Below are 72,089 nucleotides of genomic sequence, written 5' to 3'. Positions count from 1 at the left end.
CCATCTCAGGGTATGCAACCTTTGAGGTTGTGAGCATTTCCTTCTCCCAGGAAAAATGGGAGTTACTTATTGCAGCTCAGAGGCACCTGTGCCTCCATGTTATGCTGGAGAACTTTCCTCTTATAACCTCCATAGGTAAGTATGTCACATTGTGGTCTTTCCTCATCTTCTTTTTCCCAGAACCAAATTTTCCTCTTCACTGCTAGCTGTTAGTCTTGGTTAACTTTACCACTTTTTTCAAGGGTATGTTGTGGATGCTACAGCTGAGCCCTGTGAACTTCTCTGAGCTGCCCTAACAACTGTTGCTGTAATAAGTACAAGTACAGATTTGGGAGGTAGATGTGTATTAGTTAGCTTCATAGGTGTTGTCTTGGTCACCTGCTCCCTGACTGGGTGACTACTTAGGTCTATATGGTTTGTTCTGCCCACTTCGTCCTGACATTTCATGGCCTTCTCTTTCTGAGAATGAGCAGACAATTCCATGACCAAAATCCACATGGCCTATAGGCTATTCTGCCAGACCTCCTTCCAGTCTTGTTTGCAATATTGTTTTTCTTCCCTCTGGTTTTTTATGTGCTGAGTTGTCCAGGGCCTTCCCTGGTGGCTTACCAGCCATGTCTCTATGGAGTTGGTTGTGTAGCTCTCCAAAGCTGTGCAGTGGATTATTGGAAACATCCTAGCTGCTACATCAGATAGATATGGAAAGATGATATCACAAATGCTCAGTGCAGTTGAGGTCATGACATCTGGGCTGTTTTCCTATCAGATGATGAAACTGTCTAATGGCTTTAGTGTCCTTGCTGGGATACACTGTGCACTAGCCCTGTTCTCTAACACTGACCAACAACTAATATACTTTGAGTTGTTTTGTCCAACACTGACTCAAGGAGTCTTTAATACAGGATGCACTTTCCCCAACTGGTAAGTTTTTACTGAGATTGTGTTGTGAGTTTGGTAATTTCATGGCACTTCATGGATAATAGTACCATGAAGTGGCAGTGCCTGAAGCTATTTGCCATTCCTCCCTGTCCTGCAGCTCATCTTCCTCTCCTATTTCTGGTGATGTTTGCAAGATTGTACTGGGTCTTTAGAGGCTCAGCTGTGTGAAGTGAGCACTTCTGCAAAATGAGCTCTACTTCCACATCCTGAGATGATTCTTGTGGTGCGGAGTGTATAGATTGGCAATACAGTGCATTCCTACCAAGTGCAGTTCTTGTGTTTATCCCCAATACCTACAAAAACTTAATAATCTTTTGAACATTTTCAATCTTATGCCGTGGTTCTGTTCCCATCAGTCTCTACTTATGCGTTTCATAGGTTAGGTACACCAAAGCTTCTAACCATGAAAATTCAACTTTTTATAACCCAAAAATTCACAACGGAAAAAACCTTTATGAGCACTAGAGTGTGACAAAAATTTCCATGAGTGCTCACTTGATCAGCTCCAGAGAGTCCATAGTGAAGATATGCTTATGAGTGTAGAGAATGTGGGAAAAGCTTTAAACTTAGAAAGTCCCATATTGTACAACAGAAAGTCCACACTGGAGAAAGGCCTTATGTGTGTATGGAATGTTGTAAATCCTTTAAGTGAAAAAATAAACTTACTCTACACCAGTTAGTCCACACTGAAGAAAGGACTTATGAGTGTATAGAATGTGGGAAATTCTTTTTTTTTTCAGATGAACTTTTAAAATTTCTTTTTAAAAAAATTTCTTTTATTCATATGTGCATACAATGTTTGGGTCATTCCTCACATTCCCCCACCCCCTCCATTCCCTCACTTCCAAGCAGAAACTGTTTTGCCCTTGTCTCTAATTTTGTTGAAGAGAGAGTATAAGCAGTAATAGGAAGGACCAAGGGTTTTTGCTAGTTGAGATAAGGATAGCTATGCAGAGAGATTCCTCGTATTGCTTTCCTGTACTTATGTGCTACATTCTAAATTGATTCTTCTCAATCTAAACTTTTCTCTGGTTCCTGGTCCCCTTGTCCTATTGGCCTCTGTTGCTTTAAAGTATCTGCATTAGTTACTTTGCATTGAGGACATCAAATGCTATCTTGTCTTTTGGGGTTTCTTACCTATCCTCATACCTCCCTTGTTGTGCTCTCACCTTATCATGTGATCAAAGTCCAATCCCCTTGTTGTGTTTGCCCTTGATCTAAAGTCCACATATGAGGGAGAACATATGATTTTTGGCCATCTGGGCCTGGCTAATCTCACTCAGGATGATGTTCTCCAGTTTCATCCATTTACTTGAGAATGGTAAGATTTCATTGTTCATGGCTGAGTAAAATTCCATTGTGTATAAATACCACATTTTCTTAATCCATTCATCAGTAGTGGGGCATCTTGATTGTTTCCATAACTTGGCTATTGTGAATAGTGCTGCAATAAACATGGGTGTGCAAATGCCTCTGGAGTAACCTGTGTCACATTCCTTTGGGTATATCCCCAAGAGTGTATTGCTGGATCATATGGCAGATCTATGTTTAGATTTTTAAGAAGCCTCCAAATTTTTTTTCAGAATGGTTGGACTAGTTTGCATTCCCGCCAGCAGTGTATAAGGGTTCCTTTTTCCCTGCATCCTTGCCGGGACCAGTTGTTAGTGGTGTTGCTAATAATAGCTATTCTAACAGGGGTGATGTGGAATCTTAGTGTGGTTTTAATTTGCACTTCCTTTATGGATAGAGATGGTGAGCATTTTTTTCATGTGTTTTTTGGCCATTTGAATTTCTTCTTTTGAGAAAGTTCTGTTTAGTTCACTTGCCCATTTCTTTATTGGTTCATTAATTTTGGGAGAGTTTAGTTTTTTGAGTTCCCTATATATTCTGGTTATCAGTCCTTTGTCTGATGTGTAGCTGGCAAATATTGTCTCCCACTCTATGGGTGGTCTCTTCAGTTTACAGAGCATTAATTTTATTGAGCAGAAGCTTTTTAAGTTTATGAAGTCCCTTTTGTCTATACTTTCTCTTAGTTGCTGAGCTGCTGGGGTTCCATTGAGGAAGTCCTTGCCTATACCTATTACTTCCAAAGTATTTCTTACTCTTTTCTATACCAACTTTAGAGTTTGCGGTCTGATACTAAGGTCCTTGATCCATTTTGAGTTAATATTGGTATAGGGTGATAAACATGTATCCATTTTCAGTTTTTTTGCAGACTGCTAACCAGTTTTCCCAACAGTTTTTGTTGAAGAGGCTGTCTTTTCTCCATCGTATATTTTTAGCTCCTTTGTCAAAGACAAGTTGGTTATAGTTGTGTGGCTTCATATCTGGGTCCTCTATTCTGTTCCACTGGTCTTCATGTCTGTTTTTGTGCCAGTACCATGCTGTTTTTATTGTTATTGCTTTGTAATATAGTTTGAAGTCGGGTATCGTGATACCTACAGCATTGTTCTTTTGACTGAGTATTGCCTTGGCTATTCATGGCCTCTTGTGTTTCCAAATAAATTTAACAGTAGATTTTTCAATCTCTGTGATGAATGTCATTGGAATTTTGATGGGAATTGCATTAAACATGTAGATTACTTTTGGTAGTATAGCCATTTTTACTATGTTGATTCTACCAATCAATGAGCATGGGAGATCTCTCCACCATCTGTAGTTTTCCTCGATATCTTTCTTCAGGGGTTTGTAGTTCTCCTTGTAGAGGTCATTCATATCCTTTGCTACATTTACTCAGAGGTATTTGATTTTTTGAGGATATTGTAAATGGAATTGTTTCCATATATTCTTTCTCAGTTTGTTTGTTGTTGGTGTATAGAAAAGCTAATGATTTTTTAAGTTGATTTTGTATCCTGCCCACCTTGCTGTAGCTGTTTATGGTGTCTAGGAGTTTTTGGGTCTTTAAGGTATAGGATCATATCGTCTGCAAATAAGGATATTTTGATAATTTCTTTATTTATTTGTATTCCTTTTATTTATTCTCTTGCCTAATTGGTCTGGCTAGAAATTCCAGTACTATGTTGAATAGAAGTGGGGATAGTGGGAACCCTGTCTTGTTTCTGATTTTAGGGGAAATGGTTTCAGTTTTTCACCATTAAGTATGATGTTGGCTATAGGTTTGTCATATATAGCTTTTATAATGTTGAGGTACTTTCTTTCTATTACTAGTTTTCTTAGAGCTTTTGTCACAAAGTGGTGTTGGATCTTATCAAAGTCTTTTTCTGTATCTATTGAGATGATCAAGTGGTTTTTGTCTTTGCTTCTGTTAATGTGCTGTATTACATTTATAGATTTGTGTATGTTGAATAACCTCTGCATTCTTGGGATGAAGCTGATTTGGTTGTGGTGAATGATCTTTTTGATGTGTTGTTGAATTCGGTTTGCCATTGTTTTATTGAGTATTTTTGCATCAGTGTTCATTAAGGAGATTGGCCTAAATACTCAGTCAAAAGAACAATGCAGGAGGTATCACAATACCTGACTTCAAACTATATTACAAAGCAATAACAATAAAAACAGCATGGTACTGGCACAAAAACAGACATGAAGACCAGTGGAACAGAATAGAGGATCCAGATATGAAGCCACACAACTATGAGCAACTTATCTTTGACAAAGGAGCTAAAAATATACGATGGAGAAATAGCAGCCTCTTCAACAAAAACTGCTGGGAAAACTGGTTAGCAGTCTTCAAAAAACTGAAACTAGATCCATGTATATCACCCTATACCAAGATTAACTCAAAATGGATCAAGGATCTTAATATCAGACCCCAAACTCTTAAGTTGATACAAGAAAGAGTAGGAAATACTCTGGAGTTAGTAGGTATAGGTAAGAACTTTCTCAATGAAACCCCAGCAGCACAGCAACTAAGAGATAGCATAGATAAATGGGACCTCATAAAACTAAAAAGCTTCTGTTCATCAAAAGAAATGGTCTCTAAACTGAAGAGAACACCCACAGAGTGGGAGAAAATATTTGCCAATTATACATCAGACAAAGGACTGATAACCAGAATATACAGGGAACTTAAAAAACTAAACTCTCCCAAAATTAATGAACCAATAAAGAAATGGGCATGTGAACTAAACAGAACTTTCTCAAAAGAAGAAATTCAAATGGCCAGAAAACACATGAAAAAATGCTCACCATCTCTAGCAATAAAGGAAATGCAAATTAAAACCACACTAAGATTCCACCTCACCCCTGTTAGAATAGCCATCATCAGCAACACCACCAACAACAGGTGTTGGCGAGGATGCGGGGAAAAAGGAACCCTCTTACACTGTTGGTGGGAATGTAGACTAGTACAACCACTCTGGAAAAAAATTTGGAGGCTACTTAAAAAGCTGGACATCGATCTACCATTTGATCCAGCAATACCACTCTTGGGGATATACCCAAAAGACTGTTACTCCAGAGGCACCTGCACATCCATGTTTATTGCGGCACTATTCACAATAGCCAAGTTATGGAAACAGCCAAGATGCCCCAGCACTGATGAATGGATTAAGAAAATGTGATATCTATACACAATGGAATTTTATGCAGCCATGAAGAAGAACGAAATGTTATCATTCGCTGGTAAATGGATGGAATTGGAGAACATCATCCTGAGTGAGGTTAGCCTGGCTCAAAAGACCAAAAATCGTATGTTCTCCCTCATATGTGGACATTAGATCAAGGGCAAACACAACAAGGGGATTGGACTATGAGCACATGATAAAAGCGAGAGCACACAAGGGAGGGATGAGGATAGGTAAGACACCTAAAAAACTAGCTAGCATTTGTTGCCCTTAATGCAGAGAAACTAAAGCAGATACCTTAAAGCAACTGAGGCCAATAGGAAAAGGGGACCAGGAACTAGAGAAAAGGTTAGATCAAAAAGAATTAACCTAGAAGGTAACACCCACGCACAGGAAATCAATGTGAGTCAATGCCCTGTATAGCTATCCTTATCTCAACCAGCAAAACCCCTTGTTCCTTCCTATTATTGCTTATACTCTCTCTACAACAAAATTAGAGATAAAGGCAAAATAGTTTCTGCTGGGTATTGAGGGGGGGAGCGGGAGGGAGTGGAGTGGGTGGTAAGGGAGGGGGTGGGGGCAGGGGGGAGAAATGAACCAAGCCTTGTATGCACATATGAATAATAAAAGAAAAATGAAAAAAAAAGGAGATTGGCCTATACTTCTCCTTTTGGAGGTGTCTTTGCCTGGTTTTGGGATAAGTGTAATACTGACTTTATAAAATGTGTTAGTCAGTTTTCCTTCCCTTTCTATTTTGTGGAACAGTTTAAGGAGTTCTTCTTTAAATGTCTGATAGAATTCAGCAGAGAATCCATCAGGTCCTGGACTTTTCTTTTTTGGGAGACTCTTGATTGCTGCTTTAATTTCATTTTGTGTTATAGATCTATTCGGTTTATTAATATCCTCTTGGCTCAGTTTTGGATGATCTTATGTATCTAGAAATCTGTCCATTTCTTTAAGAGTTTCAAATTTATTAGCATATAGGTTCTCAAAGTAGTCTCTGATGATTTCCTGGACTTCCATGGTGTTTGGTGTTATCTCCCCTTTTGCATTCCTGAGTTTACTGATTTGGATTTTTTCTCTCCTCATTTTAGTCACATTTGCCAGGGGTCTGTCAATCTTGTTTATTTCTTCAAAGAATCAACTTTTTGTTTCATTAATTCTTTGTATGGTTTTTTTGCTTCTATTTCAGCTCTTATTTTTATTATTTCTCTCCTTCTGTTTGTTTTGGGATTTGCTTGTTCTTGTTTTTCTAGGAGTTTGAGATGTAACGTTAAGTCATTGATTCGAGATCTTTCAGTCTTTTTAATATATACACTCATGGCTATAAGCTTTCCTCTCAGGACTGCCTTTGCTGTGCCCCATAGATTCTGGTAGGTTGTGTTTTCATTTTCATTAACTTCCAGGAACCTTTTAATTTCCTCATTTGTTTCATCAATGATCCATTGGTCATTGAGGAATGTGTTGTTCAGTTTCCAGCTGCTTGCATGTTTTTTGTTATTATTTTTGTTGTTGAGTTCTAGTTTTAATGCATTGTTATCAGATAGAATGCATGGTATTATTTCTATTTTCTTGTTTTTGCTGAGGCTTGCTTTGTTTCTTAGGATATAATCAATTTTGGAGAAGGTTCTGTGGGCTGCTGAGAAAAATGTACGTTGTGTAGAAGTTGGATGAAATGTTCTGTAGATATCAACTAGGTCCATTTGCTCTATGGTGTGTTTTAGATCTAGGATTTCTTTATTGATTTTTTGTTTTAATGACCTATCTATTGATGATAGGGGGGTTTTAAAGTCTCCCACTACTACTGTGTTGGAGTTTATATATATTTTTATGTCCTTCAGGGTATGTTTGATGAAATTGGGTATGTTGATGTTGGGTGCATATAGGTTGATCATTGTTATTTCCTTTTGGTCTATTTCCCCTTTTATTAGTATGGAAAATGTCCTTCTTTATCTCCTTTGATCAATGTAGGTTTGAATGCCTATTTTCGGAGACCACTGGCTTGGTAAATCTTCTAGTTTTTCACCCTAAGCCTTTGCTTATTTCTATAGATGAGATGGATCTCCTGTAAGCAACAAATTGTTGGATCTTCCTTTTTAATCCAGTTTATCAAACTGGATTAACATTGAGTGTTAGTATTGATAGGTATGTGGTGATTCCTGTCATTTTGTTGTCTTAATTGTTTAAGGGTTTGATTGTGTGTAGCTAAATCAATGTTACTCTCAACTTTATTGCCTTTTCTTCTCCTGTGGTTTGGTACTGCCTGTCCTTTCATGGTTATGTTGGCTTTCACTTTCTGTATGCAGAATTCCTTGAAGAATCTTTTGTAGTGGTGGCCTTGTGGTCATATATTGTTTTAGTTTCAGCTTATCATGGAAGATTTTTATTGCTCCATCTATTTTGAGTGATAGTTTTGCTGGGTAAAGTATCCTGGGGTTGAAGTTATTTTCATTCAGTGCCCAGAAGATCTCACCCCACGCTCTTCTTGCTTTTAATGTTTCCTTTGAGAAATCTGCTGTGATTTTGATGGGTTTACCTTTGTAAGCTATTTGTTTTTTCTCTCTTACAGCCTTCAATATTCTTTCTCTATTTTCTGCGCTTGTTGTTTTAATGATAATATGTCATGGAGTAGTTCTATTTTGGTCAAGTCTGTTTGGTGTCCTTGAGGCTTCTTGTATCTGAATGGGCATAGTTTTCTCTAGATTTGGGAAATTTTCTGTTATTATTTTGTTGAATATATTACAAATTTGTTTTGTTTGCACCTCTTCTCTTTCTTCAGTGCCCATGATTCTCAGGTTTGGTCTTTTGATGGAGTCATTGAATTCTTGCATGTTCTTTTCACAGGTCTTGAGTTGTCTAACTAGTAGTTCTTCAGTTTTTCCTTTATTTACCATTTCATCTTCAAGTTCTGAGATTCTGTCTTCTGTTTTTCTAGTCTGCTGGGGTGGCCTTCCATTTTGTTTTGCATTTCTGTTTTGTTCTTTTTTCTGAGGTTTTTCATATCATGGGTCACTTACTCTTTAATATTGTCTATTTTTGTCCTGAGTTCTCTCTATTTATGGTATTCTTTGTTTCACTTTGGTGTTTGTACAGTGCTTCTATAGTTTCTTTTATTTGTCTTGTGCTTTCTCAAATTCTGTATTTTTGTTGTCTTGGAATTTCTTGAGTGTCTCCTGTTCATTTTGGTTGACCATATCCAGTATCATCTCTATAAAATTCTCATTGATTACTTGCAGGATTTCTTTTTTCAGAGTGTTCTTTTGGGCTTTGTTGGGTTCTTTGGCATAGTTTATCTTTGTTTTCTTGGAGTCTGGATCTGGGCATCTGTTTTCTTCATTTCCCTCTAGTTCCTGTACTAATTTATTATTGGGGGAAGATGTTTTCCATCTTTTTCCATCTTCCCATCATTCCACTTGCTGCTGTTACTGTCCCTATACTGTGTGTAATTTAGTATTATATAGCTTGTAATAGTGAAAATGATGATATCTAGAATGGAAAGGTAAGAGGAGAAAGAAAGCAAAGAAGGTAAAGAAAAGAGAAAAAATACAGAGCTACAGAAATAAACAGGGAGAGATAGTATACTAATCAACAGTGAGCTAAACAGGCATTAGAGAGACAGACAAAGAAAGAAGAAAAAAAATCCCAGGTTCAAATGCAATAATGTTTCAATCTTAATAGTTCCAGTTACTCCTTCAGCATCTAGTCCTGGTGTTGGTGTTTGAGCAGTAGTTCTGTCATGGTCTCATCAAAGGAAAAAAAAAATAATAGTAAAAAGAAAATAAAAAATAGAAAAGGTATATAAAACTGTAAAAGAATAAAAGTTTCAGGTCCAAAAACTCGCTGTTTCACTCTTAGTAGTTGTGGTGTTGCTCCTTCAGCATCCAGTCCTGGTGTTGGTATTTAATCAGTAGCACAGTGGTTGTCTCGCCAGGTGGTTGGGTCTGGAGACAACTTTGTGAACCTCTATCTGCTCTGTTTGAGGCTGTGGCTCACCTGCCACTTACTGTCAGCAGGCTGCTGCTGCAGGCTTTATTTGTTGCAGTTCACAGGGGTGAGCCATCACTCTCACCTAGTCCAGCTGGCTTTGTTTATTTAGAGTTCTTTTGGATGCCTACCCCTTCTCTTCTCTCCAGTGTGGAGTCCAACCAGCCTGTTACAGTTGCAGTCCTTGTTTATTTAGAGTTAGAGTGGGGAACTGCCTATTCCCCACTCTCCTGTGGAGTGTGCCACACGGGGAAGTGCCCTTCCCCCTTTCTCTAGAGTTATGTGTCCTTAATCAGTTGCTTGTTTATTATTCAGGGTTTTTTTGTTTTGCGGGGCGGGGGTCAGTCCATCCAGGGTGCTATGCTGATTTATCCCAGAGGTGGCTGTGGGAGTACCTCATACTGCTTATTTGCTCACAACCACTCTGGAAAAAAATTTGGAGGCTACTTAAAAAGCTAGACATTGATCTACCATTTGATCCAGCAATACCACTCTTGGGGATATACCCAAAATACTGTGACACAGGTTACTCCAGAGGCACCTGCACACCCATGTTTATTGCAGCACTATTCACAATAGCCAAGTTATGGAAACAGCCAAGATGCCACACCACTGATGAATGGATTAAGAAAATGTGGTATCTAGACACAATGGAATTTTATGCAGCCATGAAGAAGAACGAAATGTTATCATTCGCTTGTAAATGGATGGAATTGGAGCACATCATTCTGAGTGAGTTTAGCCTGGCCCAGAAGACCAAAAATCGTATGTTCTCCCTCATACGTGGACATTAGATCAAGGGCAAACACAACAATGGGATTGGACTTTGAGCACATGATAAAAGCGAGAGCACACAAGGGAGGGGTGAGGATAGGTAAGACACCTAAAAAATTAGCTAGCATTTGTTGCCCTTAACTCAGAGAAACTAAAGCAGATACCTTAAAAGCAACTGAGGCCAATAGGAAAAGGGGACCAGGAACTAGAGAAAAGGTGAGATCAAAAAGAATTAACCTATAAGGTAACACACACACACACACACACACACAGGAAATTAATGTGAGTCAACTCCCTGTATAGCTATCCTTATCTCAACCAGCAAAAACCTTGTTCCTTCCTATTATGGTTTATACTCTCTCTTCAACAAAATTAGAAATAAGGGCAAAATAGTTTCTGCTGGGTATTGAGGGGGTGGGGGGGAGATGGAGGGAGTGGAGTGGGTGGTAAGGGAGGGGGTGGGGGCGGGGGGAGAAATGACCCAAGCCTTGTATGCACATATGAATAATAAAACAATAAAACAAAACAAAACCACAACAGCAAAAGAAAATGTGGTAAAACTACACAATGGAGTTTATTCTGCCATAAAGAAGAATTAAGTTATGTTGTTTACATGTAAATGGATGGAACTAGAGAACTTCATGTTAATCAAAGTAAGCCAGGCTAAAAAAGCCAAAGGTTGCATGTTCTCCTTTTCGTGGAAGATAAACTCATAAGTTAAATGTATATATAGATACATATATGATCTACATCTATATATATGTGTATATATATATATACACACGTGTATATAGTAGGAGAGAAAATTGTATTAGTGAGTCTGAGAGGACTACACGAGACAGTGAGGTAAAAAAATAGTGGAGAATTAAAAATATTGAAACAACCCATCTATATATGAATATAATATGCTGCACTGTAAGCTGCTAGCTATTAAGGGAGCATGGTGATAGAGAATAAATAAGTAATGGGTGGTGGGGGTTAATTTGATGAAAACATGATATATACAGGCCTGAAGTACCAAGGAAAAACTCCCTTGGATTATCACTATATACTTTTAAAAGAACTTATGGCAGGATGAAAAAATTGCTCATTTCTAGGGGTGCATCTCAACGGAGGTGGTTGGGCACAAAGAAAGGGAAAATAAGGTAGAATATGATGGATATATTTTGTATCCAAATATGAAAATAGAAGAATGAAACGTGTTGAAATTATTCTAAGGGTGGTGGTGAAGAACGATGGAAGGGCTAAAACTAAATAAGATATACTGTAAGCCCATATGTAAATATCACAATGTATACTCCTATACAATATTGTATGCCACTAAAATTTTTTAAATATAAAACTTTGCCAGAATCAAATGAATGAAACCACAACTTACCACTACCTTTGGGATATAGCAAGTCCAATTGTAAAAGGCAAAGCTAAAGCTACTACTCCCTATATTAACATTCCAAAGTGGTCTTAAATAACCAAATGATGTGGCTTAAGGTCTTGGACAAATAAGAAAAAAGAAATGTTAAATTAGTAGACAGGAAGATATAATACAGTTGGAGCAGAAATTAAAGAAATGGAGACTAAAACAACCATAAAGAGAATGAACAAAACAGTGAGCTAATTCTTTAGAGATGTAATCAAGATTGAAATGACTAAGCCAAGGAAACTGTCACACACAAACAAAAGAGGAGACAAAATTGATAAAATTTGATGTGAAAGGGGGATATTATACCAGATACCCATGAAATCCAGAGAATCATCAGGGATATTTTAAAAACATATTCCAGGAAATTGGAGAAAGAAGAAACCAAATAGGGGTTGATGGAGTGGCTCAAGCTTTAACAGCACCTGTCTGGCAAGCATGAGGCCCTGATTTCAAAGCCCAGTGCCATACACACAAATAAGTAAAAAAGAAAGAAAGAAAGCAAATGGATAAATTTTCAGACATATGACAAGTGAAAATTGAATGAAGAAATTATAAACGTCTTTTTTTTTTCATTTTTCTTTTATTATTCATATGTGCATACAAGGCTTGGTTTATTTCTCCCCCCTGCCCCCACCCCCTCCCTTCCCACCCACTCCACCCCCTCCCGCTTCCCCCCTCAATACCCAGCAGAAACTATTTTGCCCTTATCTCTAATTATAAACGTCTTAAACAGATCTTTCATTATTCATCAGATGATGCAGTAATAATCTCCCCACAAAGAAGAATCCGAGACTGGACAGATTCTTCCAGGTTATTAAAGAACAACAATGATCCCTAAACTGTTCCATAAAACACAAAAACAAAAACATAAGAGAGAAAAGGAAGGAATGTTACCACACTAATCATAGGAAGCCAGGATTGTCATAATATGAAAACTGCACAAGGACAAAACAACAACCAAGAAAACAGAGCACTTTGTTTTTGATGACTCTAGACACAAATATACTCAAGAAAATACTTGGAAATCTAATTCAGTAATTCATTGCAAAGATGATGCATCACAGAATGTAAACTAGTACAACAACAATGTAAATCACTATGGGGGTTCCTCAAAATACTAAAAATAGACTTACTTTATGACTCCACCATTCTACTCCTGGGCACATATGCAAGGAGGGTGGATCAATGTACAAGAGAGACACCTGCATGACAATATTTATTGCATCCCTCTTCATAACAGTAAACTGTGAGAAGAGCCAAAGAGCTGTACAATTGATGACTGGATAAAGAAAAGGATATACCTGACATGATGACATGATATTAATGGGACATGAGTGTAAATGAGGGGCTGTCAGCAGGAGAGGGTGGGGGAAAGAAAAGGATATGGAGGGGTGAAGAGAATTGAAGTGCCCTTCATACAAATATATGAAAACATAACAAGACACTCCAAACACTATTTGAAAAAAGTGACGGTAGGAGAGGGAAATATAATGAGTGGGGTACTGTACACAGGCATGGAGTTATCACAATGATATCTTCTCATATTGTTAATGCATGCTATTTCAAAATTAAAACACAAGGTTTGAGAATTAAGCTCAGTAGAATAGCACTTGCCTCGCACATGCAAGGCCCTGGGTTTGTCTCCAGCACTGAAACAAAAAGCAAACTTAAAATAAAAATCTGAGGAGGTAGAAATGGACTATCTGAAAAACACACAATCTGTTACACTTCAATCTGTAACTAATTAGAGTAAGATTAACAACCTGGCTACAACTTTGACCCTGGATATCTTTTAAGCCCTTGAAATACAACATGTTTTACATTTGCCAACCAAGCATCAAGCTGAAGACCTGATATGCACCCATAAGGTAGCTATTCCTAAGTCACATAGCTTCCACCTTCTCAGGCTAAGTTTCAGTCTCCACCGGGCCTGCTTCTAAATAATTTAGGTAATAATATGCTAGACCAAGTCTCTCAGGGTACAGTCAGCTCCTCAGATCCAGGCCAAGTTGGTACCTCCAGGTACCAACTGGACACAGCCAGCCCGTCTCTGGCAGAGAAGTCCCTGGCAGCCCTTCTCATGTGGACCCAGTGGGCTACATGATTGGAAAAGGTTGGAATCATCCAAGACACCAAGTAAGGAGGGATTTATAAAAGTGGAGGTGTCAGCCATGGCTGACCTGAAGCCCTGGGTAAAAGGAAGGACTCCATTTCCCAGTGTCCCACCAGGGACCTCTTAGCTTTTGTTGCAAGTGATACAGGTCAACAGTGCCCCTATGTTCAGCCAGGAAAACGTTGGTACTAAGTTACCCAAAATGCCCCTTCCACAAAAGAAAGAGGCTGAGCCAATGAACATTCAGAACAGAGTCATTTCCAGATTTGCAGCATCAGATTGGGGCAGTACTTCTGACATTCCTGTGGTGCTCATGGTGTCTGAGCACAGCACCAGGATTGCAGTGTACAAAGATAATGGAAATGTGATGTAAAATGATCTGAATCCATGGTCAAAGCAGCACCCCCCTCAATCCTGGTCTAAAAGCCTCCCTGCCAGACTCTGTTCTTACTTCAACCTCAGCCACCAAGAACCCCTATGGATCTCAAATATCCTTGGTTCTATTCCACCCTTGGTGCCCATCATGTGTCCTCACTAGTCCCAAACTTTCTCTCTCCAGTAATTCTCTTCTGAAAGTAGCCTGAATCCTACTCCAGTCCCTTATAACCACTGTACCCTAAACACATCCATCTGCCTTACTGAAAGGCCCCAGATACACCCGAAGCTCAACACAAAATCAGTGAGTCTGAAGTGCAGCAAAAAAGCAAAGTCTTGGTTCAGCATCCATCACATTACTCAGTTACATCCAGACATCAGCCTCTGAATCAGGTGCATCATTTGCCTTACGACTACCAACCACCAGATCGACCTCTCCCTAGGAGCTTCCATGGCCACATCTGCACACCTTGTTTAAGGTACCCATGACCCACACCCAGGGGTCCTAGCTTGACCCTCAATTCACCTCACTTTCCTGAGCATTATGAGACTCCACTGAGTTAGGATGTCAGGCTCTGAGTTTAGATGATGTCTGTCCATCCCTATTGTGATACAGAGAAACACAGGGATCAGTGCTATTATCAGTTGGGAGTGGGCATTATAGGTGGAGGGGCCTCCCCAACCTCATCAAAGTAGCTTAAGAAATCAGGACACCACAGGCTGGAGGCCTGGCTCAAGCGGTAGAGAGACTGCCTTGCAAGTGCAAGGCCAACAGTTCAAAGCTCCAGTGCTTCAAAAATAAAAAACGGGGCATACGTCAGTGGTAGAGCATTTGATTGCAGAATGACACCCCTCACAACTCCCTCAATGACCCAGACACAAAGAATGGAGTATGTGGCACAATCAGGAGATCCAAGCCAGGTTCTATCACCTGGGTGCAGGTGGGTTGAGGGTGGTTTGGTGCGCAGCACTTACCTGATGCAGGTCCCTCTGTGCAGAGAACAACATGGTGTTCAGTGGTCCAGGCAGGGACCTGGGCATGGCCATCACCCCACAGCTGTCTTTCGGAAGAGCCCTGAGTGGTAGGGACAAATAAACCATGCCATGCCCTCGTTTTTCCATGGGCGTTACCTTGATCCTAATTCTAAGTATTGGTGAAACTAACTTCCATATATTTGAGAAAGTCTTTGGTATTTATCTTTCTGAGTCTGGCTCCTTTGACTTAACTCTATGATATCCAGTTCCATCCATTTCCTACAAATGATATAATTTTGTTCCTATTTACAGCTGAAAACATAGACCATTTTGTGTGTGTGTGTGTGTGTGTGTGTGTGTACCATGTTTTTTATTCTTCCATTTATGGGCACATAGACTGATTCCTTAACTGGACTATTGTGTATGTGACTGAGCTAAATGTGTGTGCAGGTATCTCCGTTGTATGCTGACTTTGATTCCTTCTGGTACACACTGGGAAGTGGAATGGCTTGATTATGTGGTAGATGCATTTCTAGCTTTTTGAGGATCTTTCATACTGATTTCCACAGTGGCTGGAATAATTTACATTCTGTCCAACAGGGTAAAGTGTAATTTTCCCCACACATCCTCAGCAGCATTTGTTGTTGTTTCCTCAATGATAGCCATTGTGTTGGGGTGAATATAATCACAATGTAGTTTTGCATTTTTAATTTCATAGAATCCCATTTATCAGTTCTCACTCTTATTTCCTGAGATACTAGAGACTACTCAGAAGGGCATTATATATTGCTTATATATTCAAGTTATTTCCCTGGATTTTCCACTAAGTATTTCAAAGCTTTAGGTCTTATGTTAAGGTGTTTTATGTGCTTCAGATTGTTTCTTGTGCATAGTGAGATAAAGTGATCTCATTTCAATCTACATGATGAAATCCAGTTTTCTCATCACCACCATTTATTAAACAGGTTGTCCTTCTTCCAATGTGTATTTTTGTCCAAATTATCAAGAATCCCATGTCTGTACCCACATGGGTTCATTTCTGGTTCCTGTATTTGACTCTGTTAGTCTCTGTGTCTGTTTTTGTGCCAGTGCCATGCTGAGTTTTGTAGTTGCCATTGTTCTTCCAGTGCCCCATAGAAGAATTTGAAATTAGGTGTTGAGAGACCTCCAGCATTGTTCTTATTCCTCAGGATGGCTTTGGATAACAGGGTGTGTTGGGTTGGTTTATTTTAAATAATTCTATGAATAACCTCTAGATCACTTTTGATAATAAAACCATTTTTATTTGTTCTGTCAGTCCATGAACGTAGAAAGTCTTTCATCTTATAGTGTCTTCTATAACTATAACTTCTTTCTTCAGTATTTTATAGTTTTTGTTATAAAGAAATTTTACCTCCTCGTTTACTATTCCAAGGGAATTTTTTTTCTGGTGGCGTGGGACTGAGGTTTGAATTAGAACTTTGTGTGTGCAAAGTAGACATTTGCAAAGCACTTAGGAAATTTTTTGAAGCTACTGTCAATGGGATAGATTTCCTCCTTTCTTTCTCCATGTTTATTACTGCTACATAGAAAAGCTACAGATTTTTGTATGTTGACTTCTATCTGGCTACTTTGCAGCAAATATATAACATATATAAGTTTTCAGGTGGAGACTGCAGTGTCTTTTCAAATATATCACGTCCAAACATGGATAAGTTGACTTCTTCCTTTCATATTTGCATCCCTTTCATTACTTTGTCATGCTTCAGTGCTCTCACTGAAAACTCAAACACTACATTCAATAAGACAGGGTAGATAGACACTGTTGTCTTATTCTTCACTTCAGAGAAAATGTTTTCAGTTTTTCCATAGTTGGTATAATGTTGGCTTTGAGTTTCTGGCATTTTGCCTCCATTATATTGAGTTATGGTGCCTTTTTCTAAGTTTCATCAGGGCTTTTGTTTTTTTTTTGGCAGCTCTGAGGTTTGCATTCATGGTCTCATGTTTCCTGGGTAGGTGCTCTTACTGCTTGAGCACTCCAACAGTTCTTGTCAGGGCTTTTATTATGAAGGGATGTTGATTTTATCAAAATCTTTCTCTGCATCTATTGAGATGATCATGTGATTTTTGTGCTTGATTCTATTTATGTGCAGTATTACATTGATTGCTTTGTTTTGTTTTGTTTTTTGATGGTAATGGTGTTTGAACTCAGGGCTTCATGCTTTGCTAGGCAAGCCCTCTACTGCTTGAGCTACTCTACGAGCCCCATTTATTGGCTTGTATATATGGAATCATGCTTGCATACCTTGATTCAGGTCAAAATGATTATGGTGTATCACCTTTCTTTTTTACTCTTTCATTTAATTATGCCCTTGTAATCAATGGATTCTACTTTGAAAGATACCCTACTTCTACTTTGTTAAATTTTTATTGTATTTTTGAATTAGCATACCTAAATAATAAAATAATTATGATAATTCCATACATGCATACAGTATACATTGAACAAGTTCACTCTATTATATTTCCCTCTCTTTCCTCCCCATTTTTCAAAGTGATTGGAGGGCTTATTATATATATACAAAATATATATATATATACATTATGCTTTATATATAATATAAAATACATATAATATATATATAAATCCTCTTCAGTCCTCAGTTGTCATTCCTTTCCCCATGCTCCTCCTGCTGAGTACCCCATTTACATTCATGTCCCACTAATTTCATGTCATCATTTTAGGCATATATTTTCTTTATCCATTCATCAATTCTATGGCACTTGGCTGTTCCCACAGTTTGGCCTCTGTGAAAAGTGCTACAATAAACATGGGCACGCAAGGATCTTGTATAGTGACTCACATTCTTTGGATATGCCTAACAATGTTATGGTGGACTCAAAAGTTTACTTTTAGTATTTTGAGGAGCCTCCATGCTGATTTCCACAGTGGTTATACTTATTCACATTCTGTGTTGTATTCTCATTTTGCTGGATTACTGAATAAGGTTTCCAAGTATTTTTTGGAGGATATTTGCCTATATAGCCATCAAACCAATTGGTCTATTGTCTTTTTTCTTTTGTTTTGTCATTATCCAGTTTTCACAATGGGGGTAATCCTGGCTTCATATAATTAGTTTGATCCCATTTCTTCTTATTCCTTTAAGGAATAGTTTAGAAAGCATGGTTGTTTTTCAATAGCCTGATAGAAATGAGGATGGAATCTTCCCAATCTTGGGCTCTTATTTGTGGAGAGACTATTAATGCCTCATCTCATTAATAATTAAAGATCTGTTTAGGTTTTTATATCCCCTACCTTCAATATTAGGAGGTCAGGTGCCTAGAACTATATCCATTTCATTTCTTAATTCTACAACTTATTGAAATATGTTTTAATAATATCCTTGACGGTTCTCAAGATCTCATTGGTATCTGCTATAATATCCCCCTTTTACATTAAATTTATTAATTTTGGTTTTCTCTTTTTGGAAGGGGTTTACTTAGCCTTCAACATTTCATTATGATTTATCTTTCTAAAGAATTACCTCATTGTATAGTTGTTTCTTTTAGTCTCCCTTTAATTTCTGCCTTGATGTTTATTATTTCTTTCCATTAATTTTATTCTAAGACTTACAGCTGCATCATTAGGCTATTTGAGACTTCTCTGAATTTTTAATGTATGGACTAATGAATTTAAGTTTCCTTTCAGAACTGTGTTTGCTGTGTCCCAAAGGTGTTGGTAAGCTGTGTTCTCATTTGACTCTGGCAATTCTTTAATCTCCCTGTTTTCTTCAATTACCCACTGATCATTCAAATGCATATTGTTCAATCTATGATTGTATAATTTCTGTACTATTGGTTTTAAATTTTATTCCATTATAATCTGGTAAGAAGGAAGAAATTATTTCAGAATTTTGTTTTTGTTAAATCTTGCTTTATGGCACAAAATGTGTGGATTTTGGAGGCTGCTGGGAAGAATCAGTAATCTAGAGCTATCAGATGGAATATCTTGTTGATGTGTTTAAATCCATTTGATCCATGAAACAACCTAAATCTGAAGCTTCTTTTTACATTTGTTTGTTTGTATAATCAAACTAATGAGAGTGTGATACAGAAATAAGACAGTATTACTTTTTCTGCTACTATCTGTTCCTTTATGGCCACTAATGTTTATTTTAGGAAATTGAGGGTTTTCCTCATTGAGAAATTTCTAATGAGGAATAATTCTGACTATGTGCCCAAATACTTTCCCACATTCTTCACTAATAAATATATCAAATGTTGGTATATATATATTTAGAATTGTTATATAGTCCCAATGAAAATTTCCTTTTATGACCAGAAATTTTTGTTTTCTTTCATGGGCAGTCCTTGGCAGCCATTCACATTAGATAAAAACTGTAACAGAAATTATCCTCTGCAGTTATACTCAGCCCACTAAGGGACATATGATTGAGTATGCTTAAAAAAAAAACTTGTCCATCAACTCATATACATGGATCCTAATTCTAATAAAGTAATCAAATGCAGTTTAAAGAACAACCAAGAATAAAGCTGGATGTGAAAATAATGCCTTCATTTGTGCACAAACCTGAGCAACATGAGGCAGTTCACTTAGTGACTTGATGGTACAAATGTCAGCTACAAGTGTTAAGTGAGACCAAAACCTTCCATGAAGAACCTAAGACTTCCTTGCAAGCCTACATCTGAACCACCACTGAGTTTATTTGGCCATAGTGGCACCATCATATAGCAAGATCACTCAGCAAACAAAATAAATATGCTCCAATTGTACATTCTACTCAAGATTTCTCTCAGGAAAGGGAACAAAGATACATGAATGCCTTGCCTTAGACTCTCAGAATAGTTTTGTTCCTCAAAGTGCACAGTGGTAGAGGGAAATGGCATCTCTAAGATAGGGTGGCAATGATTTCACTCTGGCCAATGTCCTGTAGAGTCTACAATGTACAGAGCAGCTCTTGTCATCCTCACCCAATGTGTAACTCATGAGAAATTTCACCTACTGGTTATCTGCAAGTATGATGTTCAAGTTCAGACACATGGATCCCTGAGGGTCTCCAGTATGGATGTACTGAACAATGCCACATTCTATTCAGGTCCAAGGCTGTTCCCAAGGAGGGACTTTCTGCTGCTAAATAAAGTTGGCCTTTGGTCTGCAAGCTTTCCCATATTTACCACCATAATAGGTGCCGTGTGTGGTGCAGTACTTTTGAAAAAGGAGATGCATATTGTATGAAGTATTTGCTACATCTGCTGCATTCATAGGGCATTTCTGATGTGTGAACACTTTCATGTGTACTGAGGAGAGTTCAGTGGCTAAATCACTTGCCTCACCAATGAGAATCATGAGTTTTTCCTCACTGTGAAATATTTGGTGATGAATAGTACTTATATTGGGCACAAAGACTTTCCCACCATCTTCACACTCATAAGGACTTTGCCCAGAGTGGACTTCCTGGTGTACAGTAATATCAATGCTTTGCCTTAATGAACTGGCGCATTCCTTACACTCATAAGGCCTTTGTCTAGGGTGAACATTCTAGTATACAATTGTAGCAAGGAGAAAGATCAAAAGAAAACAGCCTAGGCCCGAGTCCTGGGAAAGTAGCAAGGAGGTAGGGATGGCATAGCAGAGACATAAAACCTGAGAAATCTGAACATGAGGAAGGTCATGTAGCACTAGGGAGGGGAAAGTCATGTAGCAGTAGGATGAAGTAGCTAATAAAATTAAATATAACCATATTTGGATTAGACCTTGATTTTTGCTTCTGTAACTGGCTAGCAAGGGTATACAAGGTGAGACCCCTTTGTTCTCAAGGCTCAGCCTTTGGACATGAGTCCACTGAGCCTGTGCTGGCACAATAAAATGTTGCTTCCTGCTAATTGCGTCAAGAGTCCTGTATCTTAGCTAGCAAACTCCCACAACATTTCTTGGGGGCTCATTATCTGGGATTGTGGAGATGGTGTTACCACCTCCCTTGTCATGCTGGTGTGTCCCCCCGGACTGCCTGACCCCACCAGGCACCAATGGACAGCTTGATCTGAAGTGGGGATTCATCCTCCCAGTGAATTGGGGTGAGGGCCTTGGATTCACAATGGAACCCAGTGAGGGGAGGGGTGAACCACTCATCAGACTAGTAAGGACCTGGGTTCAAATTCAGGTCTGCCCCAGGAGGCAGAAGGGGAACTTGATCACCTCCCAATGGGACAACCTAGTAACTGCCCTTTTTGGTGTGAAACCGTGCCTCTCAGGTTCAGAGAGCGGTAGGGAAGTACTGTGCCATATGAGAGGATATAAAAATGTGAGCTGAGATGCAGCCCAGCTGAGAAGTGAGTGAGGAGTTCTCTCCTGCTCTGTGTCTGTCTGGCAATCTGGTAATGGTAGAAGATGTATGGAAACTGGAGTAAAAGCACTACTTCAGAGTGTATGATTAATAACTTTAAAAAGGAATTTAATGGAGACTACAGAGTTAACTCCTAACAAGCTAAAGTTCCTTTGTGAAGTGGATTTGCCTGCTTTTGGTGTAGGATGGCCCCCAGAAGGGTCACTAGATAAAACTGTGATTAATGAAGTTTACAGAGTAATTGTAAAAAAACACCTAACACCCAGGAGAATTGTAAAAGCCAAGAAGCTAAAACTGGTCTTCAAAAACCAGACTCTGCTGTTTATTTAAATTCAGGTACCAATTTATTGGGCATCCTGAAGGAGGAATGAGGCTCCGCGCTAATTGAGCTCTTAAAAAATTAACACATAAAGGATGGACTTGCATTGATACATAAGATCTGGTCTGACTTGAAAGAAAAAGAATGTTGCAGAAGAGTTGTGAATGTAGAAAGAGGGAAGTGGAGGAATGGAAACAAAATTGGGATGAGGTCTTCATGGATGAAGGAGAGAGAGAGAGAGGTGGGAGAGAGAGAGAAAGAGAGAGAGAGAGAGAGAGAGAGAGAAGAAAAGGAAAAAGAGAGAGAAAAAAGTCATGAAGTGTTTGGAGACAGAAAAGGATAAAAGATTTAATATACTCCTTCAGTTCAGTTTTTATGTCTTAAAAAAAGAAAACAGAAAACAATTTAAGATTATTAAATTATGCCAGAAATACAAGGGACATAAACAGGGAGAATCTACCTAAAGGGTAAATTAAAAAAAGAAGAACTTTGACTGTTGCTGGTAAAAAAAAAACTGTTCCAAAAAGTTGGTGCAGTAAGGTTGGTGTGTTATTGAGACAGTCATGAGATGATTATGCTTCCTTTGCTAATGGCTGGTCAGATTGTGCAGCCATCTAATGGCGTGCTCACAGTGTGTGTGTAGGTGTTAGCATCTTCCAAATGGCTCTTACACTTCTGCTATAAGGTTAATATTATACTCAAGGTAACAAAAAAACCCAGGGTATTTGTTTAGGGATCTCTCTTATAAACTGCTTAGGCTTTTTACACATCAATATGTAAACATCTTGAGAACAGTTCCTATTATAGAGTCAGTGTAAAAATTATTACTCTGTTCTGCTACTTTTAAGAAAACAGGTTATCAAATTTATTTCAATCAGGTCTCACTAAGATGCAGGCATTCAGGAGTTAACACTCTGGCTTAGACCAGAGGAGAAAAAAAAAGAAAGAAAAGGGGGACCACAGCCTGAAACAAAAATCTTGGAATCTGGATAAAGACATGACCTTCCCATGTTTCATTCTGCCATAAATATAATCCAGAATCAAATTCTGTCTGATAATACATGGGTCTATTACAAATGGGCTTTCTATAAATTGCTTTTATACAAAAATAATTTCAAGGTTACTTTCTTTCTTGATTTTGCATACAAATGTAAGGCTCTAAGTTAAAAGATTTTATGAGTTATTTTCAACAAGTAACAAAAATATATAATAGGTGTTAAGGATATGATTTTTAAAAAATAAAAGGATAAAAAATACTTTTAGATAATAAAGGATAAAGACAAGATCCCCCAGAAGGTACATATTAAGTTGTCACAAAGATATAGATGGTTATGTAAGTGATTAAGTTAACTAAAATCTAAGAGTTACATTAAAGGTTTTATAAGGTCAAAATTTAATGTACTGATGTTAAACTAAAAACTTAATTCTCTAAGGGTCTTCAAAATATTGTATTGTTCTTGATAACTTTATTTACAAAAAAATTGTCTCAAAAATGGTTTTTGTTTTATTAAGATAACTGTCAGGGAACTTTTGGTACAACAGGTTAATCCACAAATTTGGCAAGACAACCAGAGTTTATTAAAACACCCAAAAGACAAGAGGCAGCTGAACACAGGGAGTACTACTGCACTGATAGAAGGGTTAAGACAGATTTACTTATGTAAAGCCAAAATGCACCCTCCAGATAGGATTAAAACAAACAAAAAGGAGCACTACACTGGAAGTCAAGACCTCCAGTTTCTATTGGATTCAACACCTGGAGATGTTAGTCCTACTCCTTCCATATGGCACGCAGAAGAAATTTTGGCCTTGCGATGGCCAGATTGGGCTTCTTATTGTAGAGGGGCTCCATTGACTACAGGCTGGTGGGATCCTGCTGTATGTCATGAGCCATTTGTTAATGTCAGAAAGCTGGATGTGATCCCTTATTAACATCTGAGCTATGATTCTTGGCCACTATCTTTCCCAACTCCACACTTAGTCCCCATAAGTATTTACCTGTGTTCTCTGGTGATTTTTGTCAGGGTTTCAACTACTAAGGTAACTGAGTCATGTTCATTTAGGAGTTGGTTTAGGAGTTGGTTTATGTAGGGGTTAACAATGAAGATAGCCATGATAGGACTAGACCTTCTCCACCCTTGAAGATGGCTTACCTTTGTCTCCCTGGATAGATGCCAAGGACAGTTGGGAAGACAGTGACCCAATTACAACTTATCTTCCTTGGTTGCCCAGCAATAATATCCCATAGTGATCTTCCTGGTACTTTTCCACTAGCCCCTATATCTAGCCCAAGCCTGTGTATGGCAATGGGCTCTAGCTCTCTTACTGGTGTCTCCCTCCACAGGGATCCTGCCTAAACAACAAACCCTGTAATGATGTTTGAGCTGTCTCTCTGCCTCTTCCATACCTCTTATTTTCTAACAGTTTATATAAAACTTTTAGATGCCCTCGTGGTTAAACAACTGTTGTCTTGGATAATTCTAATACCATTGATAACCTATATGTGTCTGTGACTGGGCTATTTGGGTTTACTAAAACTGTTCTTTCCCCCTACAACTGAATAAATCTAAGGTTTTACTTTAATAGCAAGAACTTAACTAATATGTATATATAACCTCTATAGAGTTATGATGCTGTTGCTGGTTCCTATATTAAATATATTTATGTTTTTCAAGTATATCAAGCCTTCTAAAATACAAAATTTAGTTAAACATGGTAACAAAAAAGTTAGTGGTACTGATATACTGTTCTGTTAGTTGCTAAATTAAATTGTCCATCAAAATTTTAATGATGACTCTTAAGTTTTTTTCATTATACTTCTGATCCTTCTGAAACATTTACAATCAAGTCCATAAAAAAGACTCAAATAAGTACTTATGTGTCAGCCAGGTTACCTTTTAGACACCTGTTTTTGTTAGATTTTATTTTATATTGTTCTTGTCTAGATACCCACTGCCTAACAGCCACTCCTTCTAAGCCTCTTTGTTGCTTAAATTTGGCCAAAGGGTGTAGTTGGCACTGACTCCCACATGATCTGCTTGTTATTTCCTCTCTGCATCCCAACATGGGACCAAGACCAAACAAGCAAACAAAATCCAGGAAAGAGAAAATCCTGATGATGACCAATCAAGAAAGATCTTCAATCTACGGCCCTACCTCCCTGAACTTGCCTGATCTTAGAAGCTAAGCAGGGTCAGGCCTGGTTAGTATTTGGATGGAAGACAGATCTTCAGAAGAGACTGCTCAGAGACAAGCAGTTTGGAGACAAAGGGGGGAATGCCATCGAAGTTCAAAAGGAGTCACTGGTGCCAAACCTCTCAAAAATAACCAAAGTCGAGAGGATTAAAGAAATGGCTCTTACGCATGTGTGGCTATATAGTATTAAAGCCCTTCCAGACACAAACTCATATTTTTAGACAGGTCTTCTACTAAAATAGAGACAAAAATAACTATTTTTACTGGCTCTAAACATGTCCTTTTTTACTTAAAGATGGTGATTTTAACTTTGTTTAAACAAAGAGTTTTCTTGGACATATATACTAACAGTGTATTGTTGCCAAGGTAATGCTACTCAGTTTTAAAAAATACTGTCTGGATAAAAAATAAAACAGAATGTCCAACCATTAAAACCCCACTGTAGGGGCCCTTTTGTTATCTTGTCTACTCCCACCATAGTTAAAGTAGCAGTGATTGCTCCTTGGATCCACCACAGTCAAGTCAAGCCAGCTTCTCTCCAGTGGGAGTGCATCCCTGATCCAGCTTCACCATGCAAGATCACCCTCTGGAACCTGAGCACCCTCCCTCAGTAGGACTCCATTTCCCAGGAAACAACACGGGACCAAGAACAAAGGGACAACAGCCCTGTGCTAGACACCTCCTCCCCAGCTGACTAGTCTACCCACAGCAGAAGCTTGAGGAGTCAACTCTCCAACAGGACAAATGGGCTGTTTTTCACACCAGTTATTTCACTGTAATGCATTGTCACCCTTTGTCTGTATTGGTTGTTGTAGTTTTCACCCTAGTTTTGCCATAGGCATGGCAGAAACCTATGGCTGATTGATCTCATGGTGAAAGGTTTTTATTTGTTCTCTTCTATCTCTTTTGAGCAGGATGCATAATTACTATTTATTACTACTGATCTGTTTTAACAGAGGGATAAATATGCAGCCCTCCTTCACAAGGGGAAAGCTGCCCCTGACTGCACCCATGGCACCTGTAACCCTGGAAATTTCACTGTACTTAAGCCATCTGATTAAACATGGAAAAAATAATTAGTATAAAAGTATATAAAAAGGATCTTGACCCTAAGAGTCTGATACATCTCAAATTAATAACTGTTATCCATGAGAGTTCATCATACCAAGTTTTTCACTCCTTTTATAAGGAGATAAAGAATGAATTTTCCATCCCTGCCAAAGCTAAAAACTGTTCCTCTCACTGGTTGAGTCTACAGCCCAGACACTAAATGTCACTTCATGCTATGTTTGTGGGGAAACCAACATGGGAGACCATTGGGCTTGGAAAAAAAAAAGTGACAAATGGCTTCCTGAGTAAATCATCCAGTACTATGGTCCTGCCAGCTGGGCAAAAGACTGTCCTGGGGCTATCGCACCTCTCTCTATATATATATATTCTCAACTGCATCATCAGGCTACAGGCTATTATTAAAATTATAACCTTCTGCACGCAAAGGAAACAGTCACTAGACTTAAGAGACTGCCTACAGAATGGAACAAAATCTTTGCCAGCTATTCATCCAATAAGGGACTAATATCCAGAATCTTCAGGGAACTAAAAAAATTCAATCTCCAAAGAATCAACATCCCAATAAAGAAATGGGTACATGAATTGAATAGGGAATTTTAAAAGGAAGAGGAACAAATGACTAGTAAATAAATGAAGAAGTGTTCAACTTCCCTGGCCATAAAAGAAATGCAAATCAAAAGTACACTAAGATTTCAACTCACCCCAGCTAGAATGACCATCTTCAAGAGGAAAATCAACAAGAAATATTGGCAAGAATGTGGTGAAACAGGAACTCTTATACACTGTTGGTGGGAATTCAAATCAGTTCAACCATTATGAGAAGCAGTATTAAGAATGCTTAAAATGCTAAAAGTAGCACTGCCATATGGTCCAGTGATACTGTTCCTGGCATATATCCAAAGGAACTTACTTCAGGATACAATAGACACACTTGCACAGCAATGATTATTGTAGCACTGTTCACAATAGTCAAACCATGTAAACAACCCAGATGCCCTACAACTGATGAATGAATCAAGGAAATATGATATGTAAATATCATATACATACACCACACACACAGACACACACACACGGAGTTTTATTTCACCATAAGGAGGAATGACATATGTGGTTTGAAGGTAAATGGATGCAATAGGAGGGCATCATGTTAAATGAAGTAAGCCAGTTTCAAAAAGAAGCAGCTTCATGTTCTCTCATATATGGAAGATAGATACGAAAGATAAACATATACACATATACATGAAAACAAACATGATTAGTGTGTATGGGAGTACTTGTCTTGGGGGGGAGGGTGCATGAAGGAGATGAAGGTGAGAGAATATGGTGAACTTATATACATATACAAAATAGAACAATGAACCCCCTTGCAATTGCAAATATTTTAAATGAGGTGGGGAGATGGGAGGGGAAGATGGTAGGTGTGATCTAATCAATGTACAATGTAAGGCTAAACAACAAATATATCTTAATAAAACTGAAGGCGAAAAAGGAAGAAAACTGTGTTTATGATTTTGCTTAGATTTGAGACAGGGACATAGTAATTGGATTTTTTTTTGGTGGGACTAGAATTTAAACTCAGGGCTTTATGCTTGCAAAGTAGGTGTTGTACCACTTGAGCCACACATCCAGTTCATTTTGTGCTGGTTATTTTGGATATGGGGGTCTCATGAAAATGTTTGCACTGGTTGGCCTGGAACCCCAATCTTCCCAATCTCAGCTGCCCTAGTAACTAGGATTATAGCCATGAGCCACCAGTGCAATGCTTATTGGATTTTAAAAAGTTTTGGTTTGTTAAGATATTTCCCATTTACTTGTTCAGATAGAACAAATTAACCAGATATTCATCAATTCACATTTATTTATCATTACATAATATGATCATTGACCCAGTCTGTTTTTTAAAAAGAAAGTTTATTATCATAATATATAATCTTTAATTAAGCATAGAAATGAAAATTTAAAAGGAAAATACTCAAAGGATCTCCTGAATGTCAGTCAAGCTAAATTGTGGCCCAAAAACAATTCATATGGGTTGTCCTGTCTGGGGGTTGATACAAGTGGGAGGGAGAAGGATATAAGGAAAGGGGACCAGAGGGTAAATATAGTGGAAATATTATGTACTAGTGTATGAAAATGGAAAAATGAGAACTGTTGAAACTATTCTAAGAATTGGGGAGGGAGAATGAAGGAAAATGATGGAGATGGTGAATTTAACTAAGATGTATTGTAAGCACTTTTGTAAATATCACAGTGTACCACCAGTAGAACAATAATATGACAATAATAAAAATTTTAAAACAAAAAAAATCATGACATAAAATAAAAATTAAAAATAGAATGGGTTTTTAATATCACTGGCTGGTATATATGATAGCATGGAGGAGAAAAGAGATATCACATATCAAAAAGAAACATGCCAGGCATTGTCTCATGTCTGTAATCCTGGGTATTTGGGAAACTGAGATCAGGAGAATTGGGGTTCAAGGCAAGCCCAGGAAAATAATTAATGAAGCTCCATCTCCAAAGTAACCACAATAAAATGCACTGAAGGTGTGGCTGAATCTAAGGCTGCTTTAATTGGTGTTTCTTTGCAGGTTGAAAAAGTGTGCTCTGATTTCAGTTTGCTGTCAAGAAATGATGTCTGCTTTCAAAAAACAATAAAACCCTGAGAAGTCTCAACCTTAGTTTTAATAGCCTGCAAAGCACCTGCTTTGTGAGTATAAAGCCCTGAGTCCAAACCCCAGTCCCATCAAAAAAGAAAGCAATTGAGAAGACCATCCAGGTCAGGTCTCAGTTGAAAATGAATAAATACACTGTTTGTTATCTTTCTTTGAACTGGAAGGATATTTTCCAAAGCAATTGTTCAGCAGAGTTTGCTGGGTTCCACCTTTAGTCTTTCTGATTCTGTCAGAAAGATTTCTGTCAGGGTTCCCCCAAGACCTGTACTTCTAGCCATATCCCAGATAATACCACTTCTTATATCAGGACCACAGATTGAGAACCACAGCTCTCAGCATTCCCAGCTGAGAGCAACCAAGTACAGGGAACAACCCAGACATGCAAACACACTCCTGTATTCTGCACCTAGACTCTTAGATACAATCATCCTTGTTTTGGAGGAGATGTAGGGTAACTCACTTCAGTATTGTAGGTTGCAAGGGGCTGCAGCAGTGCCTCACCAAGCAAGACCACTCCATCATCCTGCAAGCTGTTATACACTCTAGAATTCCCCCACTTAAAGTTTTTAGTCTATTAATAAAGTTGTATAATCTCTAAGAGAGAGGTGGGACAATTATGGAAGGCATTAGAAAAGAAAGTTTCATTTGTTGGGCACCGGTGGCTCACACCTGTAATTCTAGCTATAGGAGGCAGAGATCAGGAGGATTGAGGTCGAAGCCAGCCCAGGCAAATAGCTCATGAGACCCTATCTAGAAAAAACCCTTCACTAAAAAGGGTTGGTGAAGTGACTCAAGGTGTAGGCCCTGAGTTCCAGCCTCAGTACCACAAAAAAAGAAAAGAAAGTTTCTGCCATGGCTAAAGATAGATTTTAGAAAGGAAATAAGTATGTATATAGAAAGAAGAGCTGAAGTTAGTCCCCAAAGCAAGAAAAAAGGCCTGTCCTACCTGGTGAGTGTCCTTGATGATGGAGCATTGGCTTGCTTCCTGGCCTCCTCTTGCCTGGCTCACCAAACTTTTCTGGTCTGTCACTGGTAAAGGTTTGAGGAAAAAAGTAAGGAATCTAATACAAAATGGGCAAGTGATATGAGTAGACACTTCTCATAAGAAGAAATGCAATGGTCAATAAACACATAAAAATGCTTAATATCTTTACCCACTGGGAAAATGAAAGTCAAAACTACATGGAGATTCATCCCACCCATGGCAGAATGGTCACTATAAAAAAATTACAAATGCGCTTCAAGATTTGGAAGAAAAGGAACCCTTAAGCAATTTAGTGGGAATGTAACTTAGTGCAGGCACTGTTGAAATCAGGAGAGAAGGTCCTCATAAAGCTAAAAACAGAACTATGATATGATCAAGCAATACTACTCCTGGTCATGTACACGAAGGAATTAAGGCAGCACACATGAAGACACCGGCACCTGTGTTTATCATGGCACTGTTTACAGCAGTCACCTAGGTGCTCATCAATGAATGAAAGGATAAATAACATTTTATATATATATATATACACACACACACACAATGAGTATTACTCACCCATAGAAAATAAAATTATGTCATTTGCAAGAAATCATTGGAACAGGAGATCATGCTAACAGCAATAAGCCAGATACAGAGAGACAAGCATGCCTGCTTTCTCTTATATGGGGGAAACTATGAAGAAAAAGCAACAAAGAGGACTTGAAAATGGAAAAGGGGTAGATGGACACAACCAATGCATAACAGAACATATATGAAAAATCACAGTGAATCCTGTCAATTGGTACACCTGATATGTATTAATAATTGTAATAACATCTTTTGATGAAATTGTTGAACTGTCAGGACTATAAGTGTTGTGTACATTTTTTCATTCTTTCACCATCCTATATCCATCTCTTTTATAGAAGTACCCAATTTTCTTTTATCAAATGACCTATTCCCAAGAAATAGAGTGCACAGATTCCTGGGCTCTGCTTTCTGGTATTATTTCACCATAGAACTTCACGTAGATGAAGAAGAACCTCTCTCTCTGGAAGGAAGATTGTGGTTCTGGATTGACAGCCCCCAGAGCTACTTGAAAAGAGACAGGTAATTCTTCCATGTGTAGACTTGACTCAGATTATTATCTCTTACCTCAACTGATCATTGATACTGTAGATGACATTGTACATGTGGTCAGTGTATCTGTATTTGACATGTATATGCACTCACCTCTAGACTTTTTATCTGGAGATGAATCGTGAGCTTGGAATGAAGGTGCCAACCAGCATGTTGACTGCTGCCAATATAAATTCTCTGGAGCTTTTATCTTTATAACACAGATCCAGTGTTGCTCCAAACATGCCCTTTCCCCCATAACAAACCCATGTGCCCAAAGGAAGCTGACTTCATCCCCATCCACAGTGGTTGCCCTCAATGACCTAAAGGTGACCTTCTCCATCGGAGATTTGTCCATAAAGGGATAGATAAACTTCTTTATAATAAATCTCTGTGTTCTCACAAAGTTCTTCCTTGTTCACCTGGTAGGAATTTCAGAAGCAGGCTTCTCTTTTCCTTACTGAACATTATAAAAGATAAACTAAGAACTGGGATGGTTTAGGCTATCTTATTCCTAAGGCTCTGTTGTGGATGGAACTTGCATAGGAGAAAGAAGGCTGAGCCAAGATGGTGTCACTTACAAATGCTGTTCTACCATCACCTTTATGAGTCTGTGAACCAGCAAGCTTCTTGTGAGACACTTTGAGTTAATTTTCTATTAACAATACACAGAAGCACCCTGACACTTAAGGGAAAGCACCGTCAGCATTCACAGTACAGTGAGATAAATGCCCAGCAAGACATCATTTAGAATGTATTCCTATCTACACCACTGAGTTAGCAATAGGGCTCCATTCCTAACCAGGAAGCCAGGTCACCTGACATCATTCTGCTCTCTCAAAGGCATCTTGCTTATCCCAGCTACATGGGAAGTAAAAGGAGGAGATTCATGGTCCAGGGGGGCTATGGATGAGACTCTCTTTCAAAAATAAAAAAAAAGGCTGGGGCAAAAGGGCTGGGGCATGGCTCAATGGTAGAGCACCTGCCTAACAAATATGACATCCTGAGTTTAAACTCCAGTACTCCAATACTACCAAAAAAAAGCATGAAGTATACACACACCTCCCTGTGCTTATATTAAGTCCCAATCATTTTCACTTAAAACTACAGTCAGCTCTTTTACTGAGCTGGATGTTGTGTGTGGAGTGCTATGAAGCTTGTCTTTTCCTTCTTTCTTTGTTTGTACTGATCATATCAGAGTAATTTCATTTCCTTCTCTTATCATTGCTTCATGTTTGGAGCTATCGAGTTCCTCTTCTGCAGTGAATTACAAAACAAATGACAAGTCATTGTGAACTACAGTCACTCTGCTTTTTGGTTCAGTGGTCCATACTTTGCTGTTTTGTCGAACACTGGAAATTATTACTTCTATCTTTTCTCGTTCTTCCCATTGTTCTATCCTCTAAGGATCACTATTCTACATTCAGATCAATCTTTCTAGCACCACATATGAGAGAGAACATGTAGTATTTATAGCTCAGTGGTAAAACATGTGCTTAGCATGTGCAAGGTCCTGAATGTAATCTCCAGCACCAGAAATATTTATGAGTATTCCTCAGTACCTACAGAGGATTGCTTCCTGAAATATCTACCATGCCAATATTTGAGGATGCCCACGTCCCTTATGTCAAATGGTATACTATTTGCATATAACCTAAGTAATCATCCCATGTAGGTAAAATCTTCTCTAGAGTATTATAATGTCCAAGACAATGTGAATACTAGGTAAATAGTTGTTATATTAATGATTTAGGGAATAATGACAAGAAAACGTTTGAACATGAATCTATACATGCAATTACAAAATAATTTCAACCCATGGTGCATAGATCCACAGCTAATGTACCCAAAGACACAGAAGGATGATGCTTAAAATTCCACATGACTTTTGTTTGTCATGAAACGTTATTTTTCTTTAGATATTTTCGATAATATAAACACATGAAAACTATTCTTAGCTCATAGCTGTACCAGATCAAGCAACAGGCAGAGTGCTGGTTTTGCTCCAATGGTCCATAATTTGCCAATCTCTGCTCTGGCACATCCTTTCTTGTGGTAGTAGGATTTAACTCAGGCCCTTTTTCTTGTGAGGTGGGTAATTTACCACTTGAGCCATATGTTCAGTCCATTTCTACTTCAGTTATTTTTTTATATAGAGTCTCACATTTTTGCATGGGGCCAAACTCAGATCACGATCCTCCTACCTATGCCTCTCTCATAGCTGGGATCATAGATCCACACTACCACACCCAGCTTATTTATTGAAATGGAGTCTTACTAAATTTTGCCTGGGCTGCACTTGAACCTTGATCTCTTCCTGATCTCTTCTCCTGACTAGCTGGGATTATAGCATGAGACTGTGCCTGCTTGTTTTATTTTAAGTGATAGGTTGTGCAACAAGTCTCAAAGGATGTCTGACTTTATTGGTACTCTAGATCTGAAGGACACAAAACAATTGAGTAAGCAGAACTGGACAGTAGAATGGATCCTCTTGTCTTTATAAGAAGCCCATTTTCTCTGAACTTCATGGTGTTACATTTAAAAAGGTAGAATCTATTTACCATGTTTTATATGAAACAAATATATGCCCTGGCATAAGTATAATTGTCTGGACTGTCTCTTTCCCCACAAGGAACAGAAATTCACTGTAGTTATTTCTAACTCTTTTAAAATGGAGGCTGGAAACCCAGATTGGGAATATGTAAGCTTTGAGATATTGGCAGCAAGTTAAACCTTAAAAGACAAACTTGTGGACTCCATAACATGAATTTACAGATGCAAAGTGCAAGGGATTCAGAGGTGCTGCCTCTTTTCTTCTGCTTTCAAAATTTTCAACAGGTTCTATATTCACATACAAACCACAAAGTAACCTTTTTAGAATCACAGAATTTTAAAACTGCCAAGTGTCTTAAGGCTAAGTTTTCCCAAATATGCCATATCAAACAATGGGGAAAATATGCTGTAGGGGAATTTCTGTAAGATGAACATGTTATGGCAACAGTGAGTTTTTTATGCTGTTTCATGATATGAATTCTATACTTCGCTTTGCACTATTTCATATCCTTTTAATCTCCTCTTCCCAGTAACAAAGTCATGGGTAGAGATTATGGGCTGTGGCAGCAGATGGCACAGAGACATTTGTGGATTCTGGATGAGGTTCATATAAAATCCTTTTTCAGGTGGTTATGTTGTGTAATTGATTTGTGACTTCTTGTTTGTTTGTTTTGGTGGTACTGGGGTTTGAATTTAGGGCCTTGTACTTGCTAGGCAGATGCTCTACATCTTGAGCCACTCTATCAGCCCTTTTAGTACTGGTTATTTCTGAGATAGGGTCTGGAATGCAATCTTCCTGTCTATAATTCCCTGCACAGCTGGGATGATAGGTCATTGGTTGAGATGTGTTATCATGAAGTTTTTGCCTTGGACGGTCATGATTTCTTCCTCCTAAATAGGTAGGATTACAGGCATGAGTTATCACACCTGGCTACTTTTTCCACTTACGATCTCAGAAAGTTTACTTTCCTATTGTTTTGCTGAAACTTGGTGCACCTCCACTGGAAAGTTTCTTCTACTGAGAATAATGCTTAAACCTCTAGGTTTGGGTATAAATTGCTTACAGAATCATGGCATCCTGGCTTTTACTTTTCCCTTGATGCTTCCAGCCTGTCAATTACAGGAGCTAGACTAAGTCTCAGTGTGGTTTTCCTCAATGATCATGTCCTTACAGTATAACATTTTGAGTGTCAAGTTGGCAACAGAAATAAGGAACAACCTTTAAAAGTAAAGTTTTATTGGAACACAGCCATTTATTTTCATGTTTATAAATTCTCTTGGGTTCCATGATAAAATGAGTCATTTTGAAAGACTGTATGGTCCACAAAGGCTAAAACATTTATTACCTGGCCCTTTACAGAGAAAGGTTGTCAACTTATTCATCAAATAGTAAAACGTTCTCTGGAACTACTTTTTTAAAAAGCAGGTCAGGATGCATGGTCAAGAGTGCCAGTGGCGGGACATGGCCATCTGTAAGCAATGGCAGTCAACGTAACACTCACTGACAAGGGAAAGTTGAGCAAAACCTTGGGTGATGGAAGGAACTGAGTGACAAAGATCACTGGAGTAAATCTTTCAAGAGCAATGAATTGCCAGTATTAAGTACAAAGCCTTGGTGTCGATACGGCATACTGTAGTGAAGGACCAGCAAGAGGGCTCATGTGGAGTTGAAATGAGTAGAATTGTAGTAGTAGATGATGTCCAAGATGTGGATGGGGAAGAAAAGAAGGCAAATCACAAAGAAGGGAATGAGCAATTGGAAGGACTGTGCTTACTTTGAGTAAAGGAAAAACCTGTGGAGTAGCACTTTTTTTGTTATAAAGTACATTTAGATCTTCTACAGTGTTGAGTTTTGATACTCATGTATCAGAATGAATGTCAGAAGATGTTGCCTAAGGTAATTCTCCAGAGTTCAAGCTCAGAACCACAAAGAAATGGGTTGGAAGCAGGAATTCCAGTTATACATGTCCTTGAACAAAAATGCTTAACATATTCTGACTTCAGATTCCCTGTTTGTAAATCAGAATGTAAGACCCTTTGGATCACCGTGTGAGTTAATTTGTGTAGGAGTATCAAGCAATTCTTGGTATGCAGATGTTGAAAGTGCTCTTATTCTTATATTTGAGTCTCTTCATTATGAACATCATGAACTAGGTTCAAGAACACTTAACACTCCATGATATAAAACTTCCTATACAAGGACAGTTTGAATCATGGTGCAACAAAGGAGTATGCTGTGGGAACTCACTGTGTGTTGGACTGGCCTTTTCTCTGCCTTGCTTGTTTGAGCTTCAGCAGAATTCAGAAATGGCTGGTGGTAAGGCCAGGAAGAACTCTTGGAAGGCTGAGACAAAGGCAGTTTTCCACTCACAGAGAGCCCATTTTCAGTTCCCAGTGGGTCATATTCATTGACACGTAAATCTAGGACAACCAGCCATGGATCTGTGGATGTGGCTGCCCCTGTGCACAATGCAGCCATCTGGAGTGCCTCACCACAGAGGTATTTGAACTGGTAGGAAATGCATCAAAACACTGAAAGGTAAAGCGTATTACCGCTCATCACTTGTAACTTTCCATTCATGAAGAAGAATTGAAGTCTCTCATCAAGGCTATGCTTGCTGATGGTGGCCTCATCATCCTCATCCACAAATCTCTGGTTGGGAAGACAGGACAATAGAAGACTGTCTAAAGGATGCTTGGATTCCTTATTATCCCAGGGCTCTAAATACTCTAGAAGTTGTCCAATGTTGGTGATTTCAGTGGACTGTATCTCTGTCGAAAAAAAAAACAGTTTTGCCTTTTTGTAATTCTATATGATCAGATTGGGAGTTTAGTTAACTTTCCAACCAACCAAATTTCTTCATTAGAGTCTTAGCTATTGATTCTGAAGTAGTAGGTTTTGATTGAGTTGACTTTAAAAAAAAAAAACAAAGTTTAATTGTGATGCAAAAGTTACAGAACAGTGTGGGGCTCCAGTGGCTCATGCCTGTAATCCCAGCTACTGAGGAGGCAGACATCAGGAGGCTCTCAGTTTGAAGCCAGCCCAGCCAATAGTTTTATCTTGAAAATACCCAACACAAAACAGGGCTAATGGAGTGGCTTAAGTGATAGAGTGCCTGCCTGGCAAGTGTGAGTTCCTAAGTTCAAAACCCAGTATGGAGAAAAAAAGTTACATAAATAAACATTTGTTTTTGAGCAGACATAACTTCTACTCTGGAAGATAAACTCAATAAAGGTCATCTCTCCCTCCCACAAAACAAACAAACAAAAATACCTCTAGATAAGAGGTCATGACTAAAGCTCATGTTTATGTTTGAAGGCTATCTGGTTGTGTTTTTAAACCTGTGTCAACTGTTGAGATACTGACCAGCTATTATTAAATGTCAAGAGCCTGGAGCTTCGGAACAATGATATAAGGGATGCAGGGATGGAGCTTATATATATTGCTTTGAAACATTTGAACTGCAAGTTAGAGGATATTAGGTAGGTACCTGTGGAGCAAAATACCTGCTTGGAGTTCAGAAAGGATGAAGAACAGATAAGAGCAAAAGGAAGTTAGAGGAAATGAAATTCACACATAATGATCTGGTACCTCAAATACTGTTTTGTTGAATGGTAAATTCTTCTGTCTAGAGCTTGTGACTGGGGCATTATTTGGTAAATTTCTAGTTTTATCTACACTGCCTGCCATTTCCTCTCAAGGATTGGGTCCCAATTCACCTGTCATCTTTCATGCTATAGGCTGGGAGGGCACATGTTAACCATGTGCTGATATCATTCTCTTGCTGCTCTTCTCATCAGCAGTGGAACACTGAAAATCTCAATCTTCTTGGAAATAATTTGAGAGATGAAGGAGATGGATAGATTCTTTAGGTTTGGGGGCACCTAGATTGCACTTGGAGAATTTGGGCGCTATTTTCCTTGGTGGTGGTAACAGTTCTGTGTTGAGATTGTCTAGGTCGTAGAAGATGATAAACTATGCTGCTAGCTTTAAATACCTGCAGTAAAATGAGAATAGTCTTGCCTGTGGGTAGAGTGATCATATTTGTCAGGCTCACAGACAATCTGTGGTCAATGCCAAGTAAGAGGCAGTGACCAGAATTACTTAATATGTTTGATACAGGGAAAGTGGACTTAATATATTATGTTTAAATGTTCTATGCTTTCTTACACATCTTTCATTACTAGAGAAGGAAAATGGTCAGTTTTCACCTGGCTACTTTGAAGTTGCATACCATTAAATTCCTTCATGTAAAGAAAAGATTCTCTTCTTTTCTGTATTAGTTAGCTATTGCCACATAACAAATCACCACAAACTTAGAGCTAAGGCAACATATATATTTATTATCTCACATTTTAAGTTAATCAAGAGCTAGTCAGAGCTATTCTTCAGGATTTCTCACAAGGCTGCAATGTCTAACTGGAAAAGAATATGCCTCTATGATCACATGGCTGTTGGTAGAATCCAGTTCAGTTCCACAGCAGTTGCTGCACTAAGGGCCTTAGCGCCAAGATGCAAGATGGCAGCTGGCCAGCAACAGTCCTCAGTAACTTTTCATATTAACCTCTCTAATTCAAGCTGACTTCATGAAATTTTAGAGAGTATTGAAAGAGTTTGCCAGAGTCTTGTTAGAAGAGACAATTTTATATCAATTTGTCCAGGAAGTGACATATCATCCTTGTTTCTGAAAGTAAGCCTATCTTACTTTCAGATTTGTTAAAACAGTTTTGGTCAAGCATAAATATCGAAAGAAATTTTCGAAGACAAAAATTTTAAACTTTCAGTTGCTGTGGCCAAGCTCTCAGTCAGTTCCATGTTAGGGGCAGTTTTGTTTAAATTGTTGTGTGATCTGTTGAGTATTTCCAGGCTCCTAATTTTGTGAAAAATCTGCCTCTGCAAAAGTAGATGGTACCCCAAAAGCAAAGCAAAAGTTAATGTGCTTAAGTGACAAAGTAAAAAAATTTAGATTTGTTGAAGGACGGTGTGTCTTCAGTGGATGGTGGATAGAGTTATGGGAAAAATGAGGGCAGTGTCTGCAGTACAGCACTGAAGTCTCGCTTTCTGAGCATTCACTGTTTTTCCTTGGAAAGAGATACCCTCAGCTACCAAGGACCTAATGTATTAGTCATAACTCCAAGGGAAGAGATTATACAAGGGTGCGACAGCTGCAAGTATTCATGGAAGCCATCATATGTATTGCTTCACCTTTGTCCACATATCTAGATGTTTCCGGCAATATTTTTTTAATTTTTATTTTATTCATGTGTGCATACAATGTTTGGGTCATTTCTCCCAATTCCCCTTGCCCCCTCCCTTACCCTCCTTTACCCCTCGCTACCAGGCAGAAACTATTTTGCCCTTATTTCTAATTTTGTTGAAGAGAGAGTATAAGCAATAATAGGAAGGAACAAGGGTTTTTGCTAGTTGAGATAAGGATAGCTATACAGGGAGTTGACTCACATTGATATCCTGTGCATGTGTGTTCCTTCTAGGTTAATTCTTTTTGATCTAACCTTTTCTCTAGTTCCTGGTCCCCTTCTCCTATTGGCCTCAGTTGCTTTTAAGGTATCTGCTTTAGTTTCTCTGAGTTAAGGGCAACAAACACTAGCTAATTTTTTAGGTGTCTTACCTATCCTCACCACTCCCTTGTGTGCTCTCGCTTTTATCATGTGCTCAAAGTCCAATCCCCTTGTTGTGTTTGCCCTTGATCTAATGTCCACATATGAGGGAGAACATACGATTTTGGTCTTTTGGGCCAGGCTAACCTCAGAATGATGTTCTCCAATTCCATCCATTTACAGGCGAATGATAACATTTCGTTCTTCTTCATGGCTGCATAAAATTCCATTGTGTATAGATACCACATTTTCTTAATCCATTCGTCAGTGGTGGGGCATCTTGGCTGTTTCCATAACTTGGCTATTGTGAATAGTGCTACAATAAATATGGGTGTGCAGGTGCCTCTGGAGTAACCTGTGTCACAGTCTTTTGGGTATATCCCCAGGAGTGGTATTGCTGGATCATATGGTAGATCTAAGTTTAGATTTTTAAGTAGCCTCCAAATTTTTTTCCAGAGTGGTTGTACTAGTTTACATTCCCACCAACAGTGTAAGAGGGTTCCTTTTTCCCTGCATCCTCGCCAACACCTATTGTTAGTGGTGTTGCTAATGATGGCTATTCTAACAGGGGTGAGGTGGAATCTTAGCGTGGTTTTAATTTGCATTTCCTTTATTGCTAGGGATGGTGAACACTTTTTCATGTGTTTTTTGGCCATTTGAATTTCTTCTTTTGAGAAAGTTCTGTTTAGTTCACATGCCCATTTCTTTATTGGTTCATTAATTTTGGGAGAATTTAGTTTTTTGAGTTCCCTATATATTCTGGTTATCAGTCCTTTGTCTGATGTATAGCTGGCAAATATTTTCTCCCACTCTGTAGGTGGTCTCTTCAGTTTAGAGACCATTTCTTTTGTTGAGAAGAAGCTTTTTAGTTTTATGAGGTCCCATTTATCTACGCTATCTCTTAGTTGCTGAGCTGCTGGGGTTCCGTTGAGAAAGTTCTTGCTTATACCTATTAATTCCAGAGTATTTCCTACTCTTTCCTTTAGCAACTTTAGAGTTTGTGGTCTGATATTAAGATCCTTGATCCATTTTGAGTTAATATTGGTATAGGGTAATATACATGGATCTAGTTTCAGTTTTTTGCAGACTGCTAACCAGTTTTCCCAGCAGTTTTTGTTGAAGAGGCTGCTATTTCTCCACTGTATATTTTTAGCACCTTTGTCAAAGACAAGTTTGTTATAGTTGTATGGCTTCATATCTGGGTCCTCTATTCTGTTCCACTGGTCTTCATGTCTGTTTTTGTGCCAGTACCATGCTGTTTTTATTGTTATTGCTTTGTAATATAGTTTGAAGTTGGGTATTGTGATACCTCCAGTGTTGTTCTTTTTACTGAGTATTGCCTTGGCTATTTGTGGCCTCTTATGTTCCCATATAAATTTAACAGTAAATTTTTCAATCTCTTTAATGAATGTCATTGGAATTTTGATGGGAATTGCATTAAACATGTAGATTACTTTTGGGAGTATAGACATTTTTACTATGTTGATTCTACCAATCCATGAGCACAAGAGATCTCTCCAATTTCTATAGTTTTCCTCAATCTCTTTCTTCATCAGTGTGTAGTTTTCCTTGTAGAGGTCATTCACATCTTTTGTTAGGTTTATACCTAGGTATTTGATTTTTTTGAGGCTATTGTAAATGGAATTGTTTTCATATATTCTTTCTCAGTTTGTTCATTATTATTGTATTGAAATGTTAATGATTTTTCTATGTTGATTTTATATCCTGCTACCTTGCTATAGCTATTGATGGAGTCTAGGAGCTTTTGAGTAGAGTTTTTTTGGGTCTTTAAGGTATAGGATCATATCGTCTGCAAATAGGGATATTTTGACAGTTTCTTTACCTATTTGTATTCCTTTTATTCCTTCTTCTTGCCTAATTTCTCTGGCTAGGAATTCCAGTACTATGTTAATAGGAATGGAGGTAGTGGGCATTCTTGTCTAGTTCCTGATTTTAGGAATTTTTCTCCATTCAGTATAATGCTGGCTGTAGATTTGTCATATATAGCTTTTATAATGTTGAGGTACTTTCCTTCTATTCCTAGTTTTCTTAGAGCTTTTATCATGAAATGATGTTGGAGCTTATCAAAGGCTTTTTCTGCATCTATTGAGATGATCAAGTGGTTTTTGTCTTTGCTTCTGTTAATGTGGTTTATTACGTTTATTGATTTTCGTATGTTGAACCACCCCTCCATTCCTGTGATGAAGCCTATTTGGTCATGGTGAATGGTCTTTTTGATGTGTTGTTGAATTCGGTTTGTCATTATTTTATGGAGGACTTTTGCATCAATGTTCATTAAGGAGATTGGCCTATAGTTCTCCTTTTTGGAGGTGTCTTTGCCCGGTTTTGGGATAAGTGTAATACTGGCATCATAAAATGGGTTAGGCAGTTTTCCTTCTCTTTCTATTTCATGGAACAGTTTAAGAAGGGTTAGTATCAGTTCTTCTTTAAAGGTCTGATAGAATTCAGCAGAGAATCCATCAGGTCCTGGACTTTTCTTTTTAGGAAGATTCTTGATTGCTGCTTCAATTTCATTTTGTGTTATAGATCTATTCAGGTGATTAATGTCTTCTTGGTTCAGTTTTGGATGATCATATGTATCTAGAAATCTGTCCATTTCTTTAAGATTTTTGAATTTATTTGAATATAGGTTCTCAAAGTAGTCTCTGATGATTTCCTGAACTTCCATGGTGTTTATTGTTTATCTCCCTTTTGCGTTCCTGATTCTACTGATTTGGGTTTTTTCTCTCCTCATTTTAGTCACGTTTGCCAGGGGTTTGTTGATCTTGTTTGTTTTTTCTAAGAACCAACTTTTTGTTTCATTAATTCTTTGTATGGTTTTTTTGGTTTCTATTTCATTGATTTCAGCTCTTATTTTTATTATTTCTCTCCTTTTATTTGTTTTGGGATTTGCTTGTTCTTGTTTTTCTAGGAGTTTGAGATGTATCATTAGGTCATTAATTTGAGATCTTTCAGTTTTTTTAATATATGCACTCATGGCTATAAACTTTCCTCTCAGGACTGCCTTGCTGTGTCCCATAGGTTGTGGTAGGTTGTTTTTTCATTTTCATTGACTTCCAGGAACTTTTTAATTTCCTCTTTTATTTCATTAATGACCTATTGTTCATTAAGCAATGAGTTATTTAGTTTCCAGCTGTTTGCATGTTTTTTGTCTTTATTTTTGTTGTTGAATTCTAGTTTTACTGCATTGTGATCAGATAGTATGCACAGTCTAATTTCTATTTTCTTATATTTGCTGAGGCTTGCTTTGTGCTCTAGGATATGTTCTATTTTGGAGAAGGTTCCATGGGCTGCTGAGAAAAATGTATATTGTGTAGAAGTTGGATGAAATGTTCTGTAGACATCAACTAGGTCCATTTGATCTGTGGTATATTTTAGATCTAGGATTACTTTACTGATTTTTGTTTGGATGACCTATCTATTGATGATAATGACATGTTAAAATCTCCCATGACCACTGTGTTGAAGTTAATATATGCTTTTAGGTCCTTCAGGGTATGTTTGATGAAATTGGGTGCGCTGACATTGGGTGCATATAGGTTGATAATTGTTATTTCCTTTTGGTCTATTTCCTCTTTTATTAGTATGGAATGTCCTTCTTTATCTCATTTGATCAATGTAGTTTTGAAGTCAACTTTGTCCGAGATAAGTATTGCTACTCTTGACTATTTTGGGGGGCCATTGGCTTGGTAAATCTTCTTCCAGCCTTTCATCCTAAGCCTATGCTTATTTCTGTTGGTGAGATGGGTCTCCTGTAAGCAACAAATTGTTGGATCTTCCTTTTTAATCCAGTTTATCAAACGGTGTCTTTTGATAGGGGAATTAAGTCCATTAACATTAAGTGTTAGTACTGATAGATATGTGGTGATTCCTGTCATTTAGTTGTCTTAGTTGTTTGAAGGTTTGATTGTGTGTACCTAAATTGAGGTTACTCTCTACTTTCTTGCTTTTTCTTTTCCTATAGTTTGGTGGTGCCTGTCCTTTCATGGTTATGTTGGGTTTCACTTTCTGTGTGAAGAACCTTTTGTAGTGGTGGCTTTGTGGTCATATATTGTTTTAGTTTCTGCTTATCATGGAAGACTTTTATTGCTCCATCTATTTTGAATGATAGTTTTGCAGGGTAGAGTATCCTAGGGTTGAAGTTGTTTTCATTCAGTACCCGGAAGATCTCACCCCACACTCTTCTTGCTTTTAATGTTTCTGATGAGAAGTCTGCTGTGATTTTGATGGGTTTACCTTTGTATGTTACTTGTTTTTTCTCTCTCACAGACTTCAATATTCTTTCTCGAGTCTCTATACCTGTTGTTTTAATGATAATATGGATTCTGGCAATATTTAGCATTCCATTTCTACTTACCTTATTTCCTTAAAAGAAGGTTATATTCAGGTTATGGAGCATTGAAATATAGACAAAGAATAAATATTCTTGATTTACTCCTTCATCTAACATAGGCAGGGCAATTCATTTCCCATTGCCTTCAATTTTATCAGATGAAAAAAATGGGGATAAACATCTCAGAACTCTTCAGGAGTGAATTAGAACCAGGAATCAATGTGTTTGGAACACTATTATGCATTATTTCCCACATTGTCTGCAAATTACCTTTTTTCATAAATAAGAACATTGTATCAAACTTTCAAATGCATGGAAAAACCCATTCAAACATCACACACTTTTGAAATCTCTTATTATCTCTATTTTCCCCAGTGTTCTTACCTTCAAATGTACCATATAGTGAATTTACCTTGCCACTAGAATGTGAGCTTCAGGATGGCAGGGATTTTTTTTTACCTTCAATGTGTCCTAGGTGCTCAAAATATTATTTGAGGAAATAGACATATTTCAGGCTATCACATATTTTTCTTCCTACATCTTAATTAGGACACACATGTGCATACAGAGCGTAAAGCACATAAAAGTGACTATGAATCCTCCTCCAGGATTTTTTTTTTGTAGTACTGAGGTTTGAACTGTGGGCCTACACCTGGAGCCATTTTACCAGCCCTTTTTTGTGGTCATTTTTTTCAAGTTAAGGCCTCACATACAATTTGCTTGGGGCTAGCTTTGACCTACAATCCTCCTGATCTCTGCCTCCTGAGGAAATAAGATTACAGGTGTGAGCCACTGTCATCTGGCTTCCTTATGGATTTGAAGAAGTGATATCAAATGTTCTGAACATGTGTTCTCTAGCCATGTAAGCACATTTTACTTGGAAACTTGGCCCTTTGTGATATCATCTATAAAACCACTAATGGTATCCCCGATGGGAGGATGTAATGCAATATGCACATGAAATACAGATCATTCAGTGACAGAAATGACTGCTAATATTGCCTTTAAACTGCTCCCATAGAAGTTCTTATATTCCTATATTTAGCAAAGAGTTTTCAATCTTAAAAGTTTTTAGTCTAGAGCAGAAGTGTGTGCAGAATCTCATAAGTGTCTCATGCTATAAAAAGAAAAATAACAATCTGGTCCTTGTCAATCTTGGGATAGAGAAAAATTTGTAAAACATAGTGATAGGGTTGGTTTCCAAGTCTTCCTGGGCCAGGTTCATTAAAATGAAACCCTTGAAAAGGTCAAATACAGTTTCTGAATAAGCCCTCTCAACATGTTCTACATTAAACATACGTTATATAGCTACTGCCATGACAGGGATCAGGAAAATCCAGATTAAGTTTTCCATTTTATTTTGCTTTATGTCCTTTATCAAATTCATACTCTTTATTAATTTGCAATGTTTTCTCACAAGAGTATCAAAAGGATGAAATGAAGTGAGAACAGGTTAAAATGCATTGGGAAAACCTATGAAGATTGATTGTTTTATTGGTGGGCTGTGTGGGGGTAACAAGTAGAATGGAAGGAGCCATGAACCTTTCTCAGGTGTCATGATCAAAAGGGATCCCTGGGAATTCCTTTAGAAGAAACTCTCATTATACATTCCTCAGCACTTTCTCCTCTGACCTATTATAACTAAACTGGTACTTGCTGTCTTATATTTAACCTCTGTGTTCACAGCCTTGTGACAATCTGGTAGGGTGAAGGGGACTCCTTGCTGCTGAGGAATGTGAGAACTGTGTAAGCTTTGGAAAATGCTCTTGTTTTTGTTTTGTTGTACACAATCTCATGATATAGCCTAGATCATCCTCCTGCCTCACTCTCCAATTGGCAGGAATTATGGGTATGTGACAGTGTATCTGGCTATCTTTTCCCCCTTTACAGCCATCTATGGAGCAAAATTTATCTGAATCCATTTGAATTATGTACCAATTTCTGGAAGGCATTAACCACATCCACATTAAGGCAAATGTGAAAAGTCTTCAAATGCTCTTAAAGAAAAGAAATTACTTTTACACTGCTCCTCAGTAGTGTGGAAAGCTCATATCTTCAAAAATGTTATGACTAGGTGTGATGGCATGTGCTTGTAATCCCAGAACTTGGTTAGATTTTGTTTTTGTATTACTGGGGTTTGTACTCTGGGCCTTGAGGTTGCTAAGCAGATGCTCTACCACTTGAGCCACACCAAAGCCCAATCTCAGCATGAGGAAGGCACAGGCAAGAGGATCACAAGTTCCAGGCTAACCAGAGCTACATGCCAAGACCTTGTCTTTATGAAACCAACCAACAAAATAAACAATAATGTTATGGATCTTTTCTGAGTCTAACATTTATTCTACAGACTGTCAAACCTCTCTGTACAGCCCTGTAATCAAATTAAGCTTCTAAGATCATTGTGGATTTCATGGTAACTATTAACATTCACTAAATGATTCTGAGCAGAGTTGTCATGGTTGTTATTGAAACTGTCTTGTATACATGTCGACACACACTTATCTTTAACAATTCAAAAGCAGAAACTAGGAGTTCTAGGATCCCTAAAAATCAGCAGTATGAGGCAAACAGTAGGGAAACATGAATTCAAAATGTAAGAGACATGTATCACCCATAGGTGAGACTGCACAAAAGCAGTGATATAAAAAGTAAAAATGGAATCGAGTATGTAAAAAAAGATGAAGAAGGCCACCAGCATCAGGATGGTGTGAGCAGCTCTGGATTCTGGGGGGCCTTTGTGGTATAAGTTGGAAGTATGAATATGCTGTTTTCTCTTGTGGTGTCTGCACAGGAGAAGAACCATGGAGCCACTGGCTGAGCCTGTAAGGCCAATAAATGTGGCTTTGGAGATGAACAACAAGATAACAAAGCCCACACTAGGACCCAAGGATGAGCAGAACCACTGGACTTCTGTATCAGTGTAGTTGTGTTTGTCCTGTAGGCCAGTGACTCTCATGGGAATATAGACATTTATTAAGGTACTGAACATCCAACAGGTGTAGCAGGAAGGTCTAGTGATCTCCTGGGCTTTTCCTTTGATTATTATCCTCCCTGCATTCATAGGGATGACAGTGACAGCCTGATAGATGCTCAGAACACAGGTGGAGCACAGAGTGGCAGTATGACCCATTTGGTGAATGTAGTAGGTAAGTTTACATCCAAGACTGGACAGGGAATTCCTTGGAACAAAAGCCACCATGGAGTGGGGGATCCCAGTAGAGAGAAGAACCAAGGTATTGGCTGAGGCCAGGTGGGTGAAAAGCACCTGTGTGGGTCTCAGTCTATGTCCAACCAAGAGTGGAGATACATTATGGAAAAATAGAATGACATTGGCCACAGTCCCAACCCCACTGTGGAAAAGCAAGGCAGTCTTTAGAGCCACTTCAGATTGGGGTAGAGTGAAGAACAGGTTGGGCCAATGCTGGTGACAGGATTCTTCTTAGTGATCTGTCCTAGTGAAAAGTTTCTGGATCTTTTCCTGAAAATGGAGATGTGTTACAGTCTATAAGAGGGGCCCCATATGGAGGACATCTCACTGACACTATGTAGTTTATCTTTTTGATTTTATATTTTTATATTTAATTTTACACTTGGACTTCCCACCACAATTCAAGAGTCATGTACAACATTATGGCTAACTCATAATTGATTTTCAAAAAGTACATGCTGAATAAATGATTCGTGAAAAGAGACATCAGCAAAGATGTGCTATAAAACTTCAGTTTTTGCCAGGATCTTCCCTGTCATCATAATGCATGAATCTCAGATGAAGTTGAAAAACCTACATAACTTCTAAAATCTGAAGTTAGCTAAGTGGTTTTACAACATGATGAGAGAATCGGTAGTCAACATTTTAAAACTGAGTTGAAACGCTCAACTTATTCCTCAGAGTTCAGGAAACAAATAGCTTTGTATAAAACAGTTTAGAAGGTGTTACTGAAAAGCAAGTTTTAGTTTATCCAGCCATTTTTCTGTGGTTCATCTAATTTTAATTGGTTTTGATTAATGTGTTAATTGCACATAGTAGTGTGGTTCATTATGATGTATCCATACATGCACACAAGATTCCATAAAGAGTCAGTAGGTGGATGTGAGGGCGATCTGGCTGTGACATCTGTCACCCCATTGATCGCCAGGGTTGATTCAGCTGATCTGGCTGGCTAGGCGGGTGTCCCCTTCCTCCCTCACTGCTCCACGTGCGTCCCTCCCAAAGCTGCGCATCGGTTGAAGAGGACGACCTTCCCCGATAGAGGAGGACCATTCTTTGGTCAAGGGTATACAAGTAGCTGCGCTCCCCTGCTAGAACCTCCAAATAAGCTCTCAAGAGTCAGTAGGTCTCAGGGTACAAAAGGTGACTCTAAAATGCTCTTAAGTAATCTAGTCATTGTAGAAAAATTCCCAGTACTCAATTTAGTCTAATTCTGAACAGTTTCCTGAGTCATTACTGGGAATGCTCTGAAATGAGTTTCTGGAGAGCTCTTCCTGAATGGACTTCAGCCACACAAAAGTTAAACACTGCAATCATTATTCAAATCTCCATTCATTCTTAAGTGCCAAGGATTGTCAGACTCCTTGTTTGAGTCTGATGTTTACTGTTAAATCAATCTACTTATCTGGGCTCACAATCATCCATAGCATTCATGGGCCAACCCTAGGGAGTGAATAAGAAGGTACCAGGGGTCACAGTGCCAACTGACTTGCTCTGGTTGCAGGTGTGAAATCCACAAAGGAGTTGATCCTTAGCCAACCCTGTAGCATGAACCATCTGCAGTCACATGCAAAATGAAGAAATGAGTTTTAAACAAATGTCAAGAGTCATGAGTCAAGACCAAGAAATGCCTTACTCTCAGGAAAATAAGATCCATCTTATGAAAGTACAGTGTAGACAGTATGGGACTAAAAACAGGGAAGTGAGAAACTTGCAACTTTGGGTTTACCAAATCCAGGATTGGATCCTGACTCCACTCTCTCTGCTGCTGAGACACAGCATGCCCTCAACTCTGGGAACCTCGATCTCTCACTGGTAATAACATGGTTTACTAACAAGATCTCAAATTTGAGGATGAGAGCAATCCAACTCTGGAGCTAGAAAACTCATCCACTTACTAGTGTAGTTCAGCCTAGGCAATTTTGTTCACTGGGCTATGCCACAATTTCCCCTTTAAAATATAAAATAAAATTATGAAAGACCATGTATCATGAGCTGGGTGTGAATGTTTAATGTGGATTTTATATTTATTTTTGACCACAAGTTAGAACATGTTAATCTTTCATTTACTGTTATGAGAAAGTATGATTCCTGCAAAATAAAATTTTTTGTTTTCATTTCTTATCATTGAAAGGCATGTGATAATGGATAAGTAAATATATTGTTGGTACCTAATTGCATTCCCACCTTACTAGAGTCCTATCTTTCTTTTCTCCCCACATCCAGACACACTGAGTTTATTTCCACTGAAGAGAAAAAGGAAGACCTTTCTGGTACATCAGGCAATGCAAAGCTTCCTTCTTTACACAACTTAAATTGTGTGCTCCTTCTCCAAGCCCAGCTCCACCTGAATTTCACCTGTTCACATTCACCTTATAATCACTCTCAGTCAACTTCTCCTTTCTCTACCCCTCAAATTGAGGCTTCTTTTTTTCTTTTTGGTCTCTCTTTTTAATGTACTGGCAGTTATAGGAGAAAAAGAGTTATTCTCATTTTCAACCTGTACATATTCAGTCACACTCATGTCTACCCACAATGTTGCTGCAATGGGCACCATTGCTGCAGTTTCTACATCCCCTATAAGAATATCAAGAGGAAATACTGATCTGTCCTTTGTATTGCAGTTTCCTGCAACTTCACGGGTGCAGTAGTGTGCCTGGTTTTATTCTAGCCCCAATGAACTCCATAGAACCTTTAATAGCAAAAGACTTGGATTTCATGCACAGCAAATCTTCACTCTATCTTTTAATGACCCCACTAACTGCTCCCCACTGGTACCCTTAAGCACAGGCAGGTCTTCTGTTTTGCATCTTCCTTTTTCCCAAAATGACCCAGTCCTTATCAGTATCGGGTGGAGGTTATGAGGTGAGTTATGTTGTCAGAAATGCTGGGTATATATTAGGCTGGGTCCAGAAACTGACCTGAAGGTGAGATGCCTCACTATCCCCAGCAGCTAGAATTGCAGGACACATCTACTCATGCCACGATGAAAACCATAACTTTCATACCCTCAACCAAGAGGGACACCACCACAGCCAGAGTCCGGAACTAGTCCACAGGGAGTCCCCCATGTACAGTTGCTGGAATACACATCCCTATCATGCCGTCTTTATGTACCTGTGTCTAACCTCCCCTTGTTGGAGGAAAGCATGAGAGGACACACACCATGCATTTGGACAAAATGTGAGGAAGATTTTCTTGAACAAAGAGATCCTATTTCTAAAGATTTTCTAATGACACAGCATTCTGTTCATGAAAGGAAAATTTAAAGGCAGGTGAGTCTAACTCCTCCTATCTAAGGACTTTCTGCTCCAACAGCTTCCTCATTCCTTCTGGAGATTTTCAGCTTCCGTGATTAAGAATACAGTCAATTACGTGAAACCTTAGGAATTCCTTCTGTTGTCTCTTGGTAGAGGGGTGTATACCCCATCTCACCATAGGAAAGCACAGAAATCACAGCTGATTTACAGCAGTATTATAATGAACTAGGAAAAAGCTGCTTGTAGAACTGATCATGTCCTCTGGACAAGGGGGTTAAAACCTGGATAGAGATATAGAAATAGTAGAGGACAAGTGAAAGGCCCTCAGAGCGAAGCCTACATCTACCAGGGCTGATCAGATAAGGCAGTCTTTTTGTTGTGGGAAATTAGAAGCTGAGATATGGCACACTGAGGCAGTTTAGCAGGAAGAAATGTTTTATTGTGCCAGCACAGACCCAGTGGACTCGTGTCCAAAGGCTGAGCCCTGAGAACAAAGGGGTCTTACCTTATAAACCCTTGTAAGCAGGTCACAGAAGCAAAAAGCAACATCTAATCCATATATGGTAATATTAATTCTATAGGCTACTTTACCCTAGTGCTATGTAACTTTTCCTCCTCTGCCATGTTACGTGACCTTCCTCTCGTTCAGATTTCTTACATTTTGTCTCTCTGCTACGCCATCCCTCCCTCCCTGCTACTTTCTCAGGACACAGGGAAAGTCTGCTTTCTTTTAATCCTCCTCCCTGCTATACTTTGAAACAACAGAGACATGCTTGGTGGGTTTGGAAATCCAAAGTATGCCTCAGTTTCTAAGGAGACTATCCTTCTATTTTTCTATGCAAGTTTTTCATTACATAAGAATTGGCAATGAATTTGAATGTGACCACGGTTTACCTGTTCATCAGGTCTTTAATAAGGATGCTCAGAGTGAGGCAGCTTTAGCACTTGTCATGCCCAATGTTTCTACACAGCCACTGTTCTGCATTTCTCTCCCGTTGGAGGGCCCATCTGCCTGTCTTCTTTTCTGAGACTGAACACAGGAATCACTCACCTAGGTGGCCTTGGCTGAGGAGTCCTGTGTAGCACAGTTCTTCAGGATTATCCTGGGGCACATGAGTCCATAATTATAGAGACAGGGTTCCTGTATTTGATCTCCCCCAGAGAGGCCGTTATCCTGTCATCTATGGTCTCAATGACACTGAACTCATGGAGACTATGACACAACTCCAATGAGAAGAAAAGTTTTCCCTGTGCAAAAATATGATCTGTCACTTCTGGTCATTAATTTGGAAATTAGTGAGAAGATCCTAATGAGCAGCTGAACAGAAGTTAGAAAAAGTGCTCCTATTCCTAGGGAACAAATATTAATTGAAAATCAAAGTTATAGTAGCATGTGGAAGGACATGTAAAGCTACATGGAAGGCTCTTTTACTACAATTACAACTGGTCATGTTTCTCAGTGCTCTCTAATGCTTCCTAAATAATTCCTGTCACCATTGGATCAAGAATTAAAATTCCACACTTCTTGTGATTTATGCCCCTAGGTCTGGTTAGAAGGAAGTCATTCCACTTGAAACCACTTCTTCCACTTTAAAATTCAGTGTATTTCTAATGTGCACATGACTCCACAGGAAGGTTATAATTTTTCTTCCAAGTCACCCATGTGCACTTCCTCCTCTGTCTCTTGGGACAACCATGCTTCCCTTTTGTGCTATGGATAATTTTTGCAGTAAGAAGCATTCTGACCAAATGACGAAGCCATATACCACTGAATAATGGGAATGCATCCTGAGAACTCTGTTTGGAAAAAAAATTATCATGATACCCTCTGGACCACAAAAGCCATGCTAAGGGGAAATTTACATATAGAGTTCTTTCATTTACAAATCAGAGAGACATCAAATTAAAAAAACTTATTATGCACCTCAAGGACTTAGAAAAACAAAAGTAATCCAACCCAAAAATCAGAACACTAAAAGAGATAAAGATCTGTGTAGAAAGCAATGAAGTGGAGACTAAATGAAAAACACAATGGATCAATGAAACAATGAGCTAGTTTTAAAAAAGGATAAACAAGTTTGCAAACCCTTAGCAGAACAAACCAATAGAAAGAGTTAGAAGACTAGAATTAACAAAATTCAAGATGAAAAAGAGGATATAATAACAGTTATCACCACAACCAAGAGGATCATTAAGAAATTTATTAAAAATTATATTCTAGTACAGGTGAAAAGCCAGAAGAACTGAACAAATTTTTAGCCATGCATTATGATCTACCAATTTTGAATCAACAGGATAGAAACAACATAAATAGACCTACAACAAGCAGTAAGATTGAAGCAGTAATAAAAAATCACCCAAAAAAGGAATGCTCAGGACTGAATGGATTCAAACCTGACATCTCCCCAGACCTTCAAAAAAGAACAGCAATGCTCTACAAGCCAATACCATAATGACATACCCTCTGAACCTACTTATAGAAATTTTTGGTAGCTGTAAAAGAGGAATACCAAATGAAATGTAGGGTACATTTGAAATAGGAGAAACTACTTTCAAATTATATATCTGATCTAATGTTGATATCCAAAATGTGTATGAACATAGCACAATACAAAAATAAAGAACATAATTTTTTAAATGAGCAAGGGACCTGAATAGACATTCCTTCAAAGAACACAAAAAAATAACCAAAAGTCACCTTAAAAGTTGCCTGATTTCAGTAATCATCAGGAAAACAGAAATGAAAGCCTCAAGGAGATGTCACCTCACATGTTAGTATGGCTGTTATGTTAAAAAAAGAATAAAGATGACAAATTTTGTGGAAAGGTGGATAAAGTGTACCCTTGTACTCTGCTGATGGAAATATAACTTGTTGCAACCTTGAGGAAAACAGACAGCTCCTCAAAAGATAAAAAAAATCACTGCCCCTTTATTCAGCAATCCCACCAGTGTGTCAATGTTTGAAAGAGGTGAAATCAGTGCCTAGAAAAATATCTGCACTTCCATGCTCATTACAGCATGACACACAGTAGTCACAACACAGAAACAACCCAGGTATCTTGGCAGCAGAAAAGACACTGTCATTATTTTGCCATGAAAAGAAGGCAGTCATGCCATTTGCTGTATAGACAAATCTTAAGGGCATGATGCCAACTGAATAAAGCCAGACACAAAAGGATAAACAGTATCACTGATCTCAGTAATGTGGAATCTACTAACACTGAATTCATAGAATTGCAGTGGTGTTTGCCCTGGACTGCGGAAGAAGAAAATGGGAAAACAAAACAAAACCTACAGCTGATCCTGAGAGGTTGAATAAGTCAGTAGCTGAAAGTCTATTCATCCACCATTTCATAAAGTCTTCTAAGTTCTAATTATATTCAAGAAAACAAACATGAAAGACCCTGAGTACTCAAAGTAATCCCAAGTAAAAAGAGCTGTTCAGGAGATATCACAATATTCAACTTCAAGAACCACAGTGAGAAAAATGGCACTGGTGTGAAACACACATGTAGAACAACAGAACAGAATAAAATGTCCAGAAATATCCCCACACAGCTGCAGCTACCTGATTCTTGACAAATGTACCAAAAAACACACACTGGGTGACAATGGCAGCCTCTTTAACAAGTGATGCTGAGAAAACTGGAAATCCACATGTAGAAGACTGATCACCATTTCTCACTTTGTACAAAAATGAATTAAAAATGGGTCAAAGAACGTAATGTTCTTAGACCTGAAGATTTGAAACTACCAGAGGAAACTATAGGAAAACCTTCACCACATAGGCATAGGCAACAACTATTCTTCAGTAGACCAGGAAATATTAGAAAGAATTGACAAATGGTTTTGTGTTAAATTAAAAAGATGCTACACAGAAAAAAAACTGCCAAGAAAGTGAAGAGAGGGCTGGCAGAGTGGTTTAAGCAGTAATGTGGCCTGCCTAGCAAGCATGAAGCCCTGAGTTCAAATGCCAGTGATGTCAAAAAGAAAAAAAATAAGAAAGTGAAGAGACAGGTGACACAGCGAGAGAAAATTTTGCCTGATAGCCATGCACCATGGATTAATATCTAGAATATATAAAGAACTCAAAAAATTCAGAATGAAATAGCAAATAGTCCAACCAACAAATGGACAGTAAAACTAAAAACATTTCAAATGAAATGAATTTGAAGTACAAATGGCTGATAAATACCTGAAAATGTATGGGAAACATTGTCAAGCTGCTCAGTTTTAGTTCAGAAATGTTAAGATCTCTTCACATTTTGATCAAGGAAATTGGGTCAACTTCCTCAGAAATCTTTCTTAAAATCACACTCACTGATGACAGGATATTTTTACAGGATATTTTCTTCAAAATGTGAAGAACTTCTTTCAGAAGTTTGGTCAATAAACCACCCAAAGTGTTCCCTGACAATCAGCCAATCAATGAAGGTTGTTTTATTTCTTTAGGTTTTGTATGAAAAAATCAATTATAAAATATATTGTTTACCAGGTGTGGAGACACATGCATAATCCCAGCTGATTAGGAGACTGAAGACCAAGAGTTCTAGGCCAGAATGGGGTCCATAGTGAGCTATAGTCCAGCCTCAGGAATTCAGCAAGATCCTGTCTCTAAGTTAATAAAGAAAAGAAAAGGGATGGCAATGTAGTTCAGTGGTAGACCATTTGCAATGAAAGTGTGATGCCCAGAGTTCAATATCCATCAAAATACACTCATACACACACACATACATTCACACTTGAAATCTTGCTACTATCTCCCAAAAGGGAAGTATGGGAAGGATGTAAGAGAGGGTAATAGAAAGGTGAAAAAGATCAAAGTACATATATGCATGAATGGAAATGTCATTATTTTTAAAGTAGTGAGGAAAGAAGGTAGGAAATCTGGCAGCTTAGAATACTATAAATATGATGGCTGAGAAAGATAGCTTGGAGGTTGATAAGGATTTATATCTTTCATGGGTGACATTATTAGAATGACTCATGACATACAGCAGGGTCTTGATGACCCGAATACCCAAGTGACCTGGAAAATGAAACTCCCATTGCAATCATCCAAGGCCCCAAATAACCCTGTCCATCATGTGGTAAGATTTAATGACACATAACTCTGCCGTATTTAACAACATATAACTCAGTTTTCCAGAGCCAACCACATGGGTGTCCACAGAACCCCAATAAAAGCTTAAGGTCTTAAGACCCCTCAGGGAAATGCTCCATCCAGAGGCTGACTGCTCACTCCTCTGAAGGGTGTACTATCCCTTGACTCTTGCTTTTACTTTGCATTAATAAACCTGCTACTGCTTAAGTCTCCTTTGTCCATTCTTATGAGTTTCTTTCTCAAGTGAGACTGCCAACTACCAGGTGGGATATCCAAACTTGACATGAAATGAGTGCCTCACAGGGTAACCAGAGGTGCCATATGACACAGTGCATGTGTTGTTCCTTATCAGTGCACGGCTATGATGGACACCATTGTAAAACACACCCTAATTTATAGTCATCCCCATCTGCATTGGTTTGCAGAAGACAAGTCCCTGCTCCCTCAACTGCTACTCTTCTTGTTTTTCAGCAAAAGTGGACAAATCTCTGGATAGAGAGTATTGGGTGGGGGTGATTACTACCAACCTGCTCTCAAAGTGAGTTAACAGCCTCCTTATATAGTTAGGTGGGAGGGAACAAGAGTACCTTTACCAATCACAAGAGTCTTGTCATGTTTGTACCGATCACGGTACACTGTGTTATGCTAATGAAGGATTGTGTTTGCACCATTCATAGGTCTCTTACTGGATAGAAGTGGCAGTTGTGGCACTTGGTTTTCTGTTAAGCAGAAGTCTGGTAAAAGCTCATTGTGGGGCAAGGACTTCTGGAGCTGGAGTTGTATTTTGGATGTTGGCAGGAGAGTCGTCCAGCTGCTTTCATGGCATCCAGAGCCCTACAGAAAGGTTTAGCAGCTGTCAGGATGTTAAATCTCTACAAATCCCAACATCTAAGCTTGTTTCAAGGAACAAAAACCTCAAAAAGGTACATACAAAAAAGCTTATAAAAATGTACTTTAACAATATTTAATAATGCTCTAGACAGCTTAACTTCTGCTTCAGGGTCCTCAGTAGATGTGGCTCCCTACCATCAGTTTCAGGAGGAGCTGACGATGCATAACTGTGTTTCAGAACATCCATAATACATAACCCAGTTTTTCCAGACTGACCAGCCCCGTGTCCACAGAATCCAATAAAAAGTCAAGGTTTGCATGACACATAACAGTGCTGTTTCTTGAGCTTGCCACCTCTGCCATTGGGTGTACTTTCCTTTGCACTAATAAACCTTCTCCTGTTGAAGTTTCCTCTCGGTCAGTACTTGAATCCTTTCTCTGTGTAGACCAAAGATCTTTGAATGGAGTAACACATAGATATGCTTGAATATGAGGTCCCATGCATGATCCAAGAGGAATCTCTGAGAGGACATTAAGGAAGGGGAAAGTCAGGACCAGGAAGGATAGGAGAGTAGAAGGATGGTGGCATTTTGGAGGAAAAGGCAGGGACGGAGCTATGGGCATGAATACATCTAGATTCTCAGAGTTTAGTCCCCACAGGCAGTCTCAGCCTCACCCCAGTGGCCAAGTGCTCTGTTGAGAAGGTAAACACAGGTTTCCTACAGGGTGCTCTGCACCTCTGTGGTTCTGAAGCCGAGTCCACTGGCTCCATCAGAATTTACCATTATCCTCCTTTTTGCCATACTGGGGTTTGAACACAGGGAAGAGATGGCAAAGGAGAAAGCTTTGGAAAGATTTTACCTTACTGCCACAGAAAGAACCCACCCCAGTCATACTTGACCTCACAATTCCTGCCTCCAGAACCTTGAGGTGATAAAGTTCTGTTCCCTGGGTCACCAAACTCATGGCACTTTGTCATGGCAGCCTGAGCTGCTGTGCCAGGAAGCCCAAGCTGATCATTTAATGAAATGTGATCTGGTCTCACCTGTTCTCTCCAGCAGACAGACAGACTGCAGCCTCCAAGCCTGACAGTGAGTCCAACCCAGACAAGACAATCCTTCAGATGATCAAGTTGTGTAAGCCCACCCAGCTGAAAGCAGCCAGGCCTGGTTGGGTCAGCCACCAGCCAACAGTAAATGTTCATTAAACCCAGCCTCAACGTTTGGAAGTGCTCTCTCTCTCTCTCTCTCTGTACTGGGGATTGAACTCAGAACCTTGCAGTTCTTAGGGAAGTGTTCTACCACTGGAGCCACACCTCCAGTTGTTTTTGCTTTAGTTATTTGTCAGGCAGAGTCTTGTTCTTTTCTTGCCCAGTCTGGCCTGGACCACGATTCTCTTACACCTCTGGCATAGCTAGGATGACAGATGTGCACCACTACACCTGGTTTTTGGTTACTGTTCTTGATGTTGAAATGGAGTCTTGCTAAATTTTTACCTGGGATGGCCTTGAATCACAGTCCTCCCAATCCTTGCCCCCTCAGTAGCTGGGATTACAGTGTAAGACATCATGTTCAGCCTCTCTTTTTTTTTGAGATAAGGTCTTCCTATGTAGCTCAAGCTAGTCTTCAACTTGTGATCTTCCTGCCTCTGCCTCCTCAGTGCTGGGATTACAAGCATGTACCCTCAGGCAAAGTGTGTTTTCTTCTCTCTTTGACCATCAATTCCCCATCTTTTGCCACCCATGAAGACAGAGCCACAACCTTGGTGATACTCACCCAAGAATCTGCAAGTGTCAGTTGGGATGCACTAGGGCTCCACACAGCAGCTTCATGCCAGCGTCCTCTATGTCATTGCCTCTGATCTGTAGAATTTTCAGGTTCTGGTTGCTGCTGAGAACTGAAGCAAGGGCTTAACAGCCACGAGGAGGAGGAGGAGGAGGAGGAGGAGGAGGAGGAACATTTTATCAAACTGCAAGAGAACAACCATGGTACAGTGGTCCCATTATGGCAGGAGAAATGCTCCCACCACAACCCCCACAGATGCTGAATTAAAGGTAGAATTGAACCCCACATGTACTATGTTTTTACTAATGCATACACGCAAATAGTTCTTGAGACCCCCCATCTCCAAAATAACCAGAGCAAAAATACCCTGGATGTGTGCCTCAAGTGATAGAGGACCTGCTTTGCAAGTGTGAAGCCCTGCGTTCAACCCCCAATCCCACCAAAAAAACTTTTCAAGTTCAGTTCAACGATAAATAGAAACATTTCCTTTCCACTGGACATTCATTAAAACCAGAAATAGTTTGTGGAGAATTGAGTTTTTACTAAAACTTTGAACATGGATGTTTTCTTTTTTTACATTGTCCTTTGATAATCTTTTGTCTAAAAGTCTCCAGAATATTGTTAGCTTTATTCCTAGGTAATTCCTTTTGGATACTACTATGTGCTTTAATTCTATTTGGTTATTGCTTGTTGGAATACAGGAAAGTTTCTTTTAAATATTGGATATAGTGTTTCTAGCAAGCTTGTTAGACCCACTTGTTCTGACAATTTATCTACAGTATCTACAGCTTTTTGTGGATTTTCTATGTACATTCATGTCATCTGCCCTTTGTCCTCATTCTTATGATTTTCATTGGTTACAAAATTCTAGATTGGGCAGGGCCTGGTGACTCATGCCTGTAATCCCAGCTACTAAGGAGGTGAGGTGGGAGGAGCACAGTCTAAGGCCATACTAGGCAAAGTTATCAAACCTTATCTGAAAATTATAACTAAAAACAAAATGCCCAGGGGTGTAGTTCAAGTGGAACAGCATCTGCCTAGGAAGTGTGAGGCTCAGGGTTCAATCCCTACTACTGAAAAAAGAATTCTAAGTTAGTGAGCTGGCATGTTGGACACCTGTTAGCCCACCTCTGGGAGGCTGAGGTAGGTGAATCCTGAGTTTGAGCTGGTCTGGGCATGTCTTTAAGATAAAAATAGTTCTAGGCTGATAGTCTCCTAAGCATTGAAAATTTCACTGCACTGTCTTTCCTTCCTTGTGGATGTTACAACTTCCCCACATCCACCCCCATCTTGGATGCTGGAGATCATCTTTACATCTGCTGTGGTCAGTTTCTCCTGTTCTACTAGTGACTTACTTGATTGCTTGAACATGGACTGTAATATTTCATCAGTTATGGAAAAATTTTAGCCTTACTTTTCAAAACACATTATCTCGGACTGGGCATAGTACTTCATGGCTGTGATTCCAGCTACTCAGGAGACAGGGATTGAGAGGATCAGAGTTTAAGGACAGGCCAGGAAAAAAGTTAGTCAGACCCATATCTCAATCAACAAGTCAGGTGTGGTGTTTCCTGCCTGTGGTCCCAGCCATTGGGAGGTCCAAGGCCAGCTGCAGACAAAAATGGAAGCACCTACCTGAAAAAATAACAAAAGCCAATAGAGGGGGGACTAGAGGTATGATTCAAGTGGTAGAGTGTATGCCTAAGAAGCGTGATTCCCAGAGTTCAAACCCCAGTAAAGCCAAAAAAGTTATCTTTCTAAGATTCTCATTGAATGTGTTAGAACTTCTTATTCTATCCTCTAAGTCTCCAAATACTTTACACATTTCTCTCTTTTCAGTCTAACTTCTGGACAATTATGACCTAAGTTCAGTTTTACTTTTTCTTTAATTATTTCTAATTTGTTGGTCAACCCATCTTACTATGTTCTTAATAATGATATTTATAATTTCCAGGCATTCCATTTTATTCCTTATTTGCTGATTTTATTTTATGGCTTCCATTCTCCCTAAGAATTTAAATCTATTCTTTTTCTTTAAACATAGTAATTAGAATCACTTTACAGATAAATCTGGTCACTGCAGTGTCTGATGTTTGGGAGGCATTATTGTTTTGGCTTGTTCTTGTTCATTGTGCCTTCCTTCCTTGTAGTTTAGTTTAGTTCAACTGTGTGGTATTTAGTCATGTTAAAAGACTGTCCTAGGAACCAGTTAGTGAAAGTCAAGGATCATGACATTCTCCTATCTACTTCTAGACAGGATTTCCACTTGCACCTTTCAGAGGTCTATTTGGAACTAGTTTAATAATATTATTATTATTGATTAATGACATATTAAGAATTTTTGGACAACCTGAAATGTTCTACACTTAACCTACTACTTAGTCTATTTCTATTCAGCTTCTAAAGATTTTAATGTTTTAAAAATATCATACCTGGCATTTTTTGTTTGCTCTTAGTTTCTAAGAGCAGATAGCCTAAGACTCCATGAGGACAAAATAGAGTACATGTTGCAGTTCCATTATTTAATTATTCTTCTTGCAAGAACTACAAAATTTGAAAATCTGAGGTTTCCTAGTAAATTGTTCTTCCAAATCCCACAAGTCTGTGGATTTTGCAGGGAAAGAGACATTTGATCATGGAATGATAACCTGAATGATAGGTCCAAAACAACTATACCACTGTACAAAGCTACCCAAATGATTCTCATTTCCATAGCATGCACTGTGGTCTTTCCATTACTTCCATTTCTAGCACTATCTCACCACCTTTACTCCTTCCAAAGTAGCCATTGCTTTAACCACAGTAAATCTCACTTCTATTTTTGGGATACTGACTATCTTTTCAATTTACACCTACAATATTGCCTCTATATTTCCACCTAATGAAATTTATTCATTTTTTTGGAAGTTAATTGAGGCCCAATTCTACAAACTGTTTTCCCCTTGTGGTGCTGGGGTTTGAACTCAGGGCCTTCTACTTGTCAGAAAAGTGTTCTGCCGCTCGAGCTACACCCCTAGCCTTTTTGCTTTAGCTGTTTTTTGAATAAGGTCTGGAATTTTTCCTGGCCTGTCTTGAATTTTGCCATTCCCAATATTAGTATCCCAAGGAACTACCATTACAGGAGTGAGCCACTGCACCTGGCACATTTACTTATCTTGTAGCACACATGCTAAATATCTTTCCCATAAAACCATCTCTCAGCCCCATATAGTAATTGCCTCTCAATCCTTTTTTTCTACACTGAATTGAGTCAATGGAAGGATGACTCTTAAAATATAAATTTCACATGACTTTAGCTTATCATGAAACATTATTTTTCTTTGGATTTTAAAAATGCACTTAGTGGATGGGAGAAGAGTATCATTACCAATCACATCATTCCCTTCAATTTTGCACCAGTTGTTCTATAGTGTGTTATGTGAAGGATTGTGTTTCTACCATTCACAGGTCTTTTATTGGTGGAAATGTCTTGACTGTTGGAAGTGGCTGTTATAACAGATGGTGTTCTGTTGACCTGAAGTTTGTTCAACATCTCAATTTATTTAGCCAACATCTCAACTTATTTCAAGGAAAAGGAACTTTCTAAAGGGTGCTTATAAAAAAGGTTTATCAGCAAAAGTACTTTAACAATATTCTAGCAATTCTTCTGCTTTACTCTTTGTGGGAGACCAGTAACTAAATAGACTGAGAAGAAACTTTGACATGTGCAAGGCTATGTCAAAGACCTTTGGTGCTGAGAAGGCAAGGCCCTGGCACAAAGGAGGGAGAAAGGTTCAGCAAGGCTGGCTTGTGAGTAGGGAGACTGAGGCAGTGGAGATAGACGTTGGCATGAGCATAGCACTGTCAAAAGGCCTCTTGGCTGATAGGCACGGACCCAGCCAAAGGGAGGCAAGGCTCAGCAAGGCCGCCTTGCAGGGAAAACAGGGCTTGCTGATGTAGTCAGGATAGTCTGCAGTAAATGACAACATATCACAGCTGCATTATGCAACTGACCCATGAGAACTCGACCTGCACGTCACCCCGCTTTCCCACACTTGCTGTATAAATAAATGTGCTTTTAGGCAGAAGGGGTCGCTGGCATCTCTCATCAGGAGTGCTGGACCCACCAGGTCCCAAGCTTTTTTATATGTCTGTCTTTGTGTCTTTTTTCTCAATCCCCAGTTGCTCCCAGTCAGGTCAAGGGACCTGCTCACGCTGGCCGTGAGAGGAGTGCCCAATGCTGGGCCTGGCTACAGGGGAACTCACAGCTCAGATGAGGGGATACTCTCCAAGTAGTGCACACTGTAAATTAAGGTAAGGGGGAGAGTGTAAAAGATATTGCCGGGTGTAAAACAATGGGACAAAATGGCTCAAAGGAAACAGATCTCTATGTACAAATGCTAAAAGCAAGGCTTAAAACTGGAGGAAGCAAAATTGGTTTGCTTCAGCTTACACAATTTTTAGATTATGTTCAGGACGCATGTCCTTGGTTTCCAGAGGAAGGCACTGTAAATCTTGATACCTGGCAAAAGGTGGGAGAAAGGCCGTTACATGGCTAAAGGGCCGGACGGCATGCCAGTGTTTACTTTCGGTTTGTGGAGTCAGAGTTAGAGACTGTTTAGTCTCCAACTCCCATACATAAATTAAAATTTCCCTCATCTGTGTCAGAGACTGGAGGTGCAGGGAGTTTTTCCAGGGTACCTGCAGCCTCTTCAGGGGGACACCAGAGTCTAGTAAGTGGGGCGGACTCTATTACCTGTCCAACTGTTCCACCCCTACAAGACACAGAGCCTACCTTTAAATACCATAAATATAAGACTGAGGATTCAGACACAAGCTCTGACTCCAGTTCTGAGGGGAAAGAATATGAAGATGCCATGGCTCATCTATTAAAAGAGACTCTTCACTTGGGGGACTGCCCATGGTCCCCGAGATCTGAGAGCCATGGCAGTCCCTTACAGAGGGCCTTACTGTGAGCACAGATCATGGGGAAGATATGTCAGGTTTCCATGTCTACCCTGTGGTTGAGAAACCTGATCCCAATAATCCTCAGGCACTTATCAGAGTTCACTAACAAGCCTCATTCGAAGCCTTAAAAGAACTCAAATAGGCATGTACTATGTATGGTCCTACTGCCCCCTTTACTGCGCAATTGCTAAACAGTGCAGTGGGAGATTCAGCCCGGCCGCCTGAAGATTGGATGGGGATTGCCGAGGCTTGTCTAAGCCCAGGGGAATATTTATTGTGGAAAACCGGCTACACAGAATTATGTGGGGGAGCAAGTGGCCAGTAATGCTGCTCATGGAATTCCAATTAACTCGGACATGTTATTTGATGTAGGGGTCCATTTAAAGGGGTGCTTAATCAACTCCAGTTCCCTATTCAGGCTTATCCACAGATGGCAATTGCAGCTACTCGAGCCTGAAGAGAGTTGCCTGCTAAGGGAAATAAGTCTCAAGAAATTACTAAAATCTTACAGAGGCCTGATAAGCCATTCCAGAATTTTGTTGCCTGCCTTGTGCAGGCTGTGGGGAAAATAGTGGTAGATCATGAAGCCGGAACCATGATTGTCCAACAATTGGCCTTTGAAAATGCTAATAAATATTGTAGGGAGGCATTACATCCCCACAGAAGAAGTGTTTCCATCCAAGAAGTGATCAGGATTTGTTCTGATGTAGGGGCTCATCATATTCAGGGGGCAGCTCTCACTGCTGCCATAAAAGAGATTATCTATCCCTCTGAAAAAGGGGGTAAAGGTGCCTGCTTTACTTGCAGGCAGTCAGAGCATTTTGCCAAAGAATGTCACACAGGGGAAAAAGACTCCCCTCTGGTAGGGCTGGAATGGTGCCATCCTTTCCTGGCTCAGGGGCCCGGCCCCCTGGAGTTTGCCAACAGTGCCATAAAGGGAGACACTGGGCAAATGAATGTCATTCCCAAACTGATGTTGAGGGTTGCACTCTACAGGAACGGGGAAACTCCTGGTGGGATCCACCCTGGCCCCATCAAACAATAGGGGCATTCTCTGTTTGCCAAACTCCCACTATACCCTTGAGGACCTCTTTAGGGCCACCCCAGGAAGTGCAGGACTGGACCTCAGTCCCTCTGCCCAATGTCTTAACCCCTGAATTGGGTGTTCAAGACATCCCTACAGGGATTTATGGTCCACTTCCTAAAGACACAATGGGATTAATATTAGAAGCAGTATGACTTTCCAAGGTTTACAAATTCACCCAGGTGTAAATAACCAAGATTATACAGGGGAACTTAAGATCTTGGCTCAAGCCTCTCAAACATTTGTTGCAATAGCCCCAACTGGTTCTTTTTCCTAATATAAAAAAGGGCAAGGTGTTAACACCTACTCCTCGAGGAGATAAAGGGTTTGGACATTCAGATCACGCTTACCGGGTCCAGCGAGTTACTGCTGAGAGACCAGAAATGACTCTATTCCTAAATGGCAAAAAATTCCTGGGTCTGCTAGACACTGGCACAGATGTCTTGGTGATTGCATCTTGCCACTGGCCTTTAACGTGGCCCTGTGTACAGGCTTCAGCAAACCTGCAGGGGATGGGGTCAGCCAGGGCCCCCCTGCAGAGTCCTGCCCCAATTAAATGGCATAATGAAGAGGGACATTCAGGGTTTTTTACAACATGTTTTAAGAGACCTCCCAGTAAACCTGTGGGAAAGAGATGTTTTACAAGGGATGGGAGCCATACTCTGTAGTCCCAACAGCGTGGTCTCCCACATGATGCTACAACAGGCCTTTGATCCTTGTAGAGGACTGGGAAAAACCCAATAGGGAAGATTATACCCTATTGATAGTAAGAGACCCTCTGGGTGCACCAGATTAAGCTACTCCCCAATCAACTTTTTAGGAGGGGCCCGGGTCAGACAACAATAACCCCCCCAAAAAGGACCGCCACTCAAATTACATAGCTGACAAAAGAGCCTGTCTGGGTAGACCAGTGGCTCCTAGCAGGGGAAAAATTGGCTGCAGCCCCAAAAATTGTTTGAGGAACAGTTACAAATGGGATATGTTGAGGTTACTCACAGCCCTTGGAACACCCCCATATTTGTAATTAAAAAGAAGTCTGGTAAGTGGCATTTATTACAAGACATCAGAAGTTAACAAAGTGATGCAGCTCATGGGCACCCTACAGCCATTCCTTTACAAAATCATTTATATATTATAGACCTTGAAGACTGCTTTTTTACTATCCCACTCCATTCAGAAGATAGGAAAAAATTTGCCTTTTCTTTGCCCTCTACAAATCACCAGGCCCCATACAAAAGATACCATTGGAAAGTCTTGCCACAAGGTATGGCCAATAGACCTGCTATGTGCCAAGAATTTGTTGCTGCTGCACTCAAATCCCTCTGAGAGAAATTTCCATTCATTATATGGATGATATTCTGATTAGCCACTAAAATGAAAGAATTTTGCATGAGATATTGGTTCAGTTTTACACACTCTGCCTGCCTGGGGGCTAGTTGTTGCCTTGAAAAAGGTGCAATGACAGTCTCCATTTTTGTATCTTGGCTACCTCATAGAAGGGTGCACCGTCCACCCTCAAAGGATGAAAATTTGTAAAGATGCTTTAAAAACTTTAAATGGTTTTCAAAAACTTTTGGGAAACATCAATTGGCTATGTCTTGCTCTCAAATTAACCACCACAGAAATTTCTCCTCTTTTTAAAAAATATACTTAAAGGAGATAGCAATCCCTCATCTCCCAGACAATTAACCCTGGAGGGAAGACAGTCCCTACAAAGGGTAGAAAAGGCTATTCAACAAGCACAACTATGTTTACTTACTCCAGAGGCACCTGCACACCCATGTGTATTGCAGCACTATTCACAATAGCCAAGTTATGGAAACAACCAAGATGCCCCACTACTGATGAATGGATCAAGAAAATGTGGTACTTGTATACAATGGAATTTTACTCAGCCATGAAGAAAAATGAAATCTTATCATTTGCAGGTAAATGGATGGAACTGGAGAACATCATTCTGAGTGAGGTCAGCCAGACTCAGAAGACCAAAAATCGTATGTTCTCCCTCATATGCGGACTTTAGATCTGGGGCAAATGCAGCAATGTGGTTGAACTTGGATCACAAGAAAAGGGGAGAGCACATATGGGAGATATAGGAATAGGTAGAAAACCCAAAACATGAAAAAGTTTGATGTCCCCACTCCAGAGGAACTAATACAGAAACCTTAAAACGACAGGTTATCATGAGCAGGGGATCAGGAACTAATGTAAAGATCAGTTAGAGTTGAATCAACATGGATTGTAACACATGGGTACATGAAGCAATAGTAGGAATCTTTCTGTATAGCTATCCTTAACTCAACTAGCAAAAATGCTTTGTCTTTCTTACTATGCATATGTCTTCTTCAACAAAATCAATGATAAGGGCAGAACAGGACCTGCCTGAAACTGAGGAGGGAGGGAAGGGTGGGAGAAGGGGGCAGGGTGGAGAAATGACCCAAACAATGTATGCACATGTGAATAAATGAACAATAAAATAAAATAAAATAATTAAAAAATTAAAAATAAACACAACTAAACTGATGAGACCCACACCCACTGTTAGTATTACCCTCTCCCAGTACCCTTCACTGGGGCCCTTTGGCAACAATAGGGAATAATAGAATGGATCCATCTCGGACACTCCCCATCAAGGGTGACTACTCCCTATTATGATTTGGTGGCCAGGATAATCGGGCAGGGATGTTTGCAGTGTATACAGCTTGTGGGACAAGAACCAGATTCTATTATAATCCCATTTTCTAAGGAACAACAATATTGGCTTTGGCAGTTTTCAGAAATGTGGCAGAATGCGCTGGCTAATTTCCCTGGACAGTTAAATGAACTTCTAAACTCCTACATTTTGCATCAACTCATTCCTTCGTGTTTTCATGTTGGCTACAAGAAAAACCTATCCCTAATGCCCTTACTCTGTTCACAGATGCATCAGGGACAGGGATGGCAGCTTATTATTCTGCAAAGGGCCATAAGGTAGAACAAACATCTTTTTTCACTGCTCAGCATGCTAAGCTGCAGGCTGTCATCATGGCCTGCTGTGATTTTTCCACTGAGGCCATTAATGTTTATATTGATAGTGCCTATGTCACAGGAGTACTGCGTGCCATTGAAACTGCCTACAGTGGCCATACCAATAATGATGAACTATTCAATTTGTTTTGCCAGTTGTGGTCTGTCTAACAGGCTTGCCATCATCCCTATTTTGTAGGATACTTATGCTCCCACTCTGGTCTTCTGGGTCCTCTTGCTGAGGGCAATCAAAATGTGGACAAATTGGCTTCTCCTTCTCACCTTTTGCAACATGTTAACCCCTGTGCTTCTGGTTCTGCTGTCACACAGGCTGGTCAGAGTTATACATTCTATCATCAAAACTCAAATGCCCTTAGCAAACAGTTCATCTTGCCAGAGAACAGGCCTGACAAATTGTTAAAACCTGCCAAACCTGTGCACAACACCTTCCCTCTCCGCTAGAGGGGGTCAACCCTCATGGCCTCCAGCCAAGGAGTATCTAACAGATGGATGTAACTCATATACCATCCTTCGGGCACCTTTGCTTTGTACATGTCACCATTGACACTTATACTGGTTTCATTTATGCCTCTGCCGGCAGTAGTGAAGCCACCAAATGTCATAGCCCACTGTCTGGCTACTTTTACTATTATAGGTAAACATCACCAGAACAAAACAGAAAATGGGCCTGGGTACACATCAGCTGCTTTTCATGCATTTTACCCGTCATATTAGATACTCCATTATACTGGCATTCCATATAATACACAGGGACAAGCCACTGTAGAACAAGCCCATCACACCTTAAAATTACAATTAGAAAAACAAAAAGGGGGAGATACTCCTCTTCCTGCCACCATGTTAAATAAAGCTCTTTACACTCTGAATTTTTTAGATTGTACAAATCAGGGAGTAACTCCAGCAGAAAAACACTGGGCTGAGCCCAGCAAGGCCACCTTGCCTCTGGTTCTTTGGAAAGATGTGTTATAGGGCATATGGGTAGGCCCCAGTCCACTGCTAATATGGGGCTTAGGGCATGTTTGTGTTTTCCCCAAATGTACTGATCAGCCAGTGTGGGTGCTGTCTCGCTTTGTGAAGCCTTATGACTCCACACGCCCCGCGAATAAAGAAACTGCAGCTGATGGATGAGGAGAAGACAGAACATATGGAGAGATAATTCGAACCCCCAGAGGAAAGGAATGTCTCCTAAGATGGAGGCCAGTGATGCTAGCACCACCCAGGGGGCAGATCAGGAACCATTTGTCTCAAGCAGCCCAGGGAGCAAGTCCACCCAGTCGGGGGCAAATCAAGTGCCTGACAAGGATAGAAGGTGATATGGTCATGGGTGCAGGGCTGACAGACAGCCCTGTGGCCTTTTTCTTGGCCAGGTTGGCAATTATCACCCTACAGGCATAGTGGCTGCCATAACTGCTATTGCCACTAGGGCCACGGCCTCTGTGGCTTTGTCTCAAAGTATACAAAATGCCCTCTATGTTAATACACTCATTCAAAATACCACATATGCCCCTCAACAAGTGTCTATAGATGAAAAAATTGATGTCTGCTTATACATCCTGGAGGCGGCTCTCCTCACTATGGGGGATGAGCTACAAACTCTAAAATTCAGACAAGACCTCCTATGTCATGAGGGCTTCCACCATATCTGTATCACTGCTACTCCCTATAATGAGTTGGAGTATCCTTGGCAGAGCATCACAGCTCACGTAATGGGCACCTGGGAAAACAGCAATGATACCTTAAATTTGCAACACCTCAAACAACAGATATTGGCAATTCAGAGAGCATATGACCAGGTCATTTCTCCCGCTGACATGGCAAAAACTATATTAGATGAGTTGCAAGGTTTTAATCCACTCAATGTCCTTAAACATTCCTTCTGATACCTTATGGGAATAGGCATTTTGCTACTAATCTGTTTTTGTATCTTTTCAGTCAGATGCCAAGCAATCAAAAAACAGCTCCTTGGACTAAACACCCGTCTGCACCAAGAACATTTAAGAAATAAAAAGGGAGGAGAAGTGGAGACCAGGAACTAAACGGACTGAGAAGAAACTTTGACATGTGCAAAGCCATGCCAAAAACCTTTGGTGCTGAGAAGGCAAGGCCCTGGCACAAAGGGGGTGAGAAAGTTTCAGCAAGGCTGGCTTGTAAATAGGGAGACTGAGGCAGTGGAGATAGACCTTGGCATGAGCACAGCTCTGACAAAGGGCCTCTTAGCTGATAGGCATGGACCCAGCCAAGGGGAGGCAAGGTTCAGCAAGGCTGCCTTGCAGGGAAAACAGGGCTTGCTGATGTAGGTAGGATAGTCTGCAGTAAATAATGACATACCACAGCTGTACTGTTCCTGCTGCTTATGCAACTGGACCCATGAGATTTCAACCTGCACTTCACCCTGCTTTCCCATACTTGCTGTATAAATAATGCCCTTGAAGGCAAAGGGGGTCACTGGCATCTCTCATCAGGAGTGCTGGACCCACCTGGTCCCAAGCTTTTCTATATGTCTGTCTTTGTGTCTTTTTTCTCAATCCCCAGTTGCTCCCAGTCAGGTCAAGGGGCCTGCTCACGCTGACCGTAAGACTCTTCCAGGTAGAGGGGGTTCCTGACCATGTTTCAGGAGTAGTTGATGATGGGAAACCCTGTTTCATGGTGATAATGCAGGTTTCCCAGATTGACCAACTGCACAAAAACAGAACCCAATGAAAACTTGATGTCTTAATGAAACCAGAGTTTTGGACCCAACGCCCAAATTCCTGAGATTCCATATGCCAGGTCCAGTTACCTCCCTCTAAATGCCAAATATAGGGGCATGGTGAAGGCAGAGGAAGATTTATCACATGGCTTAGGATATGCTGTGGGAAGAGGCACAGTAAGTACTAAGCTCATCTTCAGCCATTTTCAGGACACACACATGAGTTATAGGTTTAACTGTACAAAAAATTGGGGTTAGAAGATGGTATCCTGTCATCACCCGAGGTGAGGAATCTGCTTTTCATGAGGTGATTACACCTGCTCCAGGGTGCAGCATGGTCATTACAGGTAATTGTCCTCATTTGGAGGGGTGGTCTGTCCTCCAAGTCTCTGCTGTTCCTTATGGGAAGTTTTAGTCCCTTGTAAAAATGTTATCAGTTCTCTCCTTTCTGAAAGTGACTAAAAAGAGAATGGCTTAGAACAAAGAGAAATAGAAAATGGAGGCAGGGATGCCAAGCTTTTCCTGTTTAGTTAATTTGTGGGCCGAAATAAAGAGTCAGTGCTTTCAGCCAGAGTTTAAGCACCTCTTACATAAACCCACAAAACAGTGTTTCCTGAGCCCGCAGGTCCTCTCATCTGAACTGTACTTTCCCTTTGCTTTGTAATAATAAACCATCTTCTGCTTAAGTTTCCTCTCTCTTAGTCCTTGAATTATTTCTCTGAAGAGACCAAGAAGGGCTGGCGGAGTGGCTCAAGCAGTAAGAGTGCCTGCCTAGCAAGCATGAGGCCCTGTAAGTTCAAACCCCAGTGCCGTCAAAGAAAAAAAAACAAAAAAGACCAAGAATCTTTGAATGGAGTAACAAAGAGATGTGCTAGAAGTTTAGGAGCCATGTGCGATGCAAGATGGCACCTCTGAGAGGACATTGAGGAAGGGAAAAGTCAGGACCATGAAGAATGTATGAGGGGAACAGTGTCACATTATCTCGGAAGGATTGTGGTATCTTGGAGCTTGAAGGCAGAGAATTGTGGGTCTGAGTTGAGTTTCTAGTGCTGTCTCCAGCTTTGCGCAAGAGCCCTAAAGCCCAGATCAGAACGTAAACACAGTCTTCCTTCCTGATGCTCTGCCCAGCCTTGGGCTTCAGAAGCTCAGTCCCAGGACTGGCTCAGGGTTCAATCGGTTCCGCAGACGCAGGCCTGATTGGGACCTCCAGGGGCTACTACTCTTGGGAGCCAATCAGCCTGCCTCCCGCAGAGGTGTCCCTGGCAGCCCTTCTCCTGTGGACCCAGTGGACTGCAGGGTTGAATAAGGTTGGAGTCCTCCTAGAGACCAAGTAAGGAGGGATTTAGAAAAGAACAGGTATCAGTCAAGGTTGACATGAAGCTATGGGAGAAAGCTGAGGACGCCATTTCCCAGTAATCCACCGGCGGCCTCTTTTGTTCCAAGGGTTGCTGGGCAACTTGGTCTGTGCCTGGTCATGTAACTATTAGAACTACGTTACCCAGAATGCGCCATACAGAACAGAAAGACGCTTAGCCAATGAACATTTAGAATAGAGCCTTTTAGCAGGTCTGCAGCTTCCGATTGGGGTGGGACTTCCTGCCTCATTCTTTAGTGTCTTTGTGTCTGGTCTTGGCGCTGTGCCACTTTTCTAACTGGAAGAACTTGGGATCAGGATCAAGAATATACGATTGGAAAGGACGTGGCGGGACTGGGTTGTCCACAGTGCACCGCGGCTTCTCCAGGGACATTTGTAGTGACGGCCTTGCCCTGTTACTCCCATAGCCTCTGAACAGCATGGCGGCCTCTGCGGGGAAGAACCTGGATCAGGTAAATGCCACTTGTTTCCGTCAAACCTTCCTCGCTCCCCCCCTCCCCCACCCCGAGTGATAGGTCACGGTTTTGGGCTCTTGATTGAGCCACTATACTCCAGTCTTTGTGTTCAGGTTACATGGTGAGGTAGTGCGGGCGTCTCTGCACTCAAATGCTCTACCACTGACCTACACCCAATTTTTTTTTTTTTGAGGTTCTTGGGGTTTGAACTCAGGGCTTCTCGCTTTCAAGGCAGGGTCTCTACCACTTGAGTCAGGCCTTCAACCCGCGGCGTCCAGATTTCTTAAGCTGCTAAATGAGGTTGGGGAGGCTCCTCCACCCCTAATGCCACTCCCCATGATGGGAGCACTGATCCCGGTGTTGTTCTTCAGCAGAAGATGGACATCATCTAAACTCGGAGTCTGGCATCCAAACTCAGCGGAGTCTCATAATGCTGAGGAAAGGGAGGTGAATTGAGGGTCAAGCTAGGACCCCCGGATGTGGGTGATGGGTACCGTAAACATGGTGTGCAGATGTGAACACTGAAGCGTGTGGGGACAGGACGGTTTGCTAAGGTGGTGGTCATGGTGCCATGGGTGATGCACACGTGTAGATGCTGATGTCTGGGTATAACTGAGCAAGGTGATGCTGAAGCCAACATTTTTTGCTTTTTTGCTGGTCTTTAGACTCACCAATTTTGTGGTGAGCCTTGGTGTATCTGTTTTTGTTTTTGTTTTTTTTCAAGAGGTGGATATATTTGTTTAGGGAAAGTTGGTCATGAGCTACTTTGAATGGGTCTGAAGAAGACCACTCAGGCTAGTTGCAGAATGAGAATTATTGGAGGGAGAAAGTCTGTGACTAGAGAGCAGACATGAACAGTGCCATAAGTGGAATAGGGCCAAGGATGTTTCAGATCCATAGGTGGTTCTTGGAGGCTGAGGTTCAAGTTAGAACAGTGTCAGGCAGCAAGGCATCTAAACCAGGTTGGCAGGCTGCTTGTGGCAGTGTGCTGTGGTCG

General features: G+C 39.7%; 2 protein-coding genes across 3 annotated transcripts in view; one reads left to right on the top strand and one right to left on the bottom strand.

The window, feature by feature from the left end:
* Nucleotides 1-35,879: 35,879 nt before the first annotated feature.
* On the bottom strand, nt 35,880-48,093 carry LOC109678996 (vomeronasal type-1 receptor 3-like). The gene is made up of 3 exons (XM_074057381.1): nt 48,003-48,093; nt 46,021-46,709; nt 35,880-36,008 (listed from the first exon to the last, which is right to left on the bottom strand). The coding sequence occupies exons 1-3, from the start codon at nt 48,091-48,093 to the stop codon at nt 35,880-35,882; spliced, it is 909 nt and encodes a 302-aa protein (XP_073913482.1).
* A 22,745-nt stretch (nt 48,094-70,838) lies between these two features.
* LOC109678998 (uncharacterized) overlaps nt 70,839-72,089 on the top strand; it is a 10,907-nt gene continuing 9,656 nt past the window's right edge. The window contains exon 1 of one of the 2 annotated variants that reach the window (XM_020154347.2): nt 70,839-71,089. Coding sequence is in view for 1 of the 2 variants with exons in the window: in XM_074058458.1 (XP_073914559.1) it covers nt 71,057-71,089 (33 nt within the window). In the remaining variant the exon portion in view is untranslated. The remainder of the gene's footprint in view (nt 71,090-72,089) is intronic. The other variant, XM_074058458.1, reaches the window with a different exon arrangement.

Source organism: Castor canadensis, chromosome 16 (genome assembly GCF_047511655.1).
Source record: "Castor canadensis chromosome 16, mCasCan1.hap1v2, whole genome shotgun sequence".
Taxonomy (NCBI): Eukaryota; Metazoa; Chordata; class Mammalia; order Rodentia; family Castoridae; genus Castor; species Castor canadensis.
Note: the sequence above shows the minus strand (reverse complement) of the source record. Positions and strands in the feature narration are given on the sequence as shown.

Coding starts and splice junctions, on each gene's coding strand:
- LOC109678996 (XM_074057381.1), bottom strand. CDS start 48,093: ATGGTTCATGCTACAGGGTTGGCTAAGGATCAACTCCTTTGTGGATTT. Junction 46,710..48,002: donor AGTTGGCACTGTGACCCCTG/GTACCTTCTTAT, acceptor CCCAATCTGAAG/TGGCTCTAAAGACTGCCTTG. Junction 36,009..46,020: donor CTCACACCATCCTGATGCTG/GTGGCCTTCTTC, acceptor CTTCCCAACCAG/AGATTTGTGGATGAGGATGA.